At 38.6% G+C, this 72,089-nt stretch overlaps 1 protein-coding gene across 4 annotated transcripts; it reads right to left on the bottom strand.

Annotated features, from left to right (window-relative positions):
• Nucleotides 1-12,542: 12,542 nt before the first annotated feature.
• Nucleotides 12,543-49,929, bottom strand: ZNF326 (zinc finger protein 326). Of its 4 annotated transcripts, none has more exons than XM_072834418.1 (12): nucleotides 49,755-49,914; nucleotides 47,375-47,419; nucleotides 40,410-40,445; nucleotides 40,203-40,314; nucleotides 37,677-38,082; nucleotides 35,083-35,281; nucleotides 30,511-30,622; nucleotides 24,650-24,797; nucleotides 22,692-22,791; nucleotides 20,401-20,531; nucleotides 18,293-18,388; nucleotides 12,543-13,445 (listed from the first exon to the last, which is right to left on the bottom strand). In XM_072834418.1, exons 1-12 carry the CDS (start codon nucleotides 49,768-49,770, stop codon nucleotides 13,074-13,076), a joined length of 1,773 nt encoding a protein of 590 aa, XP_072690519.1. In that variant the 5' UTR covers nucleotides 49,771-49,914; the 3' UTR covers nucleotides 12,543-13,073. The 4 variants fall into 4 exon arrangements, with proteins under 4 accessions (XP_072690519.1, XP_072690520.1, XP_072690521.1 ...); XM_072834419.1 differs by having other exon boundaries at nucleotides 37,677-37,818; XM_072834420.1 differs by lacking the exon at nucleotides 37,677-38,082 and having other exon boundaries at nucleotides 49,755-49,916.
• Between the last annotated feature and the right edge of the window lie 22,160 nt (nucleotides 49,930-72,089).

Below are 72,089 nucleotides of genomic sequence, written 5' to 3'. Positions count from 1 at the left end.
CCAGGGCGCGATCCTGGAGACCCAGGATCGAATCCCACGTCGGGCTCCCGGTGCATGGAGCCTGCTTCTCTCTCTGCCTGTGTCTCTGCCTCTCTCTCTCTCTCTGTGACTATCATAAATAAATAAAAAAACTTAAAAAAAAAAAAAAAAAAACTTTAGATTCCCCCAAAAGATAAATACAGTGGCCTATGGCTCGCCAGAAGGCTTGATGCTAACAGTCAATTAGCACATAATTTGTGATGTTATATAATCTATTCTCATCATAAGGAAGCCAGGAAAAAGAAAAATGTTAACAAAGTCATAGGAGTTACATTTACCATAGTGTACTGTATTTATACAAAAAAAAAAAATTTATAAGTAGACCTGCACCATTCAAACCTGTGTTGTTAAAAGGTCAACTGTTTAGCATTTATTTGAAGTTTTTCTAATGCAATTAATAGGACAATAGGAATAACTTAATAGCTGATTCAACTGTAAGTCAATACAGTACAAACAGTCAATTAGGGGTGCCTGGGTGGCTCGGCTGGGTAAGCGGCTGCCTTCAGCTCTGACTGTGTTCCTGGGATCCTAGGATCAAGCCCATATCAGGCTCCCTCCTCAGGGGAGAGCCTGCTTCTCTCTCTCCTCCTTGCTCACATTCTATCTCTGTCTCTCTCTCTCAAGTAAATACTTTTCTGAAAAATCAATTAAATTCTTGTTATGACTATCCATAAAATACTTAAGTCTCGTGTACAAATGTTTATATTACTCAGTCATATTCTTAGCATTAAATATCAAATGCAACGTCTCAGGAACACACTGCCTCATTAGAATTCCAAAACTGAAGATAATGTCACAGTTACATAGAAATTTGGATTCTTTTCTAGTTTTTAGCTCTAGGATAGAAAAGGCTTAGCCCATTCCGTTCGAGTATAAAATTACAATCATATGTTCAGCATCCTTTAGCTGGATACATTTGTTCCCTGTAGGAAGTTTATAACTTGTAAAAGGAGTTTTATGCAGAATACAAATTGGGAGTATTACATGACAACCTCTTGAGGACACTGAGTTGTGCAAACAACATCACTTTATCTGACGTAGTAGCTTTGGATTGGTCTATGTGTTCACCCTAGGGTTGTCTGGAATTATAGATCAGGGACATCACTGTCATACCCCAGCTGCTGCAGAAAGCTACTGGAAGAAAAGGAGATTTATGAGTATTTTGATTGTACTGAACCAAGAATACAGGAGCTATACAACAGGGAGCTTGGTGGCTCTAAATTGTAGGCATTATGCAAAAAGAAAATGCAGAGTTGGGTGTCAAGGGAGTCCTCCAGGAGCAATAGGACATCTTTGTAAAATCTCTAAAGAATAAATTTAACAGTTATTAAAGAACACCACCCTGTTGTTGCAGGCACTGAACTTTATATTACAAGAAGAGATACAAGGGATTTTCAGGAAAACATCTGTCATTTAACAGTGATAGTGACCTCAGCACTGACAAGCAATCCAAATCCCAGTTGAGGAGAGTTATTTACCTCTTTGTGGTGGCTGAGTTTGAAGCTCTAACATTAGTGGGTTATTTAATATACTGGTCTGTTGAGAACCTCTGACGCAGAAGGAAAAAATTGTTTGGAATAACTATGATTAATAAGTTCTTGTATATGAGACACTCATGAATTATTTCCCTTTCATTATATTAAATTACCAGGTTGTGATTTTGATAATTTTAACCAAAGGCCTGTGCAAACCTTACGGAGTAAATGTAACGTAATCTTTAAAACACATCATGAAAGATCAAGACTATGTTAAAATGAATGTGAAAAAAAAAAACAAACCAAAAACCTGAATTACTGTATTTTTACCGAGAACTTACCAAGCCAGTACTTCCATTTCTCTTTTATCTTAAACAAAAAATTTGCAGTGATTTAATTAACAGTAAAAAAAACACTAAAATTTAAATGTTGAGAGCCAACTAAGCACTCCAGGCGCTGCTACGTATTTAATTTTTGCAAAAATCTGCAAGGAAGGTAACATTACCTTCGTTTCCTAGATGAGAAAATGGAAGCTTTTTTCATTTAAATGTTTTTCCCAAGATGGACAGATGGACGGAAGTAGAAAATGATACAGTGAGGGGAGGGGGTGGGGAACAGCAGGGAAGGAAGATCTGTTGAATCCCAGGGCTAATAAGCCATGTTACACTATGCTGCCACAAGAAATGACGTTTTTATTTGTGTCAGACATATGAATACTAAAATCTATCACTTGAAAGGGAAAGCATTAATACTGTAAGCTGATCATGAGCTCCCCCTATGCTCCATGCCTATATATCCAATTGCTTACTTGATATCACCGTATCATGGCAATGCCAACTTAACATGCCCCCAAATTGATTTATCATCTTCTTCACCTACACCTTTTATTCCCGTATCTCCTACCTCAAGGAAAGGTGTCAACATCTACCCAGTTGCAAAGAAAAGTGGATTAGAAAGAAATACACAAAAACTGTTAATGGTGCTATTATCTAGGTGGTTGTATTCTAGATGTTTTTTTATTCCTTACATCTCTGTATTTTCCAGATTCTTTTTAAACATTTACATTATAAACATGACACATGATTATATCCTTATTATGTAAAAAAAAGAAAAACAGAAATAAGCAGTTTTTAAAAAAAAGTTTCACAATGCAATTTCCCTTTTCACATGTAAACACTATCGTTTCCAACTTTTCTTCTATGTAAATATATCACTTTTATTTTTGTGCATTTCTACACAAATATATAGTTTGGAATTTATACATATATAGTTCTTCCAAGTAAAACTCTAATACATACATTTTAACTCCTTTTTTCCTCTAAACAATATGTCTTGGAGATTTTTCCACCTCAAAACACACAGATCTTTCTCATGGTTTCCAATGGCTATAGAATATTGGGAGTATTGTTATGACTTTACATTTTAATCATTCCCTTGTTGCTGAGTATTTAGGTTCCCAGTTTCTCATTATTACAAATAATGCTACAAAGACCATTCTTTTATACTGTTTCAGCATTTCTTAGACACACTTTCCCCTGACATTTTTTCATCTCTCAGGCTGCGTCTTACAATTGATGGCATCTTACCACTATCAGCCAGGTGGTATTTGTCGTGTTAAAAACCTTGACATCTTCTGGCAAAAGCAAAGCATTAGCCTCAATACATTTTAGATGAAGTGAAATCAATTATCTTTGTATTCATGCACATTTCAGGCATTTGTGATCTCAAGCAAATGAATAGCTATTTATTGGTGGGATGGCTGGATCAAATAGTATGTGCATTTTAAATTTGGCTAGTTCCAAATTGCCCTCCAAATAAGATGAAACAATTTACTCAGCCATCAACCATGCAGAAGGATTTTTTTCACCAAAAGTGGCTGTAAGTCTTTGAATGTTTATTAACATAATGGTTGATACATGGGAGTTCTTTATTGACTTACTCTTTGGTTTCTTGTACATATTGCAAATATTTTCTCCCCCTTTACTACTCCTTTCAACTTTTGTTTAGTCTTTCACCCTGCAGTCATTTCCTTTATGTACCATATTTGTCAATATTTTTCTCTACATCTGCTGGAGCTTATATCTTACTGAGAAAAACCTGTGCCCCAAAATTGAAAGTTTCTTACATTTTAATACTTGTGTAGGGGTTTTTATCTTTAGCTCTTTAATCCACTTGAAATTTATTTTTGTTGGTAGTATGACATAGGTAGGCCTTTTCCCAGTGTGACTATTCGGTTTCCGAACCATTTATAGGCTACTTTAGCTTTTATCTGTGATTCAAAATTATACCTTTATCATATACTATATATTTACATAATATTGTTTCTTTAATGTTTCACTTACCTATTATCTACTTGTATTTGATATAGTGTTGTTTTGTTATACATTTCTAGTAAGAAACATATGCTAAATTTTCATTTTTTTAAATTTTGTTTTTATTTGCAGATGAACTTTTGAATCAGTTTAAATGGCATACTCTGCTAATAATACACTAATATCCATTTTCCCCTTTCCTCAAATAGAACCTCTGCTTTTTAGGTAGAAGGTTGTCCTATCAAGTACGTACAATTCCCACCCTGTTGGCAGGTGCATTCATACGGCTGTTATAAGCAACGGAAATAATGTACAAACACAGGTGCAATTTCTGGGACCTTTTCCTACTGTGAAGGTGTGTGACTCTCTTCTCTTCTTCCTCTCTGCTGATGAAAACAGAGACAGGATGAATGGAGATTAGGGGTTTTGAAGATGGCAGAACAACACAGAGGGAGCCTCAGTTTACCTAATCCCTGAAAAAGGGCACCAACACCCTTGCTTTGCTTACCTGAACTTTTATATGAAAGACTTCAACCTTAGGCCACTGTTTTTAACCTTCTCTTATAGACAACACTAAGTAACAAAATCCTATTCGAATAGTAACTCACTTATGTTCATTTGAGGATAATTAACATCTGGACATTAAATTTTTACAAAATGGAACATGTAAAGTTTACTCCTCATTCAGGCATTTTATACCCTTTATTAAAAGGTGTAGTTTTCTTCATATGGAACTTGCACCTTCTCCATAAAGTTTATACCTAAATAACAGATTTCTACTGCAAGTTAGATTTTTTTAAAATTACATTTCTAATTAGCCATAGTCTATAGAAAGCTATAGATTTTCATGTTAAACTGTTAAACAAAAGTACCTTTTATTATTTCTAATGGTTTCATTTTGTTTTGTTTTTGATAGACTGCACACAAAAGCATGCATGCCCAGGGTCCGGGGCTGGGGCCTGGCGGTAGCGGTGGGCAGCAGGAGAGGGAGAATCTTAAGCAGGCTCCACAACCAGTGCAAACCCTGAAGCAGAGCTCCACTTCACGACCGAGATCTGACCTGAGCTGAAATCAAGAGTCGGAGGCTTAACCAACGGAGTCACGCAGGTGCCCCCATCTCTAATAGTTTTTCAATTAATTATCTTGGATGCATGATCTCCACATCACACTGCCTGAAATAATGACTGTGTTCTCTCTAATAGGTTTCTTCTCGTCATGTGATTGTACGTCCAACAGGCTTGTTCCTGTCTGAAATATGGATGTTTGCTGAAGGTTTCTGATAGACATCCTCAGCCAAGTTAAAAAGCTTTCTATTTCTAGCCTGGCAGGATTTAAATCTGGATGGAGTATTAAATTTTAGCAAATGTTTTTCCAGCATCTGTTGAGATTATGTGATTTTTTTATCTGCCTTTTTAAGTTACAGTAATAGATTTCCTAAAGTATTTGAAGTTACATTAATAGATTGTGCTTTATGCTTTGATAAACCCTACTCTTAGATTTAATTTGCTAATGTTTTTTCAAATACATTTGCTTCTAAGTGAGATGGATCTATAGTTATCTTTGATAGACATTATGAAATAAGGGTTCTGCTAGCCTGAGATCAAATTGAGAGGTATTTCAGATTTCTGTGTAATCTTGAAAGCTTAAATAAAATCGGAATTCTCCCTTAAATTCTCTAAAGTTGTTTCATTTTAAATGCAAGCATTACAAGGACCATGTTTTCTTTTGTAACTGGTTTATTAACTGATTGCAATCTACTTGTTAATTTCTAACTTACTGCATTGTGGTAACAGAACAGAGCCTGTATGTAATTTCTTCGTGGCCTGCTTCATGGTCATTTTTCATAGTATTTGAAAAAAAAATACTCTATTAAACTTTTTGAATTACATGGTTCAAAATCAGCGTCAATTTTGAACTCTTCAGCCAAAAATTTCTTAAGAGAGCTGTATTCAAATATTTAGCTAATTGCAAATTTGTTTTTCGTCAACAGTTTTTCATTATAATTTGATACCATGTTGTTGTAACATTGTTTTGACAATTATTTCTGAATCCTTCCATATTGATTTTCTAAAATATTTTTATTGTGCCCTTTTTCCTAAAACAAGTTTGACTCAAGATAGAATCCTAAATTCAAAATTTTCCCATGCACCTTTAAAAATAACAGCATCTTCTAGCATCCCAACGTACAGATGACAAATCTGAGACCAATGTGATTCTTTCTTAGTTTTTTTTTTTTAATTTTTTTTTATTTTATTTATGATAGTTACAGAGAGAGAGAGAGAGAGAGAGGCAGAGACACAGGCAGAGGGAGAAGCAGGCTCCATGCACCGGGAGCCTGACATGGGATTCGATCCCGGGTCTCCAGGATCGCGCCCCTGGGCCAAAGGCAGGCGCTAAACCGCTGTGCCACGCAGGGATCCCCTAAATTAGTTCTCTTTAGAAATTCTAAAGTTGTTTTCATTACCCTAAGATTACAGAAATTTGTCATGATATATTTTAAGTGTCTCCTTTTTCATTATTTTTCCTCAGTACTTTAAATATGTGGTCAGTCTTTAATTAAAAAAAAAAATATTTTCCTGTTACTTCTTTTACTCAATCTTTCTGTTCTCAACTCCTGGATCTCAAACACACACACACACACACACATACATTCATTCATTCAAAAATATTTACTGAGCATTTATCCATGCACCTGACACTGTGATAGATGTAGGATATTCTCTATATATGGCTCCTAATCTCATGAAGTTTCATTTTAAAGGGATGGTGTTTGCCTGGATCTTCTGTCTCAACTTTTCTCATAATTTCCTTCTTCTGATCTTTTCTTCTATGATTCTGGTAGTATCCTTCAGCTTAAAATTTTGGCTCAGTAATTTGATTTTCAGACATGTTTATTCAAACTTGGCCTAAAACACATCTTTATTTTAGCAACTACTATTTTTTATTTCCAAGATATTTCCTTCTCATAGGTTTGCATTTTTCTATTTATTTTATAAGTTTTTTTTTATTTATTCATGAGAGACACAGAGAGAGAGACAGAGGCAGAGACACAGGCAGAGGAAGAAGCAGGCTCCATGCAGGGAGCCCGATGCGGGACTTGATCCTGGTACTCCAGGATCACGCCCTGGGCCAAAGGCAGGCATTAAACCACTGAGCCACCCAGGGATCCCCTGCATTTTTTTAAATTAGTGCAATAACCTCTAAAATTCTTTGAAGATTATAATATATAATACTGTATCTAAGGATTACATATAAAAATATTTATAATTATTGCTTATTATTACATATAATATTAAATTTACTTTAGCATTTGCTAAAATATTTTTAAGTTTAAAGTTGTTGTTTTACCTGTACTGTTGCTCTCTTCCTTAAATGTTTGTTGCTTCTATGTTGTCTGTTATTGGTAAATCAGAACATAGGGGTCAGCAAACTTTTTCTGTAAAGGTCCCGTTACTATTTTAGGCTTTGGAGGCCACCATTAGGTATCTGTCACGTATCTTTTTGTTTTCTACAACCCTCTAAAAATGTAAAATCCATACAAAAACAGGCAGTGGGAGGCTTGCAGATGGTGGTTTGTAAAACTACTAGATTTTTCAGTATTGTTACCTGGTTTATTTTCTCAATTTGAGTGAAATTCTGTGGCAGATTTTTATTACAAGGAACCTGGATTTTAATTGTGTGAAGGAGGAGGGAGGAATAAGTTGGAAAAATGGACAGCCACTAGGTTTTACTGTTTACCCATTTTCTAACTATGAGGAATCAAAGCCCCTTATGGTATCCACAAACACCTAGGGCATTAGCACACTTTGATGGCTGCTATAAATATGCTCTGGAGTCTACTACTACAGACGTTTCACTCTAATTAGCAAACAGCAAGCTGTGGTATGGCTTCTGACTGGAGGAGTATCATGGACCAAGACTCCTAAACCAGGGACTAGCCTAACTACTCAGTCCTTCAATAACCTGGCTTACCATACTACAGCCACCCACTCTGACAGCTGACTCAAAAAATGGAGGTGTAGGCCACCTGGGTGGCTAAGTCGGTTAAGCATCCGACTCCTGATTTAAGCTCAGGTCATGATCTCAGGTTTGTGAAATCCAGCCCCATGTCAGGCTGCACACTGAGGATGGAACCTGTATCAGATTCCTTCTCTGCCTTCTCCCTTTGCCCACCACCCCTCCCCTCTTAAAAAAACAAAAACAAATAAATAAATAAAAATGGAGGTGCTTCCTTAACTTTCATCTCTATGTGGACTGAGGCTCTCCATTTCACCAAAATCTGGTTCCTTCTTTGGTATCTTCTAGAAATGCTTCACAGAAACTTTGGTGTCTTTCCAGTGTTGTATGAATCACTGCATGGTTTCTGTTATTTTAATAGAACTGTAGAAGGACTTGAATCCAATATGTCATTTTGATCTAGACCTCTCCCCAAATTCATAATTTATATTTATCTAATAACTAAGCTTCTTATACTTGGTCCCTTCTACACTCTTGGTCACCTAGGAGGCCATCTTATCACCAACAACTCTATCTCACCCCTACCTCAAACATAGTCTTTTAAAAAAAATTTTAAACAAAAACTAGTAAAATCAGGAGAAGGGGAAGGGAAATGCGGGAAGAGACTAGCATGACTGCTTCTGAAGAGGCCCAAATTGGTGGCAGCATGGACTGAATTTACCACACCCAAGGCCAGCCTTGCAGGCCCCCCTGATTTTGTCTGCATACCAAATAGAGAACCAGCTATCTGGGTAGGAACTATCAAATAAAGTCACACTGTTAATCTAAAATATAAACTGTAAAATAAATAAATTAATTAATTAAATAAAATATAAACTGTAACTATCACAAGGACTAAAACACTTCTGCCTGCATGACTACTCCATTTTCTGTCCATCAGAACTACCGTGGATTCCAAATTGTAATCAAGTTTGTCATTAATGCCTCTGAAATGTATGCTCAAAAATGGTGAAAGTGATAAATCTTATGCTTAGGTGTATTTTACACATACATAAAGTTTGTATTTACAGCAAGGACAATTTGGTAGGCAAAGTAAACGTCAAATAATGTAAGTCTGATAATAAGATAATCTGATACTATCTATGTCTAGTTAAAAACAACCTTACCAATAAAAACAGAATTATCAAATACATTTTGCCGTGCATTATCAATATTTGCCCTTGTAGTTCTTTTTTCTATATGTCCATGACTTTTGGTATACAAATTGCTGCATATATTTTATTTTCACCTCATTCTTAGAAAGCGTTAATGGCTTTTTAGATATGCTACATAATACTGTACTATTCTAAAATATAATAGTATATTATAAAATATTAAGATTTTAAAATGCAATTAAAATTAAATAATTATAAATACAAAATAAGTATATTTTATAATATGCTATAGCATAGTCATATAAAATATAAGAAATTTGTAACACAGATAGTTAAATCTTGGCAACTCTAAGGAACCATTCTGCCTCCTGAACCAGGGTCATAAATTCAAATGTTTACAGGCACAGGCAGTTAATATAAATATGTTAAGTCTGAGACACAAGGTTGGAGAAGCAGGAAAGGAACAAAACATACAGAACTACAGATGCCATACTAAAAGAATTTGGATGTTCACTGACATGTACAAAAAGCCAGTGAAGAATTTCAAGTAGAGAATGATACAACAGAGAGCTTGTTGTATGGGAAAACAGTTCTATTACTAGAACTTCAACTTGTAAGAATTACATAATCTAATGGGAGAAAAAGAACAAGAACAAAGTCCAATTTCCTGACTCCTCTAAAAATTTGCAACAGATCATTCCAGTGCTTTTGTAAGATATTATGAGAATTCCCGAAACCTGTGCCTGTTGACTAAAGGGCAGAAACTCCTGTTTTGATAGAGGAGTTACAGGCACTAGAAATCTGAGGACACTAGAAATGTTCTTGAAATGCAATCACTGAACACTACCATCAGAATGACTTGGGTATCTATTAAAATACATCACCCCCCAATCAATTAATCAATCAATATAGTAAGAAAATAAAATAAAATAAAGTAAAATAAAATAAAAATAAATCATCCCCCCAAAATATGGTCTAGTAAATCTGGGATACAGGTGGTCCCAAATCCTTACTTTTACAAAAATTTAAGAGCTACTGCCCTTTGTTTCCTTAGAAAAACCTCTTCTGAAGAGTGAATAAAGGGAACAAAACCCATTCTCCTCTTAAAACTGATCTTGCGGGAGGCCTGGGTGGCTCAGTCGTTGAAGAGTCTGCCTTCGGCTCAGGGAATGATCCTGGAGTCCCAGGATTATGTCCCACATTGGACTCCCACAGGAAGCCTACTTCTCCCTCTGCCTATGTCGCTGCCTCTCTCTCGGTCTCTCATGAAAAAATAAATAAAATCCTAAAAAAAAAAAAAAACCCATAAAACAAAAAAGAGCTTCATTTAAAAACAGAAGGCCGCCATGGCTGGTGAGAAGAACAATAGGATATAAAGCAGGAACACTAAGCCAGTCCTGATTACCATGATAAGGAGTTTGGATTGTACAGATACAAAAAGCAGGAGATTAGTATTATCCAAATTATATTTTTAGAAGATTATACTTCTGTGTGGAAAACTGAATCTAACAGGGCAATACTAGAAACAAGATTAGTTAATGAACTATTTGGATAGTCCAGGAAAGAGATGATGGGGACTTGAAGTGGGATTGGTAGCAGCAGATGTGGAAGAGTGGGCAGATACATTTTAGAAATAGAAAACACAGGCTTTCCAATAGACTGGAGGTGGGACATAATAAAAAGGGAAGACCATATAGGTCAGATGCTGCTAGGCATCCAGGTTAAACAACTGTATGAGTTGTAAATAAATTTCTTTGATTATTATAACTACATGTTTAGCTCTTTAATAAACAAGTAATATTTGGATAACAGAAATTGAAAGATTATTAAAGATATCATAAACTCTTATCACAATAGTACTGAAAATATAAACTCTAAGGGTCACAAAAATTAATCTGTCTGCAAATTAAACTATAAATTATCTAATAGGATACATATAAATCTGAATTTCTGAAGTAAGTACAACAAAATATACTTTATTAATAATAATACCTCACAAGTAAGATAGTCTGAACAAAGGTTTTTACATGTTTCCCACAAAACCTACTACTTAGATGTTATTTATCTTTTATTCTAAAACATTTACAGGGCACCTGGCTGGCTCATTCAGTGAAGCATGTGACTTGATCTCGAGGTTTCGGAATTTGAGCCCCATGCTGGGTATAGATTACTTAAAATCTTTTAAAAATCAAATAAATAAATAAATAAATAAATAAATAAATAAATAAATAAATCATTTTCTTAGAAGTTGTTACACACATTCTTCTTATACAGGATTCTTTCTGAAAATTTTAAATCTTAAGTTACTAGGGCCACCCTTTTTTTTTTTTTTTTTAAAAAGACACCCTCCCTACTACAAAAAGAACCCACTAATTATAATCCAAATGGATCTGTTCTCCTTTTATCTTACCCTTACACAAATATTTTTAAGTAAAGGAGAAATTAAATAAAAAGTAAATAAATGAGAAGACCACTGATCAAGTCCTACTATCCTTAAAATTTTAACTCCTGAGCACAAAGGCTTTCTGAAGCCTATTTAAATATCAGACTCTTAGCTGGGATCCAAATTTCTCCAGTCTTCAACTAACCTTCTCTTACTTGGCTATAAATCCCTATAAGTGGATACAAAGGATTTATTTATTTATTTTTTTTTTTAAAGATTTTATTTATTTATTCATGATAGTCACAGAGAGAGAGAGAGGCAGAGACACAGGCAGAGGGAGAAGCAGGCTCCATGCACTGGGAGCCTGACGTGGGATTCGATCCCGGGTCTCCAGGATCGCGCCCTGGGCCAAAGGCAGGCGCCAAACCGCTGCGCCACCCAGGGATCCCGATACAAAGGATTTAAAGCGTAAAGATAAACAAATCCAGCTCCCAACAATGAACCCATATTAGCCCCCCAAAATGCAGTTTTAAATGCTTTGTATGCAAAAAGAGAAATTACCTGTGAAATTCTACAAATGCCTATATGTTCATGCACTTAATGCTTTAAAATTACATAATATTCCCATATATTCATCCACTCAATACCTCAAAATTTTGAGAAGCTAACTTATTTCACTGCAAGTCCCCCTCTCAAAAGAAGCCAGAATAAAGATTCAAAGAAACAAGAGCACTACTTTTCAGTGACAGAGATGGTCATGTGAAAATAGACCATCTATCAATCTCATCTTCTTTTGCAGTGTAAGCCTACAAACTACAAAAAGTTTAAAAAAAAAAAAAAATATTCGAGAGAGAAATATTTCTTTTTTAGAAAAGAGATCGTTTGCTTCTTGGTTCTTCAGCTAAAAACAGACACGACAAAAGAACTAACACAACTATAAAAATCATTTGTATCCAAATGTATTTTCAAGAAGATTTCAAGATCTGACACAGGCACAAAGAAAAGGAATTAAAACAAGTATAAACAAGTCAGTTGTAGACTGACCTCAACTTGAAATATGCTAAAAAATATTTTAGTAGTACTTTAAAAAAATGATTGAAGTAATTTTTTTTAATTCAACTCTTCTCATTTATGTGAGCTAAATTCCTACATTAAGGCAAAACCTCATTTTACTCATTTAATTGATTAATGGTTTCATTTAAAATTGCTAATCCAGGGAAGGTTTTTGTAAAAATCGTTTTATTGCTACAAAGGGAAACATGGTCACAAAAAGCCTTTAAGCGTATCTTAACGCAAATTACTATTCAATGTCCAATGCCATAAAAAAATACACAGTCAGAGCACAAAATACTTGCCCAATTTATCTCTTCTAGGGTAAGTATTCAAAACATTAATGCACACTTGAATATATACTCCCAACAGCAGCATTTAAGTTCAAATGATTAAGTAGATATACTAACAATACACATCTGTTATCCTTAACACCAATAAAGTAATAAAAATTAAGCTTAAAAATTATACAAACAATTTATCTAATCTAAGTTTGGTAGCTATAAAAACTAAACTAAAATAGTCTTACCTTCATTTTATTAAACAAAATGGCAAACATTTAGAAATTATATAAAACAAATTTGAATGTGTGGAATGCATGCAACATGGGTGTTAATTCTCATATTTTAAACTATTAAAATTCTTACCCTTTTCCATATTAGGAGAGAAATTTAAAGCTTCTTTTAAATCTAACACCGTATATTTAATTTTCTTCAGGTTGGTCAACAGGGAAGTTAACAGGCTCTTCCTTTGCTTCTCCTTCCCCCACTGCCTCTCCTTCCCCCACTGCCTCTCCTTCCCCCACCGCCTCACCTTCCCCCACTGCCTCTCCTTCCCCCACTCCCTCTATGTCCCCTGCTTCCTCTGTGTCTCCCACTCCTTCTTCTCCTCCTCCTTCTCCCACTTCCTCTGCTTCCTCCACTTCTTCTGCTTCCTCTACTTCCCCCACTTCCTCCTCTTCTTCCTCCTCCTCCTCCTCTTCTTCAATAGGTTCATCAATTTTTTCTTCCTCTTCCTCATCTCCTTCTATTTGTTGATCTTGAGAATGATCTTGAATTTCAAAAGGATTCTCACCCTAAAAAGCATAAGGAAAAACAGCTTTTAAAATCAGGACATTAAAAAATAATAATAATAAATAAATAAATAAATAAAAGCAGGACATTCATCTTTGTTATCAGTGAACTTATTTGCTATGACATTAAAAATAAATACAGTTTGAAACTTTTTATTTTAACTTATGACAAATCCACTAAATATCTATTCAGTACTTATTTTCATATCACTATGGGTATATAAATTACTAAAAGCATTACTATACATTCCATAAACTGGAACAGTCAAAGGCCACATTTTCCTAACTGAATTTCTAAAATCATATGACAAAAGTAAATTTGTGAGTTTTAGTAGGAACAAAGTAAATAAAGCAAAGATTTATGTTCTACTAAATTATGCCACGATTCAATCTACTACCTACTGTGGCAGGATCTCTATAAAACACTCAAATGAAAATCAGGTCTTTTTAAAAATTCAAATGAATGAAAATCAGGTACCTATTGGATACACCTTACTTTTTCTTTATGGAAAGTAGATAAATATTTAATTCACTATGGGCACCTGAGTGGCTCAGTCGGTTAAGCATCTGGCTTCAGTTCAGGTCATGATCTCAGGGTCCTGGGATCGAGCCCTGCACTGGGCTCCCTGCTCAGCAGGGAGTCTGCCTATCCCTCTCCAGCTCTGCCCCTACTCCTGTGGTCTCTCTCTCAAATAAATAAATAAAATCTTTTTTAAAAATCTGTAATTTACTAACATTCACAGATACAACTTTATTAATTTTTATAAATACTTGAATTATGTGTCTGGATTGTCTCATAGGCCATATCAGAAGGCTATATTAATACAGTAAGAAATGAAGAGGCGATGAAGTTTATTAAACAGTAAAGTATAAGACTGGTATTCTAGGGCAGCCTGGTGGCTCAGCAGTTTAGCACTCCCTTCAGCCCAGGGCGGGATCCTGGAGACCCGGGATCCAGTCCTACATCAGGCTCCCTGCGTGGAGCCTGCCTCTCCCTCTACCTGTCTCTCTAATAAATAAATAAAATGTTTTTAAAAATAATTAAAAAAAAAAAAAGACTGGTACTCTACTTCAAGATCCATCAGGTAGGAAGCATAGGATGAACTGAAGTTGCAAGAGAAGAAATATTAGTGAGGGAGTTACTCTAATAATTCAGGAAAGTGTAAAAGATGTAGCAGCATATTAACAGAATATGTAAATTAAGATGGGGAAAGTGGAAGAAGCAAATATATGCTTTATATAATTAGAATTTAAGATGTCTAAATGTCTAAGAGGCAGCTGTAAATTCACAATTCAAGAGAGTTCAAAGTAAGACATTTAAATTTGTGAATTGTTTGCACAGAGTGAATACTGAAGCCAGGGAAATAAGCAGAATAAAAGGGCCAAGGAAGTAAGAATAAAAGCGCTGATGAGAAAACCCACTGAAAATTCAATGCCTATACACAGGGACAAAAGTTAGAGAGAAAAAAAAAGTGCAGGAGGAAATTCAGGATAGTAAAATATTATCCAGCAAAACAAAGTTACAAGAATAAGTGACAGATTAACAGTGTCAAATAAAACAGGTAATACTAGAAAAGAACTGAAAAAGGTCACTAGAGTTGATAATTATTAAGGTTGAATGAGGGTACTTGAGGGATTTATTACACTATCCCTTTTATTTTTGTATGTTTAAAATAGTAAATAACAAAATGTTAAAAAAACGTATTTGAAAATTAAGTCACCAGTTATCTTAGAGCAGATCCAAAAGTAGATGTACATGAAATCGGACAGCAATGACTGCCCAAGAGTAAATCTTCATTATTGTTCTAAGCTCCCCAAAACCACAAGTCCACGTTCCACACTCTGAGACTCTAATTCAGTCAAGAATTAAGAGTTCTCGCTAAAAACCCAAGTTCCTGAATCAATTTCAGACTTTCTGAATGAAAATTTCCAGGAGAGAGATCTGCTGAACTGCATACTTAGGAAGCACTTCACGAGATATTAATCAGAAGTTTGGGAAACTCTTAATTCAGAAGGTCTTAAAGGGGGCCTAGGCAGCTTTTTGTTTGATTTCAGCTTCACAAGGAATTCTAATTACCCATCTCCAACTGACAACTACCAGGTTAAAGAATGGATAATATAGAGAAATTAGAGAGCGCAATGCAAGATAAACTACCTTTTAAAGTACAGTGATAAGAGAAAGGTAAGATGGGAAGGGGCAGAGTATGAAAGGTTAAGTCGTTTTTAGTTTAGGGACCTTATGATTATAAGCATGCCTGTTGCAGACGAATAAAATAAACAGGGAACAAGTAAGATGCCAGTAAGGAGAAAGAAAATTGATAAAACAAGAACATAGGGGAAGGGCAAAAAGGGGGTTATCTTTCTTCACAGATAACAATAAAGGTGAGACTAAGGTACATAAATCTAACGCAAAAAGGAGAAAACTTACAGTTCACATCTAATGGTCTCAATCTCCCTAAAGCAAAAGAAGTGGTAAGATCATGGGAAGTAAAGGGATAAGGATGAAATCTAGAGTGGAAAAGCTTTGAAACAATCACTGAAGGAAGCCCATTACATTGACTGGTAAGAAGCAAAATTACTGGGATCCCTGGGTGGCGCAGCGGTTTGGCGCCTGCCTTTGGCCCAGGGCGTGATCCTGGAGACCCGGGATCGAATCCCACATCGGGCTCCCGGTGCATGGAGCCTGCTTCTCCCTCTGCCTGTGTCTCTGCCTCTCTCTCTCTCTCTCCTGTGTGTGTGTGTGACTATCATGAATAAATAAATAAAATCTTTAAAAAAAAAAAAAAAAAAAAAGAAGCAAAATTACTGTGAACTGCAATGACCATCTAGAAAACACAGTACAGGCCCAATTCCATGACATTTGTAGCGAGACCGTTAATAAAGGCAACCATAGACACAGGCATAGTGCTGGGAACTGCTAAGTGGTAGAACAAGTACGTGAGGAATTTTAGAACAGCAGCACTGCTTTGTTATAAGGTCTGACCATGAATATCCAGGCAAGGGTGTGAAGGTAGAACAGGTGATACGATTGGAGAAATGGGAGAAAGTGACAAACTGGTTATTTTCATAGGACAAAGATTAAAAAGATATTTTGTCAGAGAACTTAATGGTGAAAGAGTTTTAAATGAGGACCAGAGCTAACCATGGGCAGAGGATGTTCTGTGGAATAACAGGGAAGACAGCAGAGAGGAAAGGTGAACAAAGGGATACCAGTGAGTAATGGGACACCAGTGCTTCTTGAATTTTAACATTTAACATGTTTATGATTCAATTAGGATCTTGTTCAAATGAAACTGCATTTCTAATGAACCCCCAGGAGATGGCCAATATTGCTGGTCCGTGGATCACATTCATAGGGAAAAATTCTAGAAGAGTTCTCAGTTCAGGTACTTTCTCAACAATATTCCCATAAGCAGGACACTCTATGAAATGACTCAAGTGTAGCTTGAGAAGTCCCATTTGTATTCTTATCTCATTAAATATTACTTTCATACATCAAAAGAAACCATCATTAACTTCTCAAAAGTTTGTGATATATAGCAAGGATAAAAATTAAATTTTTTTCTAATTTAACAATGACGCTCTTACCTTTTTGATGCCATATCTCCCAAAAAACTGAATTTCAGTTAGGTCTGTAGTCACTATTTTTTTTTTTTATTGCATTACTCTGTTATAATTTTTGCATTCACCTTTTAAAAACGGTATCAATAATGTAGTTAAAATGACAAATATGACATATTAGAAAATAGGACCCCTCAGGAATAAGCTGAAAGAACTGAGATTTATTTTAGCTTCTAAGTCACTTGGTTGACGTGTATGTTAATGGTCATTAAATATATATATCAGGCTTTTTCACTGAGCACCTGTTAATCACTACAATAGTCAAAATGAACAAAACTTCGCTAATCCATAAAATCAAGATTTAGTTACAAATATAAATATCACATTTACAAATTTTCAACATAATGGCTGTCTTCACTGTAGGATGATTTTAAATGAGGTATTATCTTACAAAGACTCAAAAGCTAACCTCTAAAATAGTATTATTCAGGAACTTGACATATAAGTTCTTATTTGTAAAGTATATATAATATGTAAAGAATTTTATGTGAAGAAGGAATACCACAATAACATATAGTTAAAAATTCTAACAAGCAGTGTACCAGGTGTACCCAATTGTTCACATCTGCATTAACTAACATTTGGGGCAAACCTGCTGGCCTCCTGATTCTATGAGGGAGCTTTTTCTGAAGCAGCATATCTGACCTCCTGCTTCCCCTCCAACTTTTATCCAAGGAAGAAGAATAACTTATCCAATTAGTAACGCTTAGAAGAAGAAACTGGGCATGTACAACTTAGCCTTTCTGGGTCCCCTCTTTTGGGTCTTCCTAGCAACAGAAAAGGTACATTCTAGTCTACTGTAGGCCATGTGGTAAAGTAGAGGAAGCCTATTGCTGTCTACCTGAACCAGTAATAGAGGCTGGGGAGAGGTTAAGTTTATCTAACTTAGAAGTTTAATACAGAAGGTCCACAGTAAGTAACTACACACATAAGACATATCCCCTAAGTCGCCCTTTATTTAAAAATGAAGAATAAAGGTGACATTTTGAACTTCTATCAGACTCCTGCATATCTCTCAAATGATCCACAGTTGAGAGAGAGATAAGGGAGGAATGGCTTATTGTTTCCTCACCCAACAATTAGGAAAAAAGATATTTTATCTACATGCAAGATATTAAGTAAAATTCTTCTTAATATTGCACTATATCTACATATCATAGTTACTATGTCACCATTTAATTATAAAGATACAAGGATATAACCTAAAAAGGTTTGCCCTAATATCTTACCTTAACAAAACGTTCATATCGCGCCTTCACTATTGGATTATTTAAAATGCTTGTAGCAGTCAAGACACTCTCTCTTTTTATTTGCTCCTTATAAGCCTATGAAAAATAGAATACACTGAGGTACATGAAAACTATTCCATGAAAACATTTCTATAATTAATATTGTATGTTCAAATTATTAGATTTAAATGATTTACTTTCTGGCAAATTAAGCTATAAAGCAACAATGGCTACTGTGACCACAATCTAAATCATCCATGGATTCAAAGAATAAAGATTCAATAAGCCAATCAGACTCATTAAAAAACAGTCACCAAATAAATGTCTAGACCTACTAGACAGTTGCTTTCTCTCTTTCCTACTCTACATGCACATCCCCCTGCCCTAACTATTCCAATTACTAATTTTCATGTTATCAAAAAAGAAAGAATAGGGGTATCTGGGTGGCTTAGTCAGTTAAGTGTCTGCCTTTGGCTCAGGTCCTGGTTTCAGGAGCCCCAGGATCAAGCCTCGCATCAGGCTCTCTGTTTGGTGAGGAGTCTGCTTCTCCCTCTGCCCCTCGTGTCACTTGTGCTCTCTTGCTCTATCAAATAAGTAAATATTTTTTAAAAAGAAAGAAAGAATAATTTTTCATGTTACTAGAGTAATTAGTCCTCCTTTGGACTGTATTTAGCACAAGACTATATTATACAAAGGAGGAATGGTAATAATATGGAATGTCTAGTTACCAAAAAGGTGTCAAGAGAATATCAAAAGAGAAAGGACAAACATTTATTTTATTTTTTTTTAAGTTTTTACTTAAATTTTTTTTAAAGATTTTATTTATTTATTCAAGAGAGACACACAGCGAGAGGCAGAGACACAGGCAGAGGGAAAAGCAGGCTCCATGCAGGGAGCCCAATGTGGGACTTGATCCTGGAACTCTGGGATCACCCACAGAGCCAAAGGCAGATGCTCGACCGCTGAGCCACCCAGGGGTCCCAGGACAAACATTTTCTAAAGGAGATATGTGCTTAAAGTGGCTAACAATGTCTGAGTTAAATGAGGACCACATTCATACAAAACATAAATTTAAGACTCAGGTATGCTCTATTTAAAACTTAAGTCTTTAGAGGAGCCTGAGTGGCTCAGTCAGTTAGGTGGCTGACTCTTGATTTCGGCTCACGTTATGTTTTCAGGGTCCTGGGACTGAGCCCCAAGTGGGGCTCCACACTCAACTGAGAGTCTGCTTCAGGATTTTTTCGCTCCCTCAGCCCCTCCCCCTGCTCACTCACACATCCTCTCTCTAAAATAAATGAATAAATAAGTAAATCTTAAACATAAAACTTAAGTCTTTGATAATTGAATTTTTAAATTTGCTTCTCAAACAAGCTAGTTTCCAACAATATAAACTAGCTTGTTTGAAATTGGACTTTATAAAATCAACCAACATAAAAGCAGAAATACACCAATCAAAAGAAAACAATACATTTTTCCAAGAATTTTTGAGTAAATTCTAATCAGAAACATAATGATTGATAGTAACTGATAATACTAGTTTATTTTTCCCAGCCATCAGGGGGATGGAGGCCACACATTTTTTTTTTAGATCTATAATACACACAGTCTCCCTCTCTCTCTCCTTCCCTCCCTAGAGGCCTCCCTCTTCTCATTTAAAACTGTTTTGTATCAACTTAAAAAAGAGGGTCAGTTCAAGGAGTATGATTTCCTGAAGCCTTACATTATATAAGCTTACACTAGTCAGGAACCACTTTAAGTGTTTTTCATACTTTAACTTAATCTTTAAACAGTCACGTAAGAGTAAAATGATTATCCACCCCGATTTTACAGATAACGAAACTTAGACAAAGAAAGGTTAATTCATTTGCTTACCACATGTTAAATAGTGAACCAGAATTCAAACCCACAAATTCTTGCTTCAGAGCCCAATCTTAACCACCATGCTTAACTACTATGCTATACTGCCTCTCTAGGTATCTTTACAGTTTTTTACACATGAGATTAAGAAAGCTGTATGCAAGCAAGTAACTATGAAACAATGGCCTTTAAAAGACAATAAAAGATTGATGAATAATTCAATGACTTCATTAAAATAGATCAAAACTTACCTGCTTTCCTTTGATATGATCAGGAGATTTTAAGTGCTGCTGCACTGAACCATGTAAAGCAGGGATATACACACTGCATGCACTGCAGTGAACAGTCTCTACTTTCATCATGTGATCATCTGCAGTAACACCTAACCAAAAAAGCCAGTTATTAATAAGAAAAGTAATGATTTACATATATTCTTATTTCTGACAAAACAAGTTGTTATTATTTTGTTTCCATGGTTATTTATAACCCCCTTCATCTAAAAAAAGGATCAAAGTATGTAGGTTATGTTGAGTTTTTCTACCACATCTCATAAATCGGCATATAAATATAGATTAAAAATATGGATAAGAAATAAAATTAAAAAGTATAATTATATTTTCTAATCATATTATCCAATCATGTTTTGAGGCCTAGAAGTCCATCTCCCAAATACATAATATAAAAGAAGATAAATGATGATTTTGTAGTAAAAAAGAGAATTTCCATGATAATAAATGTGGGTGGACAGGGATAGGGAAAAAGATGTCGAAATTGGATTCACAAGAAACAAAATATCACTGGTGATCAATATTTATTACTGGTGAAGGTATAAATATATGCAAGGGAAAGGTGAGAGAGAAAATGGCATTTTATGGGCATTTAATTCAGTATGGCTGGGGCACTGAGAATAAAGAAGAGACAAAAGAGAAAAAGAGCAGGGCCTACACCATGGAGATCTTTGCATACCAAACATAGGAATTTGAAATTTATCCTATAGAGGATGGGGAACCAGCTAAAATTCCTTTTTTTTCCCTTGAAGTAATATAATCATGCAGTAGAATTAGAGGTAAGAAAGACTGGGAGTGAGGAAACTAGTTAAGAAAATAATATAATTGCCAAGAGAACAGATAGAGATTTGAACGAATGCAATATTTAAAGAAGTAAAGAACAGACTTAAATGATATTTAAAGGACGCAACTGGGGATCCCTGGGTGGCTCAGTGGTTTAGCACCTGCCTTTGGCCCAGGGTGTGATCCTGGAGTCCCGGGATCGAGTCCCATATCGGGCTCCCGGCATGGAGCCTGCTTCTCCCTCCTCCTATGTCTCTGCCTCTCTCTTTCTCTCTCTCTCTCTATGTCTATCATAAATAAATAAATAAATCTTTAAAAAAAAATAAAGGACGCAACTGATAAGATACAATACTATAGATGTAGTAAAGTAAAATTACTTAGGACTAACTTTATACTTCTGGCTTTGATCTTGGGGGCCATCCTCCAAGGTTACTAAAAGATAGGTCTGTTGAGTTTTTGTTTTGTTTGCTTTATGGGATGGAGGATGTTCAAAGAGTCTTCAAATTTTTTTGATACACTGTTTCTGTAAGACTGTTAAAGAGAGAAGTCAATAGGCAGTTGGATGTTTGAGACTAGGGTTCAGAGGAGAGACCTGTGCTAAGGATATAAATGTATAGGTAATCAACATAGAGGTGTTAATTTAAGCTCTGCACATGAATCATGATGAATCATGAGGAAAGAATATAAAAGAGAAGATAATGGAAATAAGGACAGAATAGTCCTTAGTTCCAATACCAACTTCTGAAAGCCTTGTAGAGAAAGAGAAGCACAAATAAAACGTCAGAGAAATAAGGAACATTAGGACAGTGAGATACCATGGAACCTGGGGGAGAAAGCAGATTCACAAAGAATAGTGAAAAATGTTGCAGAAGATAATGATTCAGAAGAACCTACAGAAGCTGGTGTTGGGAATCTGATAGATCAGAGCAGTTTTAGTAGACCACTGGTAGCAGAAAGTGGTCTACTGTGGAGAAATAGTAATGGGTAGTAAATAAACAGATTGATGTGGACTATGCTTAAAGCAGCATGGTTGTTCAAGGAGAAAAGCAGGTTTTAGGGGAACTATTGTCTATTTTTCTTTTCTTTTCCTTTGTTCCTTTGGAGATTTTTTTTTAAGATGAAAGCATAGGCTTCAAAGACAAACTAAAAAAAAGGAGAGTTCACTATTAGAGCAAAAGTCCTTAGAGAGATGAAAAGGAATAAAACAGAGGACAGATGGAAGAATTCACTTCCATATAAAGGAAAAGCGGATTTTCCTTGCAAAACTGAAGTGAGAGACGTAACAGTAGACAGTGATAAACCTGCAAACATGGGAAAAGAAAGTCAAAGGAGTTCATCTCTAATAAGCAACTCACAGCTACCACATATGATTATGAACCTGATCACTCTAATGGGCATCATTTACACTGAAATAGGGTATAGTATGTAAAATATACATGTAAAATTCTAAAATAATTTGTTTAAATACTTACCTTCCATAACATCTTTTTCAATTAGTTTAACTACTTCTGTTTGATTATTTGTCTGTTGCTTACGAATAGATGTTTTCTTGAATTTATTCACCATACATTCCTATAAAACAAAATAGGGGGAAAACAGTTTTCAGTGAGCTCTCAGAATATGCTTAGCACCAAAGTCAGCCTATCGAAGATAACATCTGTTACATAAGAACTAATGTCTGTTCTGAAGGAGTGTACAATTCAGTTGAAACAGACTATCATGAAATATAAAGAAATTACTCAGACACTTATAAAAAGTATTTACTTTCAAAATGTATTTTATATCAACAATAGCCAAAGTATGGAAAGAGCCCAAATGTCCACTAACTGATACAATGGATAAAGATGTGTTGTATATGTGCAGTGGAATATTACTCAGCCATCAAAAAGAATGAAACTGTGCCATTTGCCATGATGTGGATGAAGCTAGAATGTATTATGGTAAGTGAAAAAAGCCAGAGAAAGACAAATACCATGGGATTCCTTTCACTCATATGACAAATTTAACTTGGAAACAAAACAGATGAACACAGAAAAAGGGTGAAAAAAGGAGCAAGGGAAACAAACCAAAGGAGACTCAACAACAGAGAACTAAGAATTGAAGGAGGTGGGTGGGGGAAGGGCTAGATGACTGATGGGTATTAAGGAGGGCACTTGTTATGACTGGGTGTTGTATATAAGCGATGAGTCACTGAATTCTACTCCCGAAACCAATACTGTACTGTATGTCAACTAACTAGAATTTAAATAAAAACCTTAAAAGAAAAAAAATGTATTTTAGGCATAAATAACAAGAGAAATCAAAGAGAGCTGGAATAGTTAAGAGGTCTTCTCAGGGCATTTGAGTACTTAAGTCCTAAATGACAAGTAGGAACCAGTTAAGGAATGAAATCACAGAAGAAAATATTCTGAGAGGCACACAATTCTGCAAGGATATGGAGGAATGAATGATCACTCTATTTCTAACCTTGTAACAATTCCATGCTTTTGCCCAAATTAACTGTGTGTACAATTAGCAGTCCAGCTCTAATCCTGTCCTTACACATCCCTGGCCCCAACTATCCTCCCCTTCTCCAAAACCCGTCTATACTCTCACTCCTGGCCCTTCAACTTAACTGTGCCATCTGTGGATATACAAAGTGTGTTCCCTTTTCAATTACTGTTAAGTTCACAGAGGGTGGCCGCTGTGTCTTTGGTCCCTGAACAGCATCTTTTTTCAAGTATTCAAGAAAAACTGTTGAACTGGTGACCACACGCTGATAATATAAAGGATAACAAATAGACACCCACTCTCTGGCTCTGAATTCATATTGCCACTTAACCGAAAGTCACTACACTACTCTGAGCACGATTTTTCAAAATAAAAAGGAGTTGTGATGAAACAATGAACGAAAGTACCCAGAATAGCACAAAGTACACAGTAGACTGTCACTGAATGATACCTGACCTACATCAATAAATAGCTGTTAAAAGAATTCTTTTCCTGACACCTCTGCTAGAAACCACTGTAAAAAATAAAATGTCCTCTCACATTACAAATCTAATATTTATTACAGAGGAATTAACATCTAATTCTGAGTTAATTTTTTTTAAAAAACTCTTTAGGTAAACAATAAACTAAAAAAAAATAATAATAATAAACTAAATCTTTAGAAACTTAAAATGGGAGACAGATGGGAAATTGAAAAAGTAAAAAATAAGATAAAGTGCTTCTCGCCTTAAAAACAGCTACTTAGAGCGTCTGGGTGGCTCAGGTGATTAAGTGTCTGCCTTTGGCTCAGGTCATGATACTGGAGTCCCAGGATCAAGTCCCAAATGAGGCTCCCTGAAGGAAGCCTGCTTTTCCCTCTGCCTCTCTCTGTGTGTCTCTCATGAATAAATAAATTACATCTTTAAAAAATAAATAAAATAAAATAAAAACAGCTACTTACATGCAAAAACTCCATAACTACTTTATCAAATTTGGTTTGTTTCTGAATATGATCTAGTGTTTCTTGGTGTGAAGGACTTTCCAGATGTAGTTCAATATCTTTTTCTTCAAATGTTCGGAATTTACAAAATGAACACGTAAATGCCATTCTACGAAGGAAAAAAAAGTTTTTCTTTAAATATTGCTTTATTTACTTAGACTTCCTAAGACCATACCAATGAAACTAATTTTACCAGCATAAATGATTTCCTTTATTCCATTTTACGGTTGATCTAAATTTAGCTGAAGTCAGAAAAACCAGTATTTCTCTAAATACCTATTTGAACAACACTGTTACTATACCACTTTGCATTTCTGGCCCAACCTGGAGCTACTGGGTACAAATGATGGAATCAATGGATCTATTTAATCTAGTCCTAAACTATCCACTTCAAACCTAGACTAGTTAGAAAGCCAAACCAAACTTCAAAAAATATCAAGTCCCAAAGTTCCACTACTTACTTTATATTCTGTTCCACTCTCAAGCTTGCAATCCACTAAGGCAGTATCAACCAAGCCAAATGGAATATCAGACAACCATAATTCACTCCCTTAGAGCTGTTGGGTGAAAAAAAGCCTGCCCTCTAAGGACCACTTCAGGATGACTGATAAGCCTGAACTAGACAAATTTAGAAGCTCAGGAGCCACTCCACTATGAATTTCCCGTTTCCTCCCATGAAGTGTTCCTGTCTAACATATTCTTGTTACTTCCTTTTCCTTGAATTATGACAACAGTTTCTTAACTGGTTTGTCTCCAGTCTCCATTTTCCAATTAATTAATTCTTTATACCACTATTATATTTATTTTCCTGGTTTAAATTATGGGACCTAGAGCCTACTGCTAGGGTTATATCCTCTTATGTGACATTGGTCAAAATTATTTAACTTCACTGGGTCTTAGCTCTCTTGTCTTATTGATATGAGAACCCTTACAGAAGTATTGTGAGGCTTAAAAAAATTAAAATATAGAAAGCCCTTAGAACAATCTCTGGCACATAGGAATAATTCGATAAATTACTGTCACTTCCTAAAGGAGGCAACAACACTTCACTGCTCAAAAGACTTCTTTGGCTTCACAGACTTCCACCTCAAAAAACAAAGCCAAAACACCTTAAATTGGCATTTAAGAAAGTTTTTAATCTCTCCTGTGTCCTTCTGGCTTTACCCATTAAATACTTTTAACAGTATCTGGCACACCGTATGTTTTCACTTTTTAAATTAGATTACATTTTCAACCCCCACTAGATTCATTTTCAATCTACACAGCTTGCCATTTCCTGAATATCAATGAAATGTCCGTTTCTTTGCTATGACCTCGAGCCATGTCCTCCATCTGGGCTGCCAAACAGCTCCTACGCAATCTTATCCTTCATGAATCAGTTCAAATACTGCCTCCATCCATGTCCCTGATTTTCCTGCACTCCTACACTACACTCCTGCACTCCTAGTGTTCTCTTGTAAGACACTTTGTACTTCTCTTTTGGCACTCTTCCCCACATACTGTTGTCTGTCTGTACTTCTCACACCTCTGTCCCCTTCCCCCCCCAGATTCGCTTATTATACTGAAAGCATTCAATTATCCAAAAAGAACACATCATAAGAATAGTTATGTACTGTCAATCTCTTATCCTCCTAAATCAAAGCAAAACTGCTGATAAATTAAAATAATTTTAGACTATTTTACATGATTCTTCTCCTTAAATGACAATTTAATTGAACTGACATTCTTTGGTTTATATCATCAGATTTATATTTAAAGTTATGGAGGAAACAGCTACATGAAAGTTCAGTTCTTCCATTTTCTCCAAGTCCCACATTTATTATATTAACATGGGTATATTCTATCCAAAGCTACAATTTTTAAAGGGGGAAGTATTCATAGGGTAAATACAAAAATTAATCTTATAATGTAAAATCATCTTCAGATTCCTACGCGCCTGAAAGAGTTCGTTTTAATTTGTTCCCACCCCTGTCAAAAGAAGGAATTCTACCCACAGTGGCAGAGAAAGATACCACAAAGACCAAAAATAGCTGCTTCTTAAAACTAGAACTTCTTTTCATAGGTTAATTCTTAAAAAGCTTAATCCTATTGTTTCTCAAGTCCCAACAAATTATGAGTAACAAATCAGAAAGAACATGGGAAAAAAGTTATTAAAGTTGGACACAAAGATTATGTAAGTACAACATTATACAAGAGGACCTTTGAACAACAAGAGTTTGCAAAGCACAGGTTCCCTGTATGCAGATTTTTTTACAGCACAGTTCTGTAAATGTATCTTCTCTTCCTTAGGATTTTCTTAATATTTTTTTTCTCTAGTTTACTTTATTGTAATAGAGTGTATAAAACTATAACATACTAAATATGCGTTAAATCTACGGTTTGTGTTATCAGTAAGGCTTCTAGTCAACAGGTGGCCATTAGCAGTTTTTTGGGAACCCAAAATTACACATGGATTCATGAATGTGTGGAGGGTTGGCACCCCTAACCCCCATGTTGTTTATGGGCCCCCTATAATAACGAGCTTGCTAAAATCAAAGACAGTCTAAGCAAACAAAAAAATCTGGGAATTAAGATGCAAGTGAATTTTCTTTTACTATATTTTACATAAATAAAATCAACATAATGTTTTACTACATTAAAACCAAATAGTGAGAATCCCTGGGTGGCTCAGCGGTTAAGCGCCTGCCTTCAGCTCAGGGCATGATCCTGGAGTCCCGGGATTGAGTCCCACATCAGGTTCTCTGCATGGAGCCTGCTTCTCTCTCTGCCTGTGTCTCTGCCTCTCTCTCGCTGTGGGTCTCATGAATAAATAAATAAAATCTTAAAAAAAAAAAAAAAAAAAACCACCACCAAGTAGTAACAAAGAATATCCTGTTTAAGACGAAAGAAAAGGGACAATTTAAAACGTATCTCCACAAAAAGGTCTGTAGATGTTGCTCTTAAAATGTTATCTTCAGAACTAACAAAGTTTTAAACATCTAGAAAATTCACTAATGTGTAATATTTCATTCCCCTCATGCTACACAAAACAAATTAACTTTTAAAGAGCAAAACTAGGGCAGCCCGGGTAGTTCAGCGGTTTAGCGCTGCCTTCAGCCCAGGGCCTGATCCTGGAGACCCGGGATCGAGTCCGTCAGGCTCCCCGCATGGAGCCTGCTTCTCTCTGCCTGTGTTTCTGCCCCCTTCCCCAACCCCGCCCCGTGTCTCTAATAAATAAATAAAATCTTAAAAAAAAAAAAAAAAAAGCAGAACTACATTCTGAATAGAAAATACACTGAATTTACTTTTAAAATTTTATAATCTAGGGATCCCTGGGTGGCTCAGCAGTTTAGTGCCTGCCTTTGGCCCAGGACGCGATCCTGGAGTCCCGGGATCAAGTCCCGCGTCAGGCTCCCAGCATGGAGCCTGCTTATTCCTCTGCCTGTGTGTCTCTGCCTCTATCATTAATAAATAAAATATTTTTTAAAAAAAAGTAAAATAAATAAAATAAAATAAAATAAAATAAAATAAAATAAAATAAAAAATAAAATAAAATAAAATAAAATAAAATAAATTTTATAATCTTGGGACACCTGGGTGGCTCAGAGGTTGAGCCTCAGCCTTCAGCTCAGGCCTTGATCCTAGTTCAGGGATGGAGTCCTGCATTGGGCTCCCTGAGAGGAGCCTGTTTTTCCCTCTATGTCTCTGCCTCTGTCTCTCATAGATAAATTAAATCTTTTAAAAATAAAATAAAAATAAAATTTTATAATCTTTATTTTCCTAACATAAGTAGTAATTTCAGAGAAAGATGTTGAAAAATTTATCAATTTCTGCCCTTTAAAAAAGTTTTCTTTTAGACTTTTTCATGCATATTTTACATGTTGTATATGTAATTTTTTTCTATTTTGCCTGTTTTCTCCATGTTACTACAGGTTTTATAACCTTCATTTTCAAGAATGGCCTATGAACCCATAAAGGCAAGTGTCAAAACTTAAACATACTTGACTACTTATAATCGCTGGTATTTGTTTCATGTTTGGAGCTACTATAAATAATGCTATCATTGGCACCTCTTTAGATTAAACTGAAACACTTTTATATTATTTTCTTAGAACACAGACTATAAAAAAATTCAAGACATTTTAAAAAACTGCTAAATTGGGGGCATCTAGGTGGCTCAATCAGTTAAGCTTCCAACTCTTGATTTCAGCTCAGGTGAGGATCTCAGGGTCGTGACATCAAGCCCTGTGTTGCGCTCACTCCAAGTTGGGCATGGAGCCTGCTTAAGATTCTCTCTCTCTCCTTCTGCCCCTCCCTCTTTCCCTCTTAATAAATAACTAACCTACTAAACTGCTTCCCAGTAATTATAATCATATTATTTGGTTACTAGCAAAATTATAATAGTGCGCTTTGACTGTATCCTTGTTAGTAAATCAATATTGTTTTTCCCCTCACTAATAAAACACCATGCTATTATTTAAATTTCTAGTTTATCTTACAATGAGTTTCAACATTTTCCATAAAATTATTACATAGCTGTTGTTCCTTCAGCCAATCAACACTGGTTGGGGGATGCTGATGGCTCAGCGGTTGAGTGTCTGCCTTCAGCTCAGGTCCTGATCCCAAGATCCAGGATCCAGGATTGAGTCCCGCACCAGACTCCTTGCGGGGAGCCTGCTTCTCCTTCTGCCTGTGTCTCTGCCTCTCTCTCTCATGAATAAATAAAATCTTTAAAAATAAAAATAAAAAACACTAGTTGGGGGCACCTGGGGGGCCCAGACAACTAGGCATCCTGCTCTTGATTTCAGTTCAGCTCATGATCTCAGGGTTGTGAGACTGACGGAGTCCCACATCAGGCTTCTTGCTGAACACAGAGCCTGCTTAAGATTCTCTCTCCCTCTGCCTCTACCCCCACTCTCCCTCACCCTTTCCCTCGGAAAAAAAAAAAAAAAAAAAATACTAATTGGATGACATTTATCTTAGACATTAATCATTTCTTATGTTTATGTTTTCCAAGTCCATTTGCTTTCAAGTTTTAAATTTTTATTTAAATTAATGTGGTCATTATTTCCTTTATAATTTACTCTGTAACTTTTAAGCCTAGAAAGAAAAGACTTCTGCAGCAATTATTTATAAATATTCTATTTTAGTTTCCTGTTATTTTCCATTGTATATGTTCTTTAATCCACCTGGATTCATCTTCACTGGTATAAGAAGATCTAAACTATGTTTCTTCTTATTGTTCAGCTGTTCAATTTTTTTTAAGTAGTTTTACTTCTGTTTCCAACCTCTTTTTTATTATATATTCTTACATATAATACATATGTTTACAAGTTAACAATTCTATCATACTAATAACCTTTTCCTAGGACCACATACAGCTTTCTAATGTTTCAATTATCTAGAAAAGTTAGTACACCTCCTCATGTACTCTTCTTTTACCTAACCTTTGGAATCAAGATTGATGACACCTGTTATATTTCTAATATTTAATTTTCCTATCCAAGAATATCACTGTCTCCCTGTACTCAAATCTCAAGAAGACTTTGTGGTTTCCTTCATGTTATGACATGTATTTCTTTTTAAGAATACCGTATTTTCAAGTATTTTTTATTTTTAGAATATCATTGAGTGGAACTCTTTTTTCTTATGTTTTCTAAATGGTGACTGCACATAAATACCAAAAATCTTTTATCAAACCTTTTCATTTGAACCTCATGAATTTTTTCACATTCCAGTTGATGTATCTGCACTTTCTAGGAAAATGTTTTTGTTTGTTTGTTTTGTTTTTTAGGAAAATGTTTTTTAATGAGACCAATTTTCAGACTCTACTAAATACAAACCTGTATCCATCTCCGTATTTCTCACTGTTTTTTTCTCTTCTGCGCCTTTGTTTCTCTCGTCGAGCCTCAATTCGTCGCTTTTCTTCTTCTTCATTTTTAGGATCAGTTTTTGCTAGAGTATCAGCAAAAGTCAAAACTAAAAATCACTTTTCCATTCTCCCTTTTAAGTTTCCACTTCATAAAGTATAGACATGCAAGGTTTACTTGGTGACTACAATCTAAATTGAACTCACCAGAGATTAACCAGTATTTCTGAAATTTCATTCATTTGAATACCATTATCATGAATTCAGTGCTTTCAGATATTTTCATGTTCATATGACAAACTACATAGTAATCACAATTGTAGAAGTCAGTCTGTGAATCACCTACTATAGTACTAATCAGTCATTAACAATAAAATTACCCAGAAATACTTTTTAAAAATGCACAAGCCCTGGGGCATATGGGTGGCTCAGTTGGTTAAGCCTCTGACTTTTGGTTTCAGCTCAGGTCAGGATCTCAGGGTTGTGAAATCGAGCCTGTGTCAGGCTCTGAGCTCAGGAAAGAGTCTGCTTGAGATTCGCCCCCCTTCCTCCCTGCTCCTCTTCCCACTTTTTTTTTACTTGTGCTCTCTCTCAAATAAATAAATAAATAGATCTTCAAAAAAAAATGCACATACCCTTATCCACCTCTTCCCTAAATCCTTATTTAAGGTGGAATCAGAACATCTATCAGTTTTAAAAGGCTTCTCACATGACTCAGATTCAGAGTTTTGTCTTGAGTGTTGTATTTATCATTAGGAGGTATCGTTGAGGATACAGTATTGTCCCAGTACACAGAATCTCCTTTAGAGGACAAAGTTAAGTTATTTTTCATGGTTTCTGGTACCAGGATAAGGTGTGCTTCCTCTGGAAAATTAATCTTTTTGCTTTTGCACTAAATTTAATCTTTTGCTTTTAATTTTGTGGACATGACAACTCCAGAAATAGTCACATTTCCACATTTCCTTCTTTACATTGTTAAAAAAAAATCAAAAGCCAATCTGAAAATACAATTAAGAAACCATTTGTTAGTATCAACAAGACTAAAAGAAGTATAGAACTTATACTTCAAAAACTATAAAACATTGTTGAAAAAAGTTAAAGATCTAAATAAATGGAAAAACTAAATAAATGATGGTTCAGAGATCTGAAAACATTGTTAAGATGGTTATACTCCTCCCAAATTTATCTACAGATTTAGCACAATCCCGGTCAGAATTCTGACTTCTTCACAAAAAAATGACAAGTTGATTCTAAAGTTCACAGCGGGGGCAGTCTGGGTGGTTCAGTGGTTTAGCGCCGCCTTTGGCCTAGAGCATGATCCTGGAGTTCCGGGATCGAGTCCTACATCAAGCTACCTGCATGGAGCCTGCTCCTCTCTCTGCCTGTGTCTCTGCACCTCTCTCTCTCTCTGTCTTCTCATGAATGAATAAAATCTTAAAAAAAAAAAAAGAATCTGCTATTTTAGAAAGAAAGAAAGAAAGAAAGAAAGAAAGAAAGAAAGAAAGAAAGAAAGAAAGAAAGAAAGAAAGATCATTCACAGGGAATAGCAAGGGATCTAAAATAGTGGAAACAATCCTTTAAGGAGAAACAAAATAGAAAGACTCACACTATGATTTCAAAACTTGCTACAAAGCCATGGTAATCAAGACCTTGTGGTATTGGCACAAGGACAGATATATAGATATATAGATCAGAAGTGAGAAACCAGATATATAGATCAGAAGTGAGAAGCCAAAAATAAATTCGTGTAACTATGGTCAGCTGGTTTTTAGCAGGGATGCCAAAATTACTCTGTTGGCAGAGAACAGTCTTTTCAACAAATGGTACTGGGCAACCAGATAGCCACATGCAAAAGTGATAGTGCAAGACCTAAATGCAAAAACTGTAACTATAAAACTCTTAGAAGAAAATACAGGAGTGTATTTTCATGACTTTGGAATATGGCAAGGAATTCTTTAGAAAACCAAAAGAATTGAGCAACAGGGACACCTGGGTGGTTCAACGGTTGAGCATCTGCCTTTGGCTCAGGGTGTGATCCTGGATTCCCGGGACCAAGTCCCATATTGGGATCCTTGCATAGAGCCTGCTTCTCCTCCCTCTGCCTGTGTCTCTGCTTCTCTTTCTGTGTCTCTCATGAATAAATAAATAAATAATCTTAAAGGAAAAAAAAAAGAACTGAGCAACAACAAAAAAAATAGACAAATTGAACTTTATCAAATTTAAAAACTTTTGTGCTTCAAAGGATACTATCAGAAGAGTAAAATGGCAACTCCAAGTAGGAGACAAAATTTACAAATATGAATACATCTGAAAAGTGACCTGTCTCTAGAATATATAAAGAACTTTGGCAACTCAATAAAAAGAAAGCCCAACTGAAAAGTGACCAAAGCATCTCAACAGGCATTTTTCCAAGAAAAATACATGAATAGCCAAAAGCAAATGAAAAAAAATGCCCTTCCATTAATCACCAGAGAGAAATGTAAATCAAGACCACAATAAGATGCCACTTTATACTACCTCCATGGCTAGAATCAAAAAGACTGGTTAGTCTTTAGTGAGGATACAGAGAAATTAGAAATCTCATACACTGTTGGTGGGAATGTAAAATGGTGCCAGCTCCTTTGGAACACATGCTGTTCCTCAAATGATTACACAATTACCGTATGACCCAACAATTAATTTCTTAGATATATCTAGGATATATGAAACGAAAACATGTGCTCACACAAAAACTTATACACAGATATTTACAGCAGCATTATTCATGGTAGCCAAAAGGTAGAAGTAACCCAATTACCCATCAATGAATGAATGGATAAAGAAAATGATATATCCATACAATGGAATTATTTCCAGCCATAAAATGGAATGAAGTACTGATACATGCTGTAACTTGGATGAATCTTGGAAGATTATGCTAACTGAAAGAAGCCTATCACAAAAGTCCACATTCTACATGACTTTTTTCATGTGAAAGTCTAGAATACAGAAATCAATAAAGGTAGAAAGTAAATTAGTGGTTGCTCTGGGCTATGGGGTGTGAAGGGGATAATGCTTAAAGGGTACCCGGTCTCTGTGAGGTGATGAAAATGTTCTCAAATTGACATGGTGATATTTGCATATATCTGTGAATACACTAAAAACCAGTGAGTTACAGACTTTAAACGGGTGAATTGTAGGGTTTGCAAATCATAGCTCAGTAAAGTCTTTTTATAAAAAAAAGTTCAGAAGCAGATTACTGTTCCTTATCTATGTTGTTCTATTTTATTTTTTAACTTTATAATGTATTTCTATATGAAATCAAGTACATTTGACCAAATTAGATGAAGTCAAGGACCTACCTAAATAAAAGCTCAGGAAACCTCTTTTTCGGCACTCTTTATGAAAACATGTAGCAGTAAAACAACATACACCAAATATTTTGTCTATTTTTACTTGCACACTGAATTACTTATTATTTTTTTATATTTATTTTTGCCTTGATGACTGAAAAGTACTGTCTGTGTCTTTCCAGATAAGGTGAAGTGTGAGTCTTCCTATTTTATTTTTTTCTTTAGGATTGTTTCCATTATTTTGGATCTCTTGCAATTCCCTGTGAACTTTAGAATCAACTGGTCAATTTCTGCAAAGAAGGTAGAATTCTGATCTCTGAACCATTTATTTAGTTTTTCCATTTATTTGGATCATTAACTTCTTTCAACAATATTTTATAGTTTTTGAGGCATAAGTTCTACACTTCTTTTGTTAAATTTATTCCTCAGTATTTAGCCTTAATGCTAACACAAACGAAATGTTTTTAAAGATTTATTTATTTGAGAGAGAGAGAGAGAGAGCGCGCGCGCGCGTGCGCACCAGCAGGGGAAAACGGAGAGGGAGAGAACCACGCTCCCTGCTGAGCAGGGAGTCCGATGCAGGGCTCGATCCCAGGAACCCTGAGCTAAGATCATGACCTGAGCCAAAGGCAAGACACTTAACTGACTAAGCCACCCAGGTGCCCCTTAATTTCATTTTCAGATTGGCTTTTGATTTTTTAACACTGTAAAGATGGAAACATAACTAACTCTAAGAGTTGTCATGCCCACAAAATTAAAAACAAATTAATTTTCCAGAAGAAATACACCTTTTCCTGGTACCAAAAACCATGAAAATATATGAATAGCCCCTTTGTCCCTTAAGGGGATTCTGTGTAATGGCACAATACTACATCCTCATCGATACCACCCAACAATAAATATAATACTCAAGACAAAACTTTGAATCAAAATCATGTGAAAAGCCTTTTAAAACAGATGTTCTGATTCTATCCTAAATAAGCATTTAGGGAAGAGGGGTGAACAAGGGAATGTACATTTTTAAAAAGGATCTCTGGGTAATTTCAATGTTCGTGATCAATTAGTAACTATACTAGGTGATTCACAGATCTAGTTTCTACAATTGTAATTACTATGCAGTTTGTCAAATGAACATGAGAAAATTATCCAAAAGCACTAAACTTTTTAAAAATTGGAAGTACCTTAAGCCACATCAGTTATGTTTTCTTACTTACTGGGTGATTTGCTGAGGCTCATCTTCTCCACAGGCTTTGTCAGCTTGGGTTTCTTGATAAAGGTTCCACCAGGCTTATTAAATGGTTGCATCATTTTTCTCTTTATTCCTCTTGCAGCAGCAACTGTCACATTGGTGGGTTTGTTTTGATAGTCAACAACAATTCCAGGTCTATGAATGCTTCCAAAATCACTCATATGCTGCAAATTTGTGAAATCAAGAAACATTAGCATAACATCCAAAGATAAAGTATGAATTCACACAAATTTTATGTGTTACCTATCTAATAATTTTCACCTGAAAATTCCCCAGAATGTAACTAAATTTTACATGTCCACTCTGAATAAACACATTGAAAGGCTTTGTAAAATTATTACATGAACCCAAATCCAGTGAATTAGTATTTTTATTTCCAGTAGAACAAATATGGATACTTCCTATTTTTTAAATTTTTACCATTCAAAATTACTTGAGATCATAAACAACATATGTGCCTGTCAGAATATTACCACTTGTACAACTCTCTGACAACTCCTCTTCAGAGTTCCTAATTGATGTTTTCCCATGAAAAGACCTTAAAAGACATCTTTATTTCACTAAAACCTGGCTTAATACTAAGATGCATAAAGAAGACCATATTTGAAGTCTGAAGTAAAAAAGATCCAGAAATCACTTAGGATTTCTCCCTGTTGAAAAAGGGAATGAGAAAGCGAGATGGAACATTAGTATGAAATAGGAGAGTTAAAGCATAACCATGCATCAACTTCCAGGACACACTTCAGATAAAGAATTACATCTGACGTTCCATTCACATTCTTACCTAGAGAAACATATTCTGACCCAGAAGCCCAAGAAGTGAAAGTTTACAGACGAAGAGTCATGCAACCAAACGACTCTTGTGTCCCTTCCTCTTCTCCTGTCATTAACAAAATCCACTACACCAAGAGGCCACATGTCCATAGAAATTTATTCTGCTAATCTTACTTTTAGAAGATAAAGATTGAGGAGTAATCTGAAGAGAAGGATCCAGTGGGAATTGTACAAGTGAAGATTAAAAAAGAAAGTCCTGTTGGTTCATCTACTTCATTAACAGGAGGAAAGAAAGAAAAGTCCATTCACACTTGAATGGTGAACACAAAGTACAGGAATGCCTGTTTTTCTATTGTGAAAACAAAATTAATGTTTGAAGTCTCATTAAGAAAAAAATCATTTGCCTAAAGTAATACAAAGCATGGAAAATGTTATGCATTTTTAAAATTTTCAAACTGGAATTGATTTTCAATTTCAAAAGCCAAAGCCTATTACCCCAACAATTTTCAATTAACCTACAGTCACTAATTATGGTGGAATAGCAACATATCAGTTGCTTACATTTGTGTATTATACTTAGGAATCCCTATCTAACCTAGGAGACTTGAATAGATTAGTGTTACCAGATAATTTATAGAATCACATTAGAAATATCTTCATTAATTATCCATTAAAGGTGCAATGCATTTTACATAAGTAAAGGGTAACTGTTATAAGTGCAAAATTTCTACACAAAAGTAACAAACTACACTCATGTACCAAAGGCTAATAAAAACGTGTGCCCTACTACATATTTTTTATCAGAAGTTCTTTCCTCTGCAAAGAGAGAATATTAAGAGTAACTGACTTAAAAAAAGAAACAAAAACCCCAAAAACCCCAAAAAACAACATTTCTTACATTAAAGCAAGAATACAATATCCTTCATAGACCAAACTACAAAACTCCACAATCTACATACACTTAACTAGGTAAAATTTCATGTCCACCAAGTTACCTAAGAACGTAAGTCATTATCTTTATACTATGTCCTGAAATAAAACACTTGAAGACTAGTATATTTACTCGTGTAAGCAATAATTTATAAACTATTACTTCCTAGGAAGGAGCCAGAGACATGTTTGTACAGGTAGGAACTTACTTCTCAATAGTAAAATCTTATGACACAAGGGAAAACAGAACACCCAGCAACAGGACATATATTAAGAGAGTGAGTTAGTAATTAAACTGACCACAAATCATTCTACAACCTATTAAACATATCAACTTCTTCACCATGTAAACATGGCTAAGCTACCCTCATCTATCCAGCTTTTAGTCCTTTGTGTTTAATGTGAAATATGGAGCTCTGAAGAAATTCTATGTGCTAGAGTTATAGCAGCAAAGTATAAACATTTTTTCATACATTGCACCTTTAACCTACTCAAAAACTCCAAAGGGTTCAGTTACCTTTTACAATAATCCAAGAACTGTCCCACCAGCAAAGTTGCTAGTGTTTACAAGGAAAAATGCAACTCCTTTTAACCCCTTTTAGACCAAAACCTAATATCCTCACCTTTTTAATAAAGGGAGATTTGGCAAAACTTACAATCATCTTACACTGCCACTTATTTTCTGAAGTGCTGGAAAAACTTTTACAGGCAACCTAAGAATTATGCTTATGATTCAGCTTTTGCTTTAAAATACACTGGGATGAACAGTGTTTATTCTAGATGAAAACCATGGTCTTGAAAGGGTTTAAAAGAGTGACTAGTGAAAAGAATCTGAAAAGATTCTGTTGTACTTACTCCTCGGCCTCGGCCTCTGCCTGTTGATGGTCCTCCAAAAGCATCATAGTTTCTGCTTCCAAACGTACTTTCAGGATAAGCAGGCGTTCCTCTCCCCCGAGAGCCTACAGGTGCAGGCTTCATATGGGGTGAAGAAAAACTGCTGTAGGAAGAGTAATTCTCTCTTCCTCTGTCCTCCATAAACCCAGGCCTCAATTTTGAACGGGAGTAAGGTGCTTCCCAGCTAGACCCGCCCTGGTTTCTACCTCCGAAAGAGTCAAGGCTATTCCGGTAGGAGCTCTCAAATCGACCACCATAACTACCTCCGAAGCGGCTTTGTTCGGGTTCATTAAAACCATAGCCAGATCTGTACAGATCTCGCCCACCCAGAGAAGACCTGGAGTCGTAAGACTCATAAGGTCCAAACCTGGAAAAGTTGCACAGTGAGGGAAAAAACAAAAGTAAGCTTACTAATGTTAGACAATTCAAAAGACAAATTATCAGATGACATTTATCAACTAAAATTCATTTATACCATACTGGTTTGCACAGTTCTACTTTTATTCACACCTGATTAGGGCTGGGCAGTTCAACATGAGACCAGATAGAAAGCTATCTGAGTCAGTTTTTAGATATGAATTGAGGTAAGTAAACCTTAGCTTAAAAATCTGCTTTATAGCAGCTTTTCTATTTTATTAAGATTTGTCTGTCAGTATTTAAGCCCAGCCCTAGTCTTGGAAAAAGTCATTTACTAAAGTTCACAAACTACTCAAACTTTCTTCGAATCCATCCCTAGTAATGGAAAATATCAAATATTTACAATATTTTGGCTTTCAATAGGGACACAAATTGAAGACTACACCAATATAAGCTATTTGTGACACAGAAGAGATCCGTTTGCACCCCTAATAATCTATATCACAAAACTGCTTCATTGTGTCTATAGCAGTCAAAATTTGGAGAATTATCTCTGGTTAAGAAAATTTTATATCCTGCCCAACTTTGGGTAAGGACAATAATCAATCCTCAGTTACTTTCCACTTGTAGACTAGCAAATCTAACAAATCTAGAAGAATAAGCACATAAAATAGAACATAAAGTAAAAGACCACCAACATATACCCTCTGCATATAAATTTTCAAGGCAGATGAGAAAGAATACATTTTATGTCTTCAATAATTTAAAAAATTATTTCCTGGCAGGAAATTATCACATAAAACTACTCTAAAAAAGGGGAGCACACAGTCTCCTCAAGGTTTTAATAGAGTCAACAGAAGACACAAATCATCTTACTTCTCACAAATCCAAAGCATGGATTACAAAAGTTGCTTGATATCTTACAACATAGTTTTATAAAGGCCCACAATTACACAGGAGATAAATGATAACATCTACATAGTTTATACACATCACATTTACAATGCAATAGGGCAATAACGGATATATTTAAACATTTAAATGTGTTACATTACTTCAATTATTTACAAACCACTAAATAGAATGTACTATTTACTTCTGAATTCTGGTAACCATATAAAAATTATTTCTCCTCCCAACTCTTTTTTAAAACATCTATCACATAAGCAAAATTGTTGTATCTTTTTATTTTCTTGATTTTCCTCTACTATAAACCATAATGGCACACTTGAAGCAGAAAGAAGGAATGTAAAGCATCTTTTGGTCCATCCTTAAGGAATCCGGTTCCTTCAACTTATGAAGAAGGAGGCTAGTTTCAAGTGTTTCCTAACTAGTTATATTTAGTAAAAATATCTGTGCCTCAAAAGGTACACCCCCTTTGCCTGAAATGTAGTTAAACCTAAGGTCTATACTTAACTAGTGTTGAGCTTTACACAGTATCAACAGTAAAATATAAAAATAATATAAACTCTAGTGCATTAAAATAAGTGAAGCTATAGTATTCAGAGCTTTGATACAATGCTCCTAGCTAGAGCACAGTGTTTTTGGCATAAGGAGTATCTGCCAATAAATAACCTAGACATGAATTTAAAGAATGTTTTATTATTACAATAAGCTCTTACTACAACTTACTCTGAAATTAAAAGAATAACTATCTTAAATGTTTCTCAGAAACTGAATGTTGCTAGACTGGTTCATTTAAACCCATTCCAGTCAAAACCTGCTTTGCTGCTTTACAGAACACCCTCAATTAAAATAGATACTTTTAAAGCTCATAAAGAAAAAAACTTGACAAAGAATATTTCCAGTAACATTTTTTATCATTTGTTCAGAACATTCTGAATGATAAGGAATTAAAATAAGTAAAATAAAGGGTTCACTACCGAAGATGGAAAATCTTACTCTATATTAATATGAAAATAGCTACTTGCAGTTTTCCTAAAATAATGTCTGCCAGTGACCCTGAGATAATTTTTATAACCATTAATTAACACCTTTATACATTTAAGGTGATTATTCAATACCAATATTGAAATTCAAGTATCATAACATGCCTAAGGAATACTTAAATTAAAATATCCAGAATCTTATAGTTATCTAATTATTTGGCCAAGTGATTAAGCAATTTACCTGCTACCCCCACCACCACCACTGTGATTGTCCATGCCATATGACTGGTTTAGGTAGGAGTCCATGGATCTTTGACCCCCATAGGATCCATGGCCATAGTCACGGTCCATCCCTATAAAGAGTTTAAAAAGAAAAAAATTAAATGTCGCTCACCTTTACTGGCACCCAAAAGAAGAATTTTTAGATAAATATCCTTGAATGTCAGACCTCCATATGATCCGGGGCCATAATCACGATCCATTCCTACAACAGAGTCAATAACAAAAGGTCAGTAAGATATACCATTCTCCTTGGGAATTTTGCATAAAACACAAGATACTCACACCAATTGTCTGAGATACTAATTCATCATTAACATTTAAGATAAACTCATACTAGACATGGAAGGAAAAAATTCACAGAGAATAATCTACTGAAAAAACAGATTTGCTAAGAAAATTTAATTGCCCAAAAAAACATTATCAACTTAAAAAAGTTCTATGTCAGAATTATTTTCAATTTAACCAATATTTATTTGACAGAGTACTACTTACAGGTTCTATATTAGAATTACATAGTATGTAATCAATAATAATTCCAATTCTCAAGAAAAGTCAGCATTGACTATTGTCAAAAAGAACAATTTTTGTTTTTAGTTTTTGCATCTAACTGCTCTCAAAATGTCAAAAACCCAGAGGCAGCCACATTTTCAACTCGCCTAATTTCAATTTGTTCATAGATTAACTGAAACAGACATTTTTAAAAAGTAAAATCATGGAGTGGGGGCCAATTTACGGTACTATGCCTTTAAGTAATAATGACAATAAACATTTAAATCCTCAAATACTAAGAATAAAAGGAATGAATGTGAACTCTAGCAATGCAAAATACTCAAAAAATTCTAGTACATTAAGGGTACTGAGTATATTTTATTAAACTGCAATTCCACATACATTCCAACCTCTAACATGAAAAATACAACAAAAGTAATAAAATGAATTTACAATTATAAAAATGAAAAAAATTTCAAATCTTTTAGAATGTGTCCTATAAAACTTTTCAAAATCCTTCATTACCACCCTCCCCAAATTTTATGTACTAATAAATACAATAGTATAGAGAGAGCAAATACCTTTATATTTTTTAAACACTAAATTACAATCACTTAAATATTTTTGGTCCTAACAACAATGACAATAATAATGACAACAGTAACAACTTCACAAAAATATGACTCAGAATCTTGCAACTTTAAAGCTGGAAGCAACCTAAAAGATAAAATTCAATTTAATCTTCTTATTTTATAGATTAGGAGCTAAAATCCAAAGGGATGAAATGATTTTCCCGAAGATCAATAAATATCCACCCCTCTAGCTTTAACGCTGTTGCTTCTATGGGAAACGTTTTCCTCTAATACTTCCAATATCTGCTCCCTGAAATATTCTCATCTTTTAAAAGTACATTTCAAATACTAACCCTTTCAATGATACTGTCTCAGTTGAGTATCATCTCTTTCTTCTAAATATCTACACGTCTGTTGCTCTTATATAGTGCTTATGATACACTGCCAAAAGTAACAGTACTTTTCCTGCCAACGATAAAATTTGAACTTTCAAGTAAAATTTAGAATTTTATAATGCTTGTATGTACCAATATGCATGAGAGCACAAAAAGTTTATCAATATACAAAAAGTATCAACGAGCTCTTTTATCTTGTATTTTTCAAACTAAGACTTCATATGGGGTGTATAATTTACATTTTACAGCACATCTCAGTTCTAATCATCCCCACTGCGAGTGCTCAACAGTCACATGTGGCTAGTGTACCATGTTCACAGTTCTAGACTAATAAAACAGGCAATTATTTCTCTTTAGAGTTGCTAACCTATGTTATCTCAGATAGAGGGCAATTTTGAAATTGAAATAAAATTTTCAAAATAAAAAGCCTTCTTCTAAGCTTAAGATAATCTTAAGGAGTGCCTCAGGTGGCTCAGTCCGTTAAGCATCCAAATTGCTTTCACCTCAAATCATGATCTTGGGTTCAGGATATTGAACCTCACCTTGGGCTCTGCACTCAGCACAGAGTCTGCCTGGGATTCAGTTTTCCTCTCCCTCTGCCTCTCCCCTTCCTTCATGTGTGCTCTCTCTCTCAATAAATAAATAGAATCTTTTTTAAAAATAAAAAATAATAATAATCTTAAGAGTTAGGTTCAGTTAGGTACACAAAGCAAAAAGTCTTGTATTTTGTTATTTCAGCTAGTTTCAACTTTGAGCTCGCAGAGATTGCCTTTGGATACTAAATCCTTTTGTTTTTTAGTCAGTTTATTTTTATTTCACTATGGAGTCATAAATTACTAATATTTATTGAACACTGTGGAGTACACAAAAATTAGGAGAAAGAACTGCCTTTACCTAGCAATGACTTTGGCTTATTGTTCACAGTACTGTTACTATTCAGTTAACTAAAAAGAAAAAAAGGGAAAGTCTTTATACTTCATAAAGTGTGATTAGAGGAATACAGATTCTGTAAGATGACCGCTTATATATAAACAATATTCTTCCAGGTCACCAAAAGAACTTAAAAATCACTTTAAAAAATAAAACTGTAGGGCAACCAGGGTGCTCAGTGGTTTGGCGCCGCCTTCAGCCCAGGGCGTGGTCCTGGAAACCCGGGATGGAAGTCCCAAGTCAGGCTCCCTGCATGGAGCCTGCTTCTCCCTCTGCCTGAATCTCTGCCTCTCTCTCTCTCTAATAAATAAATAAAATCTTTAAAAATAAAAATAAAACTGTAAGAATATAACATTGTATCTTTACTATTAAGTGAAAGTAATTCACTCAAAAATAAAACTGACCTAATATTTTAAGACAAATCTATTCTATGTTTTGATCACTCTAATCATACAAATAAGCTCAACAAATGTTAAAACTCAGTTACAACTAAATCTTAAGGAAGGAGGTGAGGACTATAATAAAAACAACTGACTCAGGATCAAAATAATTAACGAGTTATGTGACACCAGGTCTTGAATGGGACTTTTCACCATTCCCACGCTACCAGCATCCTGCTACATGCCACCAGCATCTCTCACCTACATTACAGCAATAGCCTCCTAACTGGCTTTCCTGCTTCCACTTTAACCCCCTGTTTATTCTAAGAAAACAGCCAGAATAATTCTGTTAAAGTTTAAATCACGTTCAACGCTCAGTAACTTCTTACTTGCTTCCATCTTATTCAAAGTAAAAGCCAAAGCATTGTACTGAACAAGGAAAATTTTGCTCTAATTGGGGACATCTGACCACATCTGAAAGCACTTTTGGTTGTCACAACCAAAGGGCAAGTGCTGCTTACATCAAGTGCAAAGGCCAAGGATCCAGCTAAACAGTCTACAATGCGTAAGACATTCCCCACAACAGAGAATTATCTAGTCCAAAATGTCAATACTGCTGAGGTTGAGAAATCCTGCCCTATATAATCCACTTCTTAACTTCATCATCTACTATTCCCCCCCTTATCACTCCACTCCAGGTATACCAGGCCCCTTGCTGTTCCTAGAATACAGTTAAGTATGCAGCCATTTTGGCACCTGCTGCTCCATCTGCCAGGAATGCTCTTCCTCTGTATCTGCACTTCTCAATCCCTCCACTCTTTCAGGTCTTTATTTTCTATCATCTCTCAGATATAAACAAATTACCTTTAATTTTCAATGCCTCAGGCTACAACTCACCACTCTAACCTAGTCTTAAGACTATTCAGCAAAAATCACCTGCTCTAGTCAAAACATTCTTCTTAAGTCTAGGGGCTCCTGGGTGGCTCAGTTTGTTAAGTATCCAGGTCTTGATCTCAGGATCATGAGTTCAAGCCCCATATTGGGCTCCACGCTGGGCATGGAGCCTACTTAAAACAAAACAAAACATTCTTTTTTTTTTTTTTTTAAAGATTTATTTATTTATTCATGAGAGACACACAGATAGAGAGGCAGAGACACAGGCAGAGGGAGAAGCAGGCTCCATGCAGGGAGCCCGATGTGGGACTTGATCCCGGGTCTCCAGAATCATGACCTGGGCTGAAGGCGGCACTAAACCACTGAGCCACCCAGGCTGCCCAAAACAAAACATTCTTAAGTCTCTCTGAGGCACAATGTACTCAGCCCTACCTTTATTTCTGCTTTCCCTCTATCTGGAATACTCTCCCTTTTTTTGTCTGCAATTTACATAAAAAGAGTTACTATGAAGCAGGAAGGAAACATGGAAACACTAGAAACACAACTTTCTTCCCGAGAAATGGTGTGGAGGAAATCTGGAACTTGATATGCTTTCCAGGACCTTTTACTTCATCTTAGTCACGGGAAAATACAATGCTAACAATGAATTATAGTGTGGCTTCATTTGGTAACTACACATCTTTTACTTTCTACATCTTCTTAATAAGTCTTTCCCCAACACACACCTACCACCACCACCACCCCTCTCCTCCATTTTTCCCCTAAGCAATTATTACCATCTAACACACGATATGTTACTTTATTTTGTTTACCTTATATTTCATCCCACTAGACTGTATACTCTCCAGAGGCAAGAATATTTATTCATTGCTATATTGCCAGCTCCTAGAATAGTATCTGATATATAGCATTCACTCAAGAAATATTTGTTAAATGAAGTCAAATTATATCTCTGAAATTAAAATCCTCATTTATAAAATGTAGATAACCTAGACCTCAAAGTATTGTCAATAATGCTCTTTAACCAACAGTGCATTCCAAAATCATTCAGAGTACTTTTTCATGACATGAACAACCAAAGACCACTTGTCTAAAAATTAAGATTCAAGAGGACCAGAGTATGAGAAACATTCTGAAAAAGCTCTCTAGGGGAATCTAACAATCTCAGTGTTGGAATTTAAATCAAGAGGAAAAAATGAAAGTGGTAACATTAGTAAAACATTAATCCCCAAAGGCGTATGTACCCCATGTTCACTACAATTTTATTTACAATACCTAAGATATGGAAACAACCTAAGTGCCCAGTGAAGGATGAATGGATGGATAAAGAAGATGGGGTATACATATACAATGGAATAGGACTCAGCCATAAAAACAAATGGAATCCTGCCATTTGCAACAACATTGATGGACTTTGAGGGCATCATGCTAAGTAAAGCAGATTACAAAGAAAGACAAATACTGTATGATTTCATGTGCAATCTAAACAAAACAAAACCAAGCTCATTGATACAGAGAACAGATTGGTAGTTACTAGAGCGGAGGATAGAGGCGGGCAAAGGGAATCAAGAGATACAAACATCCAGTCATAAAAAAGTAAGTCATGGGGATATAATGTATACCATGATGACTACTGATGGTAATACCTACTGATGGTAATACCATACTGTATATTTGAAACTGCTAAAAGTAAATCTTATGGGGCACCTGGGTGACTCAGTTGGTTAAGTGTCTGCCTTCGGCTCAAGTCATGATTCCAGGGTCCTGGGATCAAGCCCTGCCATCAGGCTCCCTGCTCTGTGGAGAGCCTGCTTCTTCCCTCTCTTTCTGCTCTCCCCTACTTGTGCTTTCTCTATCACTTTCTCTGTCTCTCAAGTTAATAGACAAAATCTTAAAAAAAAAAAAAAAAAAAAGAATTACTGTTTTCATTTCCCAAGTTTAGGGTCTTTAAAATCCTAATACCTAAATTTCTGAAGTGGCTATTTTAGCTAATTTTCCAGTTTTGTGTTGTTTTTTAAATTTTATTTTTAAATAATCTCTATACCAAATGTGGGGCTTGAATTTACAACTCTAAGAAGCAAGAGTCACATGCTCTATCAACTGAGCCAGCCAGGCACTCCTAACTTTCCAGATTTTAATCTACCTAAGTGTGGATACAAATCAAGCTTCCTCTGGTAATTTTATTATGTCACTCTCCTGTTCAAAACTGTATCCTTGGCACCTGAGTGGCTCAGGTGGTTAAGCGTCTGCCTTCAGCTGGTGGTGTGATCTCTGGGTAATGAGACGAAGCCCCGCATCCGGCTCCTGGCTTAGCATCCGGCTCTTGGATTAAGTGGGGAGTCTGCTTCTCCCTCTCCCTTTGCCTCTCCCCCTCCCTTTGCCTCTCCCGCAAAACTTGTGCTATCCCTCAAATGAATAAATACAATCTTTAAAAAAACAAACAAACAAGAAAATGGTTCAGGGAACCTGGCTGGCTCAGCCAGCAGAGCATGCAACTCTTGATCTTGGGGTTGTAGGTTCCAGCCCCAGGTTAGGTGTAGAGATTACTTAAAAATAAATAAAAGCTTAAAAAAAAAAAACTATTCTTCAGCATTCAATATATACTGACTGCTTCCTATATTTTGAGCCTTTTTAGCTCGTATCAAGTACAAAGTTTCTCTAAATTCTTAGAGATGATACAAAGAAATTAACTGGATTGTAATCAGTTTTATAATGAAAGCACAGCTAGCTTTATTTAGTAGTATATTTGCTTCAGTTTTATTTTGTAAATATATTCTATACAACAGTTGAATTTTCCATTTCCCTGGCAATTAGGATATCTACTTCCACTCTGGGGTCTTTTTTTAACCTCACTGAATTGTTCCACGTATTTTTTTTATGTTATCATCCTATCTGGCAGAGCCTTAACTTCAAAAACTGTCAAAATAAACAGCCAATTGTATTCTGCATGCCTCTTACGATTTTATCTACCTCGGTAGTCACAACTCTAAAGTCACGCGTAAATCAATAAATATTCAAGCTTCTTTATGTGCTTCCTCTAGACAGCTCTTTATATACTAACACATTTCAACACATTAAAGCAAATGACCTCAAAAACAAGGTCAAAATGCATTACATTAGAGGGAACATAAAACCAAGCCAATAATCCACTTAATCTACATTATTCAAAGCCTCTCATTCAGCAAAAATAACTCAGCTAGTTTCTTGTAACTCATCACTCAGAAGGTAGTCAAGCCCTAGAATAAATTAAATGAATCATAATTCAAATAAAACAAAGAGTCAAACTAATCTGAATAGCCCTAACCTTTTCTGATTCCAGATGCCTGGTTCAAATACATAACAGGACAATGTGAACATGCAACACAATGATTGAAACAAGGGAGAACTGGCTTTTTACATTATGGGCATGTAGAGAAGAACTGAAATGCATTCCCTTAACATACTTAAGAGCAAACGAAAGAGGATACTCACCATTAAAGCCCTGATAAGTATTTCTGCAAGCAGAGTGTGTGTAATCTATGAAGACACATTTAACAGAAAGAAATTAGTACATTATTAGCAAAAGCCTGAAATTACATACTCATCTATTCAAATCAAACACAATTTTTAAAATGCTATTAACTCAGTTATCTGCAAAAATGGGATATAAATAATTACAAATATTTCACATGGGAAAACATAGATCTCTTTCTCTTCATTATCTCCCCAAGAGGCAGGTTTATTATCCAAATTATGATAATGTAAAAATTAGCTTATAACACCTGATATATAATAACTACCAAGAGGAATCCAGTATTGATTTATTCAGGGTAACAAAGAGAATGTTGATAGATTATGTACCAAAAATTGCAAAACGGGCTGAGAACTGACTCTATGTAGCACATAATTTTTTCAGAGTTAATACAGTTCTTGTGCCTATTTGCTCTCTAAAGTTTTCAAGATCTTATTTGAGACTGCATATGCACATGCGTATATGTGTGCCTGTGCTGTATCTACCCAGGATGTGCCATCACCGAAATCCATATTGGCAATTTCCGTCAAAACTGACTTGGCAATTGTTAAATCCCTTAATTAATGTTACCAATAAATTAATAAAGGGCAGGAAGTGAGTACAGTGCTCACAGAATCCAGGTACACTACGCAGGATCAGACTCCGATATATTTTTAGTCAAATTCCACTCCCAAATATAGCAGTAAAGATGAAGAGGAAGCAAGAGAGAGGGGGAGTATTCTCTCACAGACACTGTTTATAATTTTTATTACTGACATTGTTTGGAATTTTAGGCTCATGGGGACAATAGAAAGCACACAAACCAAGTTTCATTTCTGTTTTTCAATTCTCTACAGAAAATGGATTCCCTGGGGAGGGGCGGGGGGAGGGGGGCCACTCCCATTGTTCCCTCCCCCCACCTCGGGAGCTTGCCCGGTGCCTTGGGTGTTGGTACTGTCAACAGACGTTAGCACGAAAACACAGTAATACATTCTTAAAGTTTCATTCCCCGCTTGGGCAGTTCGAATTCATGGTTTAAAGGTATTTATAGCAAAAGGAGTCAAAGTTCAACCAAAACAAACAAAAAATACCAGAGGGTGCTCCTCCTCGGCGCTGACCTTCCTACTATTCCGAAATGATTTTCAAGGATCCACAGAAGGGCTATCCTCCCAGTACCCCTTCCTACGCTTAGGGCTGGTCTAGCTTTAACTCTTTGTGGCATGAGACCCAATCACAGATCCAAAGATCATGTGGTCAGACTCACAGGCTGAGATCACACTAGATAACGAGGGTTAAGTAAAACAGGGTTCGGGTCGGGTTTGGGGCTCACAACCAGCCCGTCAATCTGTTGCATCAGAAACGGCTGGTCGCTCAGGGTGAGGCCGGGCTTCACGGTGCAAACCCTCCCGTGCCCTCTCCCTGATCCTGTCCTTGTGGCCGCGCCTATTCTATCTTGACACCAATTCCCATAAAAGTTAGGCGAGGTAGGAAGGCAAAGGGGAGGCCCAAAATCCACTCTCCGTTGTGAGCCCGAGAACATGGTTTCAAGAACTGGCGTGAGAGACACGCCGAAAGGAACCGCTGAGAAAACCCGTGGGTTTAAACGGCCGGTCCCACGCCGTCACGGAACCTGAAGGGCGCGCGGCGCGGGCCCCGGCCCCGGCCCCTGCCCCGGCCCCGGCTGCCTGGGGCCCTGCCCACGCACAGTCCCGAGGGAAGCCGCCGCGGCTCCCAGGACGGCGCCCGCGCGGGGCCGACCTCCGGGTGGGCCGGGCGACCCCCGGGCCTCCGCTCTCCACAGACGGCGCCCAGCCCTGTCGCTCACCGACGCCCTTTAAACTCGCCGGAAGCGGAGGCGAGAGGACGGGGCTGGGACCGAGCCTCGGCCAATTCCACCCCGGGCGAGGATTTACGGCAACGGACGGGCCGGGTCGCCGCCCTGCGGGGGCGAGACCGCGGGAGGCCGGGCGGCGGAGGCCTCGCTCGGCCCTCGGCGCGACCCCGGCGAGTGCAGGCGCCGCGGCCGGGGCGGGTCCGGAGCGCGAGTCCGGGGCCCGAGGCCGTGGCGCCCCGGGCGCGCCCTTCCCCGCGGCGAGGCCGGCCCGGAGCTCCGGGGTCCTCGGCGGCCGCGGGCGCCGGGCAGGCGCGACAGGGCCCGCGGGTCCCCGCACAGGCCGATTCCGGGCCTGGGCCTGGGCCTGGGCCTGGGCCCGCGGCGGGCGGGCGGGCGGCCTCCGGGCCCGCAGAACAAAGCCCACACGGCCATCTTGAGACCGTAAACAGACCCCCGGGGCGGCCACCCCGCCTCCCGCCCGCCCGCCCGCCCGCCCGCCGCGGCGACCAGCCACAGGCTCCGCTTACCGTCCTCGAAGTCCATGGCGGAGGCTCGGGGCTCACGGGCTCGGCGGCGCTGGGCTGAGCTGTGGCCGGCGGCGAGCACCCGCGACCCGCGGCTCCTCACCACCAGTCCGCGCGACCGAGAGCGGCGCTACCGGCCCGGCAGCCGCAGGCCACAGAGAGGCTGGGGGGCGGGGCCGGCCGGCGCTGCCTCCGCCGCAGCGCGGCCCGCGATTGGCTGGCGCGGGCGGGGGGGGCGGGCCGTCGGGGGGCGGGAAGCGGCTCCGCGGTGGCGCTCGCGGGTGCGGACCCTCCCGGAGCCGCCGAGGAGGAGGGAGGGAGGTGGGGACGGGAGCGCCGAGGAGCGCCCGGGGTCACGGGGACCGCGACCTGGCTGTTGCGGAAATTCTGGCCGCGGCCCGCCATGTTTGATCCTGGCAAGAGCGAAAGGATCGGGTCGGAACACCTTCCTCCTGCCCGAACTACTAAACCACGTGCCGACCTTTCGCTCTTTATTGGCTGGTGATGACGGTACCGAAAAGGGTCAAGCAGCCACGGACTTTCGGCCGCGGAGACGCGGGAGTCCCGGACGCTCTTCGCAACTGCGTGAGCCCAGGAGAACAGATTGCCGGATGGGAGATAATCATGGGAACGATCCAACACAAGCTATTAGCAATTTCTGAATTTTAGGGCGCCAAGTAAAACTGTTGTAAGAGTTCAAAGACTGGGAAGATTTGGGGCAGAAGTCAAAGTCATCCGGAACTTGGAGAACGACCATGCGCAGACACCAGCGCCTCCCGGCTTTGCGCTGTTGTCACTTTGGAAATAGTGGTGGGGAAGTGGGAGGAATTATTCACCCTCAGGGCAACGTGGAAAAAGACAACTGTTTGTTCATTGTGACCCTGGAGCAGCTTAACTCTAGGTTAAATTTTTTTTTTATTTTTTTATTTTTTTAGTAGAGCAAATAATGTCAACAATGAGTTGATCACAGGATGGGAAACCATGAATCAAAACCCTCTTCTCTTCTTTGGGGTCCTATCAGCTGCTGGAACCAGGTTCCCAGAAGGCAGCCTGTTGGAAATAGGACTGGAGGAAAAATCCCGGGATACACTCTGTGTATTACTGGAGCCCCAAATCTCGACAGGGCATTGTTTCTTCCTCCTCCTCCTCCTCCACCCTGATTGATTCACCCAGTTCTCCGCCCTTGTTTTCTTCTTTCTTTTTTCCTGCTATACATGTTCTGTATTCACCTGAGCTGAACATGTTGAAAACCGAACTCATAATTCCCCTCCTCAAACCTGCTTATCCTCCTTTATTCTTTCATCTCTGTTAGTGGTGTCATAAGCAACCACCCACTAATCCTAGCCGGAAGCCTGCACAATTCATCTAGTTGAGACACAGGCCTCCCTCGTCCTCCCTCCCCAGTCCAGATGAAGTGCTTCATCTGCTTATTACCTCTTAACATTTCTTCAACTTGTTCCCTTCTCTCCATTCCTACTGCACCACCTGCAGTACCAGTACTACTCTCATTCTCTTTCTCCCAAACTATTGCCGTAGCTTCCTAAATAATTTCCCTGCCCTCTGGCCTTGACCTTCTCAGGGTTCTCAGGGCTGCAGTGCTCTGAACACCAATCTGCACATGTCCTCAAACATCTCTATTATGGATTAGGTCAAGGCCAAGCTCTCAACCTAGAGTACCTGCAGCAGGATCTGGCCACTGCCTGACCAGCCATCTTCCTACATTTCTCCCTCCTCCTCTCTCATACTCTCTTCCTTCTGGGGAGCAATTGTAAGTCACTTCGCAAAACATCCCTAGGCTTTTTCATGCCACTAAACTTTTACTTACACTTTTCTCTCTGCTTATTATACCACCCAGTTAACACTACTCATTCTCAAAACGTAGTTCTTCCTATAAGAAATGTTCCAACATCCCATCTCTGCACCCTAGGCCAGTACTTCTCAAATATTAATGTGCATATGATTCACCCAGCAATCTCATTAAAACTCAGATTCACATTCAGTCAGTCTGGACTGGAGCCAGAGAGTCTGCATTTCTCATGCGTTTCCAGGAGCTGCTGCTGCTGGTGGTCAAACCATACTTGGAGTAGCAAGGCCCTGAGCTAACCTCTGTTATCGCACCATCTCCCTTGCATGAAATACTCTGGCTTTATGTCTACCCACAATAAAAGTCCTTTGATATTAGGACCAAGCCATCTTAGTACATCCTAAGCGCTGAGCCCATATGTTTATCAAGTCTAACTGAGTTTTCTTGATGTTTTTAACTACTTTTTTTTCTTGGTATCATGGCAAAGGAAAGGTTTGTAACCTGTGGTATTTAGGCCTTGTTGTGAGTATAAAGAAATAAATAATTAGGTCACTATTTGTATTTTTGTGTTAGGTGCATGTGTGTGCATGCACATGCACACACACAACCATACACACACACAACCATACACACACACTCACTCTCTCTCCTTTCTCTCCTGAGAGAGAAGACTACCAGTCATAGAACTCCTAACTCCAGAAGAAATCTGGCCTCAGCACAAACTCATGGAGAGCCAGAAGACACAGATACCTTCTCCTCTTCCTTCCTCTTTCCCAATTAGATGTTTCGTACAGAGATGGCAATAACTGAGTACCCCAGAAGACCTGAGACACCTTGCAATACCTGACAGTCTGTCAAATCATTCCTTAATTCCTGTATTGAACAAATACTCTTTGTGCCAAACATCATTTTCTTCCTTCACTGTTATCTCTTTCCTATTCCCCAGAAACTAATCAGACTCCTGGGCCTGTTCCCACTTGCTTAGGCTTAGATTTTTACCCTGAGGGGCCAGTGTTTTGTACAAAGTCTTAGGCCATTCCATCCTCATTTATTTCACAATAGGCAGCAGGTTATTCAATGCCAGACCAGCAAAGCCTATTGGAAAATAAGATAATTTTTTTTTTTTTTTAAGTGCAGAGGTTAAAAGGCTAGATCGGCTGAGGCCAAGAGAAGCCTACAAGGAGAAGGAGGAAACGGGGTGGGGTGTTACACCTAAGAGCTCATCCTGAGGGATAAGTCCAAGAAGCCCCACCATCTCCTTCCCCCAGAACCTGAGAAGAGCTAGATGAGAGGACTCTTGATGACCCAGGGGCCTCTGTTCCTCATCTCCTAATCCTCCCACACACATTGTTCTGCTTCAACAACACGGGACCAAGTGCTGTTCCCCAGACCAGCCATGCATTTTTCAGAAGTCCCTGTTCACCTCGTTCTTTCTGCTTCTATTGTGTTCCCTCTCCTCCTCTGCCATTCTTCAAGGTTCAATATTCATATTGCCTCTTTTTAAACCTCTCCCTAAACTCATAGTTAGAATCCTCTTCCCTCACTGAGTGAGGAAAAATTAGAGAGGAAGACAAACCACAAGAGACTCCTAACTCTGGGAAACAAAGGGCTGCAGAAGGGGAGGTGCGTGGGGGGATGGGGTAAGTGGGTGACGGGCACTAAGAAGGGCAGGATAAGCACGGGATATTATACTATATGTTGGCAAATTGAACTTAAAGAAAATATTTTTTTAAAAATTGGTAAGAAATTTTTAAAAAATTGGCAAGAAATTGAGAAAAATAAAAGCATTATGCTTAATTGTACTAAAAAAAAAAAGAAGCCTTTTCCTTCTATGTCACCTTAAATACTGGTTAGCACAGTTAGATTCTTGTTGTAGTGAGTTAGTTATATCCTTGTCTAGCTCTTCGTTTACACTCATTGAGTGTGAAGACCCTTCTTTGTACCCTTCTTAGATGGCCTGTAGGTAGCACATTGGCACTGGGTATTGAGGAGGAGGAGCAAAATTGCCACCGAAGAAAAGACCCAATCGACCGAAATTGAACACCCAGAGCTTCATCTGCACAAAACCACGGCATCCCGTGATTATTTTGAAGAGTAAGTGACAGTTAGGTTACAAAGGGGGAGTCCAGGGATCCCTGAGTGGCTCAGCGGTTTAGTGCCTGCCTTTGGATCCTGGGGTCCCGGGATCGAGTCCCATGTTGGGCTCCCGGCATGGAGCCTGCTTCTCCCTCTGCCTGTGTCTCTGCCTCTCTCTCTCTGGGTCTCTCAGGAATGAATAAATAAATAAAATCTAAAAAAAAAAAAAAAAAAAAGGAGGCGAGTCCTAACATCACAATGCTTTCCTAATTGGCTCCAAATAATTCTTCCTCCTCATGTTCTTTAGAGAATTCATAAATTCTTAGGGAGGTCAAGAACTAAAAATGACTATCTTAAAAGCAAAGCAGCCAAACTTAACATAAACAGCATAATTCCTACTGAGGGCTCCGAGCACTTATCAAAGGAGAGCTGGTTGCAGAACCATAGCAATTGAAATCTGCTGAAAACAGCTGGTGTTGACAGCTCCGAACGGATGTGTTTTATACATATGAGAAGATGTCTGTCTTGATTTTAATATACAACTTCAAAATGATGCAGGCGTCTCTACAAGCTAAAAGGCATTGCATTAAAATAATAATTAACTTTTATTAAGAACTATATATTAATAAATGTTCCAAAGCACTTTATATGTGTTGACTCATTTTATCTGCCTAAGAGGCCTATGATGTAGGTAGTACTGTCACCCCTACTTTACCGATAAGGAAACTGAGACCCAGAAAGGTAAAGTTCCTTGCCCAAGGTCACACCACTGAAAAAGAGAGTAGAGCCAAGATTCAGACCCAGGCAGCCTGGCTCCAGAGCCCCCATGTGCATCTCTATTTTTCTGAAGTGCCTACTCTGCTCTGCTGAACAGCTATTGTGGGCCAAGCTTTTCTTTTTTTTTTTTTTAAGATTTTATTTATTTATTCATGATAGTCACACAGAGAGAGACAGAGAGGCAGAGACACAGGCAGAAGGAGAAGCAGGCTCCATGCACCGGGAGCCCGACGTGGGATTCGATCCCGGGTCTCCAGGATCACGCCCTGGGCCAAAGGCAGGCACCAAACCGCTGTGCCACCCAGGGATCCCGTGGGCCAAGCTTTTCGATGAACACTTTACATGTCTTATTTCTAATCTTTACAGTAAGATAGGTTATATTCTTTCCAAATGAGGAAAATTAGAGAGAAAATTAGGTTACTTGTCCAAGACTGCACAATGAACAATGACTGGTTCCATATTCACGACAAATATTATACAGTCGTGCATCGGTCTATTGCTGTACGGAGCCCACCTTGTAGGTCCAATATCGTCATCAAGGTCCTCAGGTTAAAAAAAAAATTTGTCAATCCATAGATCATCTTGCAAAATTGTACATAATGCAGTCAAAGAGAGAATGTAGCAAGAAAGTGATCATGAATGCTTTAGTTTCCCCACTTTGTCTTGTACTTTAGGTCTTTCTCAGACTCGAAAAACTCAGTTTCATATGCATTTCCTTCCCAAAAAAGCAAAGTAAGATTCCAAAAGTGCTTTCAAGATGTAATAGTATGGGGCGCCTGGGTGGCTCAGTTGATTAAGCATCCGACTCTTGGTTTCGGCTCAGGTCATGACCTCAGGTTGTGAGAGGAGGCCCCACTTTGGGTTCTGCCCTGGGCGTGGAGCCTGCTTCAGATTCTCTCTCTCCCCCTCTCTCTGGCCCTCCCCTTACCTCCCCTACCTGTCTCTCTTTCCCTCCCTCTATTGAAAAAAAGGCCTGCAAAATGTAATAGTTACCTTCCTTCCTCAGGTATGTATTACATAATGTATACAATTCTAGAAAATGAGGTTTAGGGATCCCTGGGTGGCGCAGCGGTTTGGCGCCTGCCTTTGGCCCAGGGCGCGATCCTGGAGACCTGGGATCAAATCCCACGTCAGGCTCCCGGTGCATGGAGCCTGCTTCTCCCTCTGCCTATGTCTCTGCCTCTCCCTCTCTCTCTATCATAAATAAATGAAAAAAAATTAAAAAAAAAGAAAATGAGGTTTATTCCCTTCTAGGGGCTCAACTAAACCTGTGAATTATTGCTACTCATTTTATCTTAATGTGCTCAGTCCATCATAAATTTTAATTTTCTAAGTAAATTGAGAGCAAGCTGTCTGTGACATCTGTCAACCACACTGATTGCCAGAATTGATTTGATAGATCTGCCCTGTTGGGAAGGTGTCCCCTTTCTTCCTGGCTCTGCTACATGTGTCTCTCTCAAAGCTGCATGCTTCATTGAAGAGGATGATTTTCCCAGAGAAAGGAGGACAATGATCTACATGGAGTCAAGTTCTCTTGTTGGACTATCCTGGACCCAGTAAGCAGGTTATCCCACCGGCTGTGACACTCCCACTAGATAAGGGGCCACTTGAAGGTGAAGCTCTCATCTTTGTGTCTCCAGCCTGCTAGCAGCATACCTGGCACACGGTAGACTCTAAAATGTTTATTGAATGAATAAGAAGGAAACAGACCCACAGTCAGCTCCTGTATTTAAAAAGCTTCACTTCTACCTTAGGGAAACAGATGTCAATAAAAATGCAAACAAAATTAAAACATGTATACATACCATCTAATCCTCTTCTTTGGCGTTCTCAGCCAACACGTATAGTTTACAAACAGAAAAAGGGCACAGTCCTAGGAGACCCAGTAGATGGCACCACACACCAAATATAGTCAAGGTTTGACTCCAGAAAGGGGGCACGTGTCTTTCTAGTTCCAGCTGGTTTGAAGTGTTCTAAAAGGAAATGGAGTAGAGAATATTCCTGTGGGCCTCTTCTCTAAAAGCACCTGAATTACTATTTGGGGTCAATTGTGGCTATAAATTTCCCTGTTTGCCTCATTTCAGTAGATTTTGTTTCTAGAGATGATCTTTTAAAGCACAAAACAGTGGAAAATGCTTATTATAATGGTAAATTTGAAGAACAAAATACAAAACTGTATACGGAATCTGGTAACAGCAATGCCAATAATTTTTTAAGACAAAGCATAAAGATAAAATGGAAAGAAAAATCGTAAAACATGAACAGTGATTCTTTTTGTGGTGACTTTTTACATACTCACAGGCATGCATAGTACTTTTTTAAAGACTTATTTATTTATTTGCGGGGGGGGGGGGGGGGGCTCAGAGGGAGAGGAAGAAAGAGAGAATCCTAAGCAGAATCTGCACTGAGCACAGAGCCCAACGCGGAGCTTGATCTCACAACCCTGAGATCACGACCTGAGCCAAAACCAAGAGTCCGACACTTACCAACTGAGCCACCTGGGCACCCCTTTACGCAATTTTATAACATAAAATATGTATTTGATACAACACAAGATGTAACACGTATCAACAATTACTTCTCCTTAGCCAAGTGTTGTTTTTCATTTTCTTTATAGATATAATTATTGTTGGGGATAGGGAAGGAGCTTCTATTGGCCGTTTAAGTCGGTGGTTCTCAAGCCTGGCTCTACTCTAGAATCACCCAGGGCACTTTTAATAAGTGCCAGTATTTAGGCTTCACTTTGGAGATTCTTATTGAATGATAAACCTAAGACAGTTACCACTTTTGATTTTCCAGACACTTACAAGAGGTGCTATTAGAATACATTCTCTACTGTTTCAGTAACTTGTGTTTATTGAGCAGATGTCAAGTCTAGAAAAAGAACTTCAGAGATTGAATAACCACACATTAAGCGATCGATCCATGTGTGGGAAATGGTGTAACAACTACACCCTGAGTTGGGGCTGGTACACACACTTGTAGTCTCACAGCTCGGAAAGCTGGCGTGGATCCATTATTCCCTATAACTACCCTGCAGCCCTTGGGAGGTAATTAACTAATGACAGTGAAGGGCTTTTCAACTGAAACATGTTGTATAAACCCTAAACACAGGAAACACAGAGGATTTCCACCGACTGCCCATACTTTTCAGCCAGACACAGTTGATGCATCCTCCAGCCAATTCTCCTTTGCAACTGAAATCTTCCTAATCCTTATTTCAAGGGAAACAAAAGTTTTTTTTAAATATATTTCCTACAAATCAAAGACCTAAGCTTACCCCTTTACTTTCTCAGAAGTGAGGTTTCTGCCTCAAAAAAAAAAACACCACGTGGTAGCACGATTTGTGTGAATGGTTGGTTGGTTTGGATCACCGAAGGTGGATTGTACACAAAATGGGTCATAATAGGTGGTCTAGTATGAGGCCTGGCACCATCCACACAGCATCTTTGGTTTGTTTGTTGTTTGTTTTTTAAGGTTTTATTTATTTATTCATGAGAGACACAGAGAGAGAGAGAGGCAGAGACACAGGCAGAGGGAGAAGCAGGCTCCATGCAGGGAGCCTGATGTGGGACTCGATCCTGGGTCTCCAGGATCTCGCCCTGGGCTGAAGGCGGTGCTAAACCGCTGAGCCACCCAGGTGTCCCTCATCTTTGGTTTTAAAGCAAACAATTTTTAAAAAATAAAATAAAGCAAACAATTTGTGCACATGGTAGTAAATGCAATAGTATAAAAGAGCTTCCAATGAAAAACAACAGCCTTTCCTCTTGCTCAGCTCTGGTCCCCTCTGCAAAAACTCTGGTTTCATCTGGGCTGAGATCATTGGCATTTCCTTCCACTGCACTCTTAGTATCTCTCTTCCTAGATTACCAACTTTTTTTTTTTTTTAAGATTTTGTTTATTTATTCATGAAAGACACAGACAGAGAGAGGCAGAGACACAGGCAGAGGGAGAAGCAGGCTCCAGGCAGGGAGCCCGATGCAGGACTTGATCCTGAGACCGCGGATCACGCCCTGAGCCAGGGGCAGGCGCCCAACCGCTGAGCCACCCAGGTATCCCCTAGATTACCAACTTTAGTCAATATCGATTGATTCCACAGTTTGAAAATAAGCATGTATCTCATACTACCCTCCTCTTCCTAATGTTCAATAGCAATAATAGCTTTTTATTTTCTCTATTAGAACTATATGTTTATTTTTCAAATAAGGACTCAAATTTCTATTTTTTTAAATCGTTTTTATTAATATTTTATTTATTCATGAAAGACTAAATCGCTGAGCCACCCGGGGCTGCCCAAATTTCTATTTTTTAAATAGAGTATCCATGCATTTCCTTTTCTAGAAAAGGAAGATATTCCCCCTTCCCATTTTGGGGGGACCAATACCTTCCTCTCTTTTTTGTTCCACTTTTCCTCTGCCTTTCATTTTTGTCAGCACCACTTTACCACCAACAAACTGTTAATGTTTACATTCTGTACTGCAACCACAAAATATTCTTTTCTACTCTGTGTACAGGTTGACTTTAGAAGCTAAAAGCCTATATACTTTCTTCCAAAGTGTACAGTGTGAATGGGGGAGCGGGTAACTTTACAATGGAGAAGCCTGGCAAACACTACCTCAGCCAGGTTATCAAGGTCAACAAGAGTGGTAAGTTGATAAGTCATGTTGATAGTAGGCTTCCTTGGTTTGATGTGACAAAATGGCATTTTACCTTTGCAATGTTCCCTGCAAAACCCATAACCCCGATCTAATCATAAGAAAAACATTAAACAAATCCCAAATGAGGGACATTCTACAAAATACCTGTCCAATACTCCTCAAACCTATCAAGGTCATCGGAGACAAGGAGAATCTAAAAAAACTCTTACAGCCTAAGGAGACAGGATAACTAAATGCAATTGGAATGGAAGACATTAGGGAAAAACTAAAGAAATCTGATAACATATGATAAAGTATTAACTAAAGTTAATGATAAGATATCAATATTCATTCATTAATTATAACAAATGGATAATACATAAGATGTTAATAATGGAGGAACTCTCTATCTTTACATTTTTCTGTAAATCTTTAACTCTTTTAAAATATAAAGTTTATCGGGACGCCTGGGTGGCTCAGCAGTTGAGCATCTGCCTTTGGCTCAGGGGGTGATCCTGGGGGTCCGGGATCGAGTCCCACGTCAGGCTCCCTGCATGGAGCCTGCTGCTCCCTCAGCCTGTGTCTCTGACTCTTTCTGTGAGTCTCTCATGAATAAATAAATAACATCTTTAAATAAATAAAATCTAAAGTTTATTAACATATAAAATAATGGAAACAAGCCAATATGCTACATATATTTTATGATCGATACGAACATTGTTCAATATTAATATGCTAGGATGACATTTCCCATGAACTCACTGTTATAATCCCTGGGTCTCTCAAATAAGGCTATTTCTAACATCAAGGTCAAATAGCTTGCCTCTTACACTCTGTTAATTGCTTATATTCATGCCTGACTGTAGTTCGCTTCATGTGTGGCCTCTGACTTTATTGTTCAGGATTTGCTTTTTCCCAAGTTTTCCAATTGCCACTTTATCTTGCATATTCTAGCCCATGGCACTTTCTGCCTCACCCAACCATAACGGTCCCCTTTCACTTTTTATCTTTCAGATATTTTTTTTAGATGTCTACTCTGTGGGCTTCTATCCCTTCTCCTCACACACTTTTTATTTTCATACTTGTTTATGTTTTTTCCAGTGGAGTCTTAGCAGGGAGGTAAGCACACATAGGCTCACTCTCCTGTCTTGAAAGAGAGGCTTTTTTTTTTTTGTTTAAGCTATTTAGAAAGAGACTTAACTGATTTTTTTTTTAAGATTTTATTTATCTATTCATGAGAGAGAGAAAGAGGCCGACTCCCCACAAAGCAGGGAGTCCCTTGCAGGACTCGATCCCAGGACCCTGGGATCATGACCCAAGCGGAAGGCAGATGCCCAACCGACTGAACCACCCAGGAGCCCCATTGAAAGAGAAGCTTACTTCGTCTTTTGTAGTTTCATCTGCAGTCCTGATGAAGAGTGAACTAGCTGAGATCGGGCTTGAAGAAAAGAAAGTAGCTTTTCCTCTGAGAAAACACCAAATGGATGACACTGGTGCTGTGGGAGGGCCCCGGAGGGCCCAGAGCCCCTGGGATGGGAGCAGCACCCTGGCTGGGGTCTCCCCCATGGTGGAGCCCTGGCAGAGGCAGGATGGAGAAGGAGGAGTGTATCCCCGTCAGTCACCCAGCTGGGCCGCCTGGTCAAGGAGGCGGGGATCAAGTCCCTGGAAGAGATCTGCCCCTTGCCCGCCATCAGGGAGCCTGAGATCACTGACCCTTCCCAGGGGGCATCCCTCCCGGATGAGGTTTCGAAGATGACGCAGCCCCTTACTGGCCAGCGATCGGGGTTCAAGGCGTCTGTTGCCGTTGGAGCTCACACTGGAGACGTCTGGGGGTAAGTGCTCCCAGGGCGTAGCCACCGCCCCCCGGGGGGCCACGAGCTCTCCATCATCCCCATGGAGCCAGGCGACCAAGGGCACAAGGTGGCCAAGCCCCGCTCTGTCCCAGACGAGGTGCCCCGGCCCTGTCCCCAGAGGGCCGGCCTGGCCCCGTGCCCAGCAGCTGCTGATGCCAGCCAGGCCTGACAACCGCACTCCTCGGCCAGGGGCTGCACTGCCGCCCTGGGCAACTTGGCCCAGGCCCGTTGCCACCATTCCCAAGACCCACAGCTCTCTCACCCCGACCTCTGGAAAGACACGGTGATCACCAAGGAACTCACTGGCTGTCTTGTAGAAATCCACAGCAGAGTGTCCGTGCAGAGGCCCTGGGCGCCAGCTGTGCCATCACATAGTCTTATACAAGAAAAATAAAGTGGGGGCACCTGGGTGGCTCAGTCGGTTAAGCAGCTGCCTTCAGCTCTGGGTATGATCTCAGAGGCCTGGGATCAAGCCCCGCATGGGGCTCCCTGCTCAGTGGGGCGTCTGCTTTCCCCCTCTCCCCCTGTTTGTGCTCGCTCTCTCTCGCTCTCTCTCTCTCTCTCATAAATAAAATCTTAATGAAAAAGAAAGTGAATTAAATCCTGTTAAAAAGAAGGAAGGGAAAAAAAAAAAAAAAGAAGGAAAGGAAGGGAGGGAGAAAGGAAGGAAGAGAAGCATACAGAGTCATACTCTGGCCAATATGTAGTCCTTAAGGAGAGATAAATAGTGCATTGGCTCAATCACTGGCCTTCTTGCCACCAGATGTTCCCAGAAGCACATTGTTCTGACCAATCAATCCTCATACTTGTTTTTAAAGAAACACATGAGTGTAGAAAAGTGAGTTGTTTTTAAAGGAAGGTGCCCAGAGCTTCTAAAACAGACCCCTACGAAAAGCACATGCCTGTTTGCGTGGTCTTGGACAAAGGGAGTGCAACCTGTAACAAAGAATTACAGCAGAGAGTCCCAGTTGTCAGGCCTAAAGGGCATTGGAAGATCATCTAGCTGTAACCCAAACCTTTGACTTTTCAGATGAGGACAAGGGGGTATTTCTCCAAGGTCACTTAACAAGTGGAAGCCATAAGGCTAGAAAATGGGGAAGGTTAACTAGAGGAGCTTTCTGACACACGCTTCATGCTGAGTCTACTTGCTGTTTTCCACTCGCTTCTCTACAATTTCCACCCCTCCAACCACATCCTTTCAGAAACTCTAAAAAGAGGTATGGAGAGAAGGGCAGGATGGAGTAGGAGGATAAGAGGACGGCTGGAGCCGGGAAGGGGTCTGTACCGGTTTTTTTCCAGGGATCTATTTGCCCTGGCTGGGATCAGTGGACAAAATTACTAACTCCGAAGACTCCCCCTTCTTCCTTCGCTTCTTCTCTTGCTCCAAACCTGCCTGGGAGAGAGAGAATACAAATGGCATAGTTTGGCTCTAGTTGTTCTGACAAAATATGTGCCCTGGCCCTACAGATTCATGATGCTTTTACAGGAGGAAGTAGAGGTCCTATTTACATAGTATACTATTCTCCCCAAAGCTGTCTTATGATCTAAGCCTTTCCACTGATACAAATTGTTAAGGGAAGAAGGGTCATAATTTTGTGATGTTTCGCTCAGGAATTAATATAAGACCAAGGAATTTGTTCCCATGCCGTTTAATTTCCTTTTTGTTTTTTTGCTTCAGGAAACTGAAGGGGAGAAAGAAAAATGTTCACTATACTTGGCTTCATTTAATTTTTAAAGCTGAAAGTAATGAAGATGTCCTACTGCATGTCCTGTCATTGTCTTCTGCAGCTCTACTCAGACATTTTCCCAGGATGACCAGTGGAGTACCGCGGAGGGTGTAACTGCAGAGCCTAAGGAAGCTCTATTAAATCAACACTCATGGTGCTAAACACACACACACACACACACACACACACACACACACACACACACTCATGGTGCTAATGTCCTCCACCATCCTCTGAAGCCCATGGTGAAAATGCACCACTCCTTCCTAGCAGTCAGCTCTGCGATGCACGGAGACCTTACCTCTGCGTGTCTCTGCTAACTCTCATTAATTTTTCTGAAAATGCAGGACAGCTGTGACTCAGCAAAATTTCTTGACGGACAACTTTTGTCTCCCTTAGCAACTTCCCTCTAGCCTTCCAGATTCTTGTCTTTTGAGCTATAAAGTTAGATGGTTCAATACCAGAATCTTGCCAGAAAGTTAGATGGTTCAATACCGAATCTTCTAATTTCTTACTTAAGAATATCAGCAAGTGTGAGCTTGAAAATGAAGTCTCTACATTGAAAAAATTCATTCTGAGGTTAAAATGAAATATTCGAAAATCTCAAAAAGGGTCCCCCTCAAAACCAATAAATGCTTAAATAAACATGATGAGACAGCCATATAAAAGCTATTTAAAAATAAAAATATATGGTTAGGATGAAATAGCTGGTTATTACAGCATGCTTGATGCTATTAATAGGGGTTAATTATTGGTATTAAAATATATTGGGGGATACGTTGGGAAATCAGAATACAGATTGGATAGTAAATAACCTTAGAGCACAACAATTTAGTTACATTGCTAAGTTAATTGTATGATGGACATTTAATACATCTCTATTAATGCACCAAAGAAAACTCACAGAATGAGTAAAGGGTGGGTGGTGGTTAAAGCATACAGGCACAGGGGTGCCTCAGTGGCATAGTCAGGTAAGCATCTTGTTGGTTTCAGCCTAGGTCCTGATCTCAGGGCTGTGAGATCAAGCCCCAAGTCTGGCTCCATGCTCAGCACTGAATCTGCTTAAGATTCTCTCTCCCTCTGCCCCTCCCACCCTTTCTAAAATAAATAAGTCTTAAAAAAAAAAAGAAGCATTTAGGCACATATATAGCTGGAGTTTGGATCCTAGCTCTCCATTCAGTTCAGTGAACTTGAAAAGTTTCTCAATCTATAAAGTAGAAATAACAATGATGACCAATTAATAGTGTCATTGTTACAAGAATTAAATGAAGGAATCCATTTAGCACACAGTGCCTGACAGTAGTAAGCACTCGATATATGCCTTCATTATTACTCTTGACAGATTTTTATAGATTATTTGTTTAGGGAAAAATTATTTTGGTATAAATGGTCAGCAGAGATCTGATGCTTTCCTTTCTCTCTACATTTCCCAATTAAATTACTTTAAAAGGGGTAAGGGACTTACTTAAGATGACTTTCAGAGTCCTTGCATGAGGAAACATAATATAACAAATTCTGTTATCCAGGGCAATAAGAAAAAAAAAGGTGTTTTGATTAATCCAGTACTCTAATTAATGTAAGTTTATAGTTTCTAAGGAATTGAAATATTGTATGCACTTGGTACAAAAACTGCACTAACCACTATTTAGTCTTATTCTTTTTTGTGGGTTTTTTTGACATTTAAGAAAATAATTCATGGACTTTATTAAAATTTAAATATATTGCTCTTTGGAAAACACCACTAAGAAAAGAAAAAGTCAAGCCACAGATTGGGAGAAAATATTTGCAATGCACACATCTGACAAAGAAGTCGTATCTAGAATATAAAGAATTCTTACAATAATAATAAGACAATAATAATAAGACAACCTGATTTTTATTTATTTGTTTTTTTGTTTTTTTGTTTTTTTGTTTTTTTTTTGTTTTTTTTTTTTTGACAACCTGATTTTTAGAAGATGGGCCACATATTTCAACAAAGAATTCTTAACAATAATAATAAGGCAATAATAAGAAGACAACCTGATTTTTAGAAAATGGGCCACATATTTCAACAAATACCTCCTAAAATAAGATATACAAATGGCCAAAAGCTTATGAAAAGATGCTCCATACCATTTGTCACCAGGAAAATAGAAATTAATGTGATAATCATGTACTATTGTGCACCCCAAACAATGGCTCTAATTAGAAAGGCTAACAAGTTAAGTATTGAGAAAAACATAGAATAGCTGGTGTTTTGCCCCACTGCTGGGAGGAAGGTAAAGTGGTACCAACTGCTTTGGCAAACAGTTCGAAGTTTTCTTATAAAGTTCACACCCAACAGAAATAAAAATATGTCTACACAAAGACTTCTACACAAATGCTAACAGTACCTTTATTCATAATAGCCCCAAATTGGAAACAATCCACATTTTCATCAGTAGTTGAACAGATAAACAAATTGTGGTATACCCAGGCAGCGGGGTAGTACTTGACAGGACACAGAGACAAACTACTGACGCAGGCAACGCTGTGGATGAATTTCAAAAACATAATGTGAAGAGGAAGAAGCCAGACTCAAAAAAGCATATACTATTTAATTCTACTTACATGAAACTATAGAAAACATAAATTATAGTAACAGAAAGCAGGGACACCTGGGTGGCTCAGCAGTTGAGCGTCTGCCTTCGGCCCAGGGCCTGATCCTGGGGTCCCGGGATCGAGTCCCATGTCGGGCTCACTGCATGGAGCCTGCTTCTCCCTCTGCCTGTGTCTCTACCTCTCTGTCTCTCTGTTTCTCATGAATAAATAAATAAAATCTTTAAAAAATAAAAATAAATAAGAAATAATCAGAGGGGTAACTGGGTGGTGCAGTTAGTTAAGCACCTCTTTGTTTCCACTCAGGTCATGATCTCAGCATTGTGAAATTGGGCCCTCATCAGGCTCTATGTTTGGTGTGGAGTCTGCTTGAGATTCTCTCTCCCTCTCCCTCTATGCTTCCCATTCTTTCTCTCTTTCTCTCTCTCTCTCTCTCCAATAAATAAATAAACCTTAAAGAAAATAATAAGAGCACTGCTAAAATGTCATTGCAGAATTAGTTATAATAGCAAAGAATAGGAAGCAACCTAAGTATTCATAACAGATATATAGTAAAATCAATTATGATGAATCTGTACTACTTAACGCTGTGCAACCATTAAAAAGGTTGAAAGAGCACCTAGGTGGCCCAGTGAGTTAAGGGTCGGACTCTTGATTTCAGCTCAGGTCAGATCTCAGGGTTGTGAGATTGAGCCCCACATCAGGCTCCACACTGGACATGAAGACTGCTTGGTATTCCCCTCCCTCCCCACTGTAAAAAAAAAAAAAAAAAAAAAAAAAAAAAAAAAAAAAAAAATTGAAGTAGTTCTATATGTTTAACATACGTGTTTATGACATATAAAATAAAAAAGGTAGGTTACTCAATAGTATGCATTGTATGATCTCATTGGCATAAATATATCCTATATACATGTGTATGTTTATATGCATGAAAATTTCCAAGTGATTATACTAGTCTATTGAGTGTTTAACTGGGGGATTAACCATGAGGTGAAACATTTATAAGGGGGTTTCCACTTTCCCATTTTTCAATGTTGAATCTTTACAATAAGCCACTTTTAGATGCATAATCAGCAAAAACAATAGTGACATTTCCTTTGTGAAAAGTAAAAAGGCAGCTGGAGGTGGCCTTGAACCTTCCAGGCGTCATTATGAACACCAATCATTTAGTCCTCTCCAAGTGGGGAAATGCTGAATAATGGGGATTTCTAACTAGATACCAATAAGCATAGATTTACTGTATGTTGGGAAGGGAAACACTGTTCCATTCTTCTGCCAAGCAGCTGAAGAAAATGTGCCATTCATTCTATGGAAGGGAAACAATGATTATCAAACTTGGCAAGGTGGGAGGTTTCCATCTGAATTACTTGACCTATCTTTCCAAGAGAATCAGTCAATACCTTCTAGTCTGGGCAACAAACTGAGAGCATCTGCCTCTGCCATCCCGTTTGAAGATACTTTCGGTGGGTAAAACTAATAAAGATCAGGGCACTATACCACAGCTTTCTTTGCATATCCTTGGAATCTTCCTGAAGAAATGAGAATTTTGACAACCCTAACTGCTCAGACGAAACATCCAAGATTCCCCTTACATAACAGGCAACGTCAGGGCAATCCCAAGAAATACAGCTCAGTGCAGCATTGTTCTCGGAAGAGACTTTGAAAATACTCTCATCTACATGTGTCTTCTCAACTCTGCAATTAAATATTCACTTACTGCTTCCCATAGTTCCCCAAGTCTAGACACTATAATTATCATGACAATTTCTCCAATGTCCTAATTAACAGAGAACAGAAAGCCCTGGGAGAAGAAAACAAGGACCCCAGGACTTCGATTCAGCAGTCAGATCTGCCAATGCCAATGAGAGAATTAGCCAGATATAGAGGAGAATGATTCATCTCCTTCCTCACTTCCCTATCTCGCCTTGTTTGCCCTTCCTGAGTGCTTCTCAAAGGAACATATCAGAACTTTGCTTCTACTTTTCCTTCTCTCCTATTTAATCTTCCTGCCCTATGAGGTCCTATAGGCCTATCTCAGCCAGCAGAATTCAGTAGATAGTCTGCTGGACCCAGACATTCCAGCTTGCAGTGTGTTTTGGAGTGCTTTGTTTTCATGAATAAATTGAATTTTTCCTATATGCTTCAGTACATTTTTGTGTGACAACCTGAACGGGAGCAACCTGAGCCTACTCGAACAGAGCCTAGTTTCCAATCCAGGACAGGAGGTCTGCTAAAGAAGAATCTTGGCAGGCAGTCCTCTCTACCTTTCCTCCTGTGCCTGAAGGGATCCAGTGAGCTCAGCAAGTAAGTCACTGTACTTGGCAGGACCACACCCTCATTCAGCTACCTCAGTGGTGAATCAGGGAGTTCCAGGGGTGCCCAGATGCAGCTCTGCCCAAGGTCAGGGCCACTTTTCATACAAAGGGCTTGATACTTACTGGCATCTACAGGATGTTTGGTTATGAGCCAAAACTCCCCAGTTGTGTGGGCTCAACCTCCCAGCCCTTCTGGGGAACTCACACCCAATATCATATGACTTCTGCCTATGTCACCTCTCCCTTTTCAACTCTGATATTTTAATTTCCTGTTTGCTTTTCTCCTGGTATTTAAAGAAATTTGGAAAGGTTAGTGGTAGAGAGAGGACCATCAGGGGGTGCCTGGCTGGCTCAGTTGGTGGAGCGTGCAACTCTTAGTTCTCTGGGTTTTGGGTTAGAGCCCTATGTTGGGTGTAGAGATGACTTAAAAATAAAAAATAAAAAAAATTTTTAAAAAAGGAGGAGGACTGGGATGCCTGGGTGGCTCAGTGATTGGGTGCCTGCCTTCTCGGCTCAGGTCGCCCTCCCAGGATGGGGGATCGAGTCTCACACCGGGCTCCCTCCATGGAGCCTGCTTCTCCCTCTGCCTGTGTCTCTGCCTCTCTCTCTCTCTCAGTCTGTGTCTCTCATGAGTAAATAAATAAAATCTTAAAAAAAAAAAAAAGGAGGAGGACCTTCAGTAAAGGAGAAGAGAGGCTCTGAAGAGACAGAAGAGGGTTCTCTATTCTCTGTCAATCATTTTACACACACACACACACACACACAAATGTGTGTGCATGAGCTTCCAAACACCCATACACCAAGCACCCAGAGTCTTGTGAGACCCTGAGGATCATGACTCTGGCCAGCTACCCCTGGAAACCCCTTAACTCAGGTAGAAGGGCATTCCCGCCCCCTGCTCCCCCTGCCCCCCACACTCCCCACTCCTTACATGTTTCCTGTCACTGTTCTCTTTTTAGATGAACTATTAGTCTTTCTGAAAAGCCAAAACGGGTCACAAAGGCTTGAGGTTATCTCTTTCTGATAATAATATCATGAGCATAGTATTTAACAATTTACCAAGCCCTTTAACCTATGCGCTATCCTGTTCAAGCTTCACCACAATCCTGTGAAATGGGTTTAATTATTATCCCCTCTTTATAGAAAAGGAAATCTGAGTGCCAATCTGATCAAGCAAAGTAGGCACGTGATGACACTGGGAGTTGGTCTAAATGCAAGTCCCAGAAGACTGTGTCGTCTGACCCTTACTTCTAGCATAAACTGCCCTGCCCACAGCCCCCCAGATCAGGAAAGTCAGGTTAGGCTGCTGTCTGTGCATCAGTGATCCCTGAGTGCACCAGTGGTGGGCACCTGGCCTGAAGAACCTGTCCATCAGCTGGCTAATGGCTCATGAAGAAACCTTGGGTAGAGAGCTCTACCAAAAGGGACAGTGTGATTAAGCAAAGCCATTTGGACCAGCTCTTTCTGGCCTTTGGATAGAAGAATTGACCCGTTACTACATAGAGAAAAATAGAGCTGACATATCTTAGATGAAAGGCAGAGAGATCACAAGAGGGAGAAGGTACATGCCATGGGAGAGAAAAGGGAACAGCCAGGCCCTCGTGCTGCCTTGACCCCTGATCAGCTTTCTGGTTTACTTTTGTATCTGTGACAAATCCTCTTTCCTGGATGGGCTCAATGTTTCTCTACTCCTTGTAACCAAGGGAGACTTTCCACTTCCCCCTTTGCAGTGTTCCTTGCCTGTGGTCCCAAAGCAGTGGCCCCTGCTAGGTACTCAAAAGGAGGAGCAGGGTGGGGTGGGGTGAATGGGTCTCTCAAACCCCACTGTGGGAGGTGGACAGTTTTGCTTCCAGATTTTCTGCTGCTGTCCTTTCCCTCTGCCCACAAGGCAATGATCTGGCCAAGTCAGTGAACACAGTTCACTGCAGTCTCTCCGGTTGGACTGAGGTTGTTGGTGAGGCAGACGACACACAGAACACATCACTGACTCCAGGTGGCCAGTCTGGTTCTTTGAAGATCAACTTTCCAAAGATCAAAACTTCTGAATCGGAGAAAGTCATCTATGATAAGGCAAACATGTAGTTTTGATTTACAACTCTGAGGCTGTGTTCCAAGGGGGAAAGATTCTTATAAACAAAAGGGCAAATTTTTTTTCAGTGAGAAAATTCTTTCGAAATTATACTGCAGAGCAATGTGATTGCCTTAGAAAATCTGTTTTGTAAATACCTCCCTGTAACCAAAAGATGTAATGTTTGGAGGAAGGGAGATGTCTGGAGGAATTTTCTACCTCAAGGAAAGACTTCCCTCAGGAGGTTATATTTCCACTCATCTTGATCTCACAAAGGGGAAGATAATCTGATAGATGACCCGAAACTCGTCTTTGTACTCTTGCCTTTTCTTTCCTCTTCAATTTTTCCTTTTCTATTTTTTTTTTCCTCAGCTATAACTCTTTTAAAGGTTCCCATGCATCATTTTTATTGTTTAGACTTTAGGGAGGAGCCACTCCCTGACTATTTTGTACCTGTTTTAACACGAAGCCCTAGACTATAAGTGCCCCAGGTGTTTCAATCAGGGCATTTCAAAAGGCAGCTGGCTCTGTAGTCCGCGGAGTCCAATTGTCTAAATGAATATGATTCAGCTTGAATTTGTGGTAATGCCTAGAACATCCCAACCAGGTATATCCTGACATGAGGCAGACTGTAGAAAATACCTGCAATCCTTCAAAACTGAGGTAGAAATGTTCAAGCCCCTATCTTTCGCTACCAGGGAGATAGGGCAATGGATGGATCCGTTAGGGATGTGTTTGGTAGCAAATAAGAACAACAGGGATGGGGAGAAACACCTAAAACACTCAAGAGGGGAAGATTCAGTAGCCTCTCAAACAGTTGAGTCAGGACATAAGCAGGGCCATGAGAGAACCAGCTCTTTACAATTCAACATCCTTAGCCAGTGGCTTTCCTCCCTGTGGTCACAAGATGGCTGCTGCACTTTCAGTTCACAAGTTTAGATTCAAGTCAAAGAACAAGAGAACAGGCATGAGTGGGGACAAAACAAGTGCCAGGTGAATCTATCCCTTTAAATAAGTTCTTCTCTGGACTCCTGGGTGGCTCAGTCGGTTAAGCATCTGACTCTTTTTCTTTTTTTTTTTTTTTTTTTTTAGCATCTGACTCTTGATCTCAGCTCAGGTCTTGATCTCAGGGCCGTGAGTTCAAGGCCTGCACTTAGCTCCATGCTGGGCCAGGAGCCAACTTTTAAAAGAAAAAAATTCTTCCCTTGGGGCACCTGGTGGGCTCAACCAGTAGAGCATGCGTGTGACTCTTGATTTTTAGGGTTGTAAGTTCAATCTCCCATGTTGGGGAGATTTTAAAAATAAAATCTTTTTTAAAAAGAAAAAAATAATTGGGGTGCCTGGGTGGCTCAGCGGTTGAGCGTCTGCTTTCAGCTCAAGGCATGATCGTGGGTCCGAGGATGGAGTCCTGCATCAGGCTCCCTGCGTGAAGCCTGCTTCTCCCTCTATGTCTCTGCCTCTTCCTCTCTCTGTCTCTCATAAAGAAATAAAATAAAAGTCTTTAAAAGAAAAGAGAATTTAAAAGTTCTTCCGGAAAGCATACCCAGTAATTTCTGCTTATTAATCAGAACTGGGCCACATGACCCACCATTTCAGCAAGGGAATCTGGGTAAATAAATCTTTCTGTTTCCTGGCTTGCATAGCAGAGGGCAAAAGGAAAAAGGCTTTTGGTAAGCCAAGCCCCTGTGTCTGCCACGGAAGGAATGGTAGAGGAAAGGAAGTGCCCTAAGGTCACTCACTGAGATGGGAATTTCCTAGGCTTTTGCCCACCAACGTGAATGTCTCTTTCAAGACAAGACTTTGAAAAGATTTTCTGCTTAGTGCCCAGCGTTCTGTCAGAATGACTTGTGCATGGCCAGGCCGAGAAAAGATGCCTTCTCAGGAAGTCTATGGTTCGGCACCTGGGTGGCTCAGTGGTTGAGCATCTGCCTTTGGCTCAGGTCATAATTCTGGGGTCCTGGGATGGAGTCCCACATCAGGTTCCCCACAGAGAGCCTGCTTCTCCCTCTGCCTGTGTCTCTGCCTCTCTCTCTCTCTCTCTCTGTGTGTGTGTGTGTGTGTGTGTATGTCTCATGAATAAATAAATAAAAATCTTAAAAAAAAAAAAAGAGAGGGCGAGAAAGAAAGAAAGTCTGTGGGCAAGAAAGGTACTATCTGAAATGGAGATGGTCTGGCTGAAGAAAGTTTTGCACACTTCTGCTTGGCTAACTGCTACCTGATTCTTCAAGTTCTCGCAAGAAGAGCAATTCCTCCAGAAGGCCTATCTCAACTTTTTTTTTCCTATCTTAATTTCTTATGCTGGATGATATGGTGTTGCTAAATGCCCCCCAGATAATTTTAAAGTCATCTCTCGGGCAGCCTGGGTGGCTCAGTGGTTTAGCACCACCTTCAGTCCAAGGCCTGATCCTGGAGAACCGGGATTGAGTCCCACGTCGGGCTCCCTGCATGAAGCCTGCTTCTCCCTCTGCCTGTGTCTCTGCCTCTCTCTCTCTCTCTCTCATTTG

This window comes from Canis lupus, chromosome 8, assembly GCF_048164855.1.
Source record: "Canis lupus baileyi chromosome 8, mCanLup2.hap1, whole genome shotgun sequence".
NCBI lineage: Eukaryota > Metazoa > Chordata > Mammalia > Carnivora > Canidae > Canis > Canis lupus.
This window is presented reverse-complemented; position numbering and strand designations above follow the sequence as displayed.

What these genes read in the sequence shown, in the direction of transcription:
- ZNF326 (XM_072834418.1), bottom strand. An exon ending in GCAGAGGCCGAGGCCGAGGA is followed by an intron (nt 35,282 to 37,676) that starts GTAAGTACAACA and finishes ACAAATTTGCAG; the next exon opens with CATATGAGTGATTTTGGAAG. An exon ending in TGAAAAAGATGTTATGGAAG is followed by an intron (nt 20,532 to 22,691) that starts GTAAGTATTTAA and finishes TTTTTTGGTTAG; the next exon opens with GTGTTACTGCAGATGATCAC.